The following is a 72,089-nucleotide window of genomic DNA, read 5'->3' as shown; positions in this document are numbered from 1 at the left end:
GCCTGGTTATAACATAGACCGATAGCCTACTAGTGGTTAGGTTTGACTACCTCACCTCTTAACCAGAGTTAACATATAGAATCTTCTAGAATCCTATACATCATAATGACGTGGATAGCCCATTTTTAATGAATAATGGGGGTTGATGTGGCATCCTTTCGAATTATGGTGGTGAAAACAGGGAGGTCAAATTTTGTGTTGCATAACTTTCACATACAAACTCTGATTGATGTGATTCTTGTGCCGTTGAAAATATATTTGTGTGTATGTGCTAAAGAGACAAATTTTCACCCCCTAAAAATGTCATTTGATACCTCAAATTTCTCATGAAAGGTTTCAGACCTTGTTTTTCCAAGCTCAGTCTCGCCGATAACAATGGTCCCATGAGTTGTTTCCTCCACTTTTTCCACTTTGAAAGCATTGAGATGGATGAAAAACAGTGAAATGATCCAAGTTGTATCATTAGTGGTATAATCAAATATCACATAGGCCTTTCACTCTTGATATAGTCAAGCTCTTTGTACATCAATAGTAATAATGCAATGGAACTCGCGAGCCTAGTCATTGGGTTGGAAATCGCATAGGCATAAGGGTACTCCAAATTTTTTTTGGAAGGAGATTTTGAGCTAATAATTAATATGCTCTACAAGCTACAAATTGGCAACCATGTTCATAAAGTCTCTATAATTTGGCATATAGAGTCGCTCATTTGCAAGCCCTCATCCCCTTTAACCCACATCTTGGTCATTATCCCTCCCATGTCTAGTGGACATGTAACAATGTAAAAAATATGTTAGTTAATCATGAATGCCTGGACTCTCTCACAATAATCTCCTCCACCTAGAACCTCCCATTGGAGTCCCCCATTAAAGGCTTGTGAATCAATAACACATAGGAGTATTCTAGGCTATGCCTAAGGTTAACTTTGCCTACTACCACCACCTACTACCACTGTAAAACCAATACTATATCAAACAACCCGTAAGTATAATTTATGAATTAGCAAGAGCCAAGTGATCATGTGGATGGAGTGGGGGTACTTACTTTTCAAGCCTTATCACAATGGGTCAAACATATCCCTATAATTAGACACCAGTGGATGAGAGAGAAAACTATGCTCTCAACTACTCAATTTACCAACCCAAACCATATAGAAACTAACTTTCTAATATAAATTGACTTGTATTTAATTAGAAACCACAAAATTAGTGTACCTTGATAATATAATATTTAATTTATTAAGAGGTACTTCCCTTCTTTATTAAAAGAAATCCTTTTCGCATGCTTTCCTACCCATTCATTAGCTAAGAAAAATCCTTTTCATATGCTTTCCTACCCATTCATTAGTTGAGAAAATGGTGCACAATAGCACAAAACCCAAATATATATGAGTTCTTACTCTAGGAGGAAACCACAAGAAAGTGATGTAGGTATGTTTTCCCTATCCTCCTTTGTGATGAAAATATTTATTCATCTCATTCTTAATTATCCATATAAATATACTAACATAGAAATACTTTTATATTATCTGAACCAATCAATTAATATATCTAGGAGGCAACTAAAAGAAAGTGATGTATTCTATTAATGGTTAAGAGCATGTGTTTCCTCCTAAGAGGTCACAGGTTCAAAACCAGAGGGGTAGAGTATGTATGCTTTCGTATACTTAGAAGTCAAATCGCTACGCGGAAGTGGTGTAGAATTTCCCACTGTAGATCACCAGATAATGCAATATACTAAAGCAAAATACTTGATCTACTTCTACAAACAAACTTATGGAAGCTTAATCAATTTTGATCAAGATCAAATAGAACACATATAACAGAGAATGAGAAATCAATCACTCATGAACACAAAAGAATACTCTGGGGAAAGCCTCAACTAAAAACCCTGATCTCTGTATTATCATACAAGTGGAAATATCTCCAGATTACATAAAGCTTTAGCTCACAAGCTATCCAGCTCTTAGTACAATCCCTCAATGCTACTCATAGACTTAATAGACACAACATATGCCTTCCCTCAGTCCTCCAAGCCTCCTATTTCCTTGCGCAGTTTCTCTTAGGTCCTCTGGCTGCCACCTATGTGAATTCACCTCTCACACAACTCACCAAACTCAGAAGTAACTACGCAATCTCCAAGGAAAGAATTCCTTCTGCATGCAAGAGATATCCTCAATGGAATACTCCTGCAACTGATAATACATTGTCCCATCATTTTATCTCAAATGGGTCTCTGACTAAACTGACATGCATGTGTTATTTATGAGAGAATATTCAGTTATCTGAAGTGCAGTAATTACATGCATGCATGCATTAACTAACTGAACTCACAATCAATTCCACAAACTGTTGGAACTAATCTAACTGGACTTAACTCAGTTAACTGAGCTAACTAATTACAACTCAAACTACAACTCATCCTGATCTCCTTAATCAAGGGATAACTTCCTCAATCAAAGGAAAAATTGTTGCATGTCTTCACATAGACTTCATGTTTGATTTTCTCCAACTAATTAATTCAAGATGAACTAATTAGTTATTTTTCAAACAGATGCTAAGATCAAATTCGAATTTTAATTCTCAATTTTAGTTCAGGGACTAACTAAAATTGGAATGTATCCCAAAATGCTATTTTTAGCACTTCTACTTTTAGTATTTCTTATTGCTATTTTCGACACTCCCTCTCAACATGAAAGGGATTATCTGTCACCCCAATCCTCTCTCTGTGGAACTCGAACTTGCATTTTGACAATGCCTTCATCAAAATATCTGCATCCTGTTCCTAGGTCGAAACATACAGCAAAAACATGATCCTCTTCACCACAGAGTCTCGAAGATGATGATACCACATATCGATGTGCTTGGACCTGTAATGAAATACTGGATTCTTAGAGAGTTTGATACAACTCTGATTATCGCAATAGATCGCGGTTGGATCCATCCTTTGACCAAACAATCCAACTAGAATTTTCCACATCCAAATGGCCTGACATGCTGCCTGACTGACAGCCATGTATTCAGCCTCTGCTAAGCTAAGTGCAACTGACCTCTATTTCCTGTTGTACCAAGAAACTGTAGTTGAACCAAGGTTGACAATTCCTCCTGAAGTGCTCTTCTAGTATGATGGAATCCTTGCCTAATCTGCATCTGTGAAGCCCTGAAGCTTCACTCCTTCTCTCTATCTGTACCATAATCCATACTGAGATGTGCCTCTAAGGTATCTCAGCACATGCTTTGTTGCCTTCCAAAACAGCTTGGTAGGCTGAACCGTAGCTTGATGTTATAGGACAAATTGACCCCCAAATCAACTTAGAGGAGAAAGACAAGATGACTGGATCCATGACCATAGTTGCAGGCCCAGAATCCACACTAATGCTCTTTGTACACTCACAACCTGCTTTATAAATCTTGTTACCAAGCATAAAGGAGCATTAGTCAACCTGCTAACTCTTGTTGTTAGACCAGGGGGAGCGTTAGTGAACTTAAGTGATGTTCAAGAGGTTCTGCCAACGAATCTGCCAATAAATATCTAGATATTAAATCCCTATATTTATGTAAGAAAAGCAAGTTAACTCCAAAAATCAAGATATTTGGAGAAATTTTATTCCGAGAACAGAGGCAAATCAGAAAAAGCTTGTAAATAGGGCAGGTTCATGGTTTTTTCCCTAATGAACTACAGGTGGAGTTTGGCAGCCCTAAATTGATTGCTACATAAGCAACGAGAGGGCCATTGCAAAAGGGTTAGAGAATTTAGAAGGATAGCCCATATTGCTGTTGTGAAACTGTCATATTCTTGAAGGAGCTAGCTGAAAGAAGGAGAGAGAGAGAGGAAGAAGGGATAAGGAAGGCTGATACAGCAGGGTTGTTGTAATCACCCTTTCATTCTAAATATAGGATTGTCGTTGTGTTTGCTACTCCAAAGTGTTGGTGATATTGTGCATTTATTTGTTCATTCTGATGCTTGTTGTGTTGAGTAGATAAGTTATACATTTATACATGTTTGTTACGGATTCTTGCATTAATTTTCAGAAGTGTATGCTATGATTAGTTTGCTTTGTTCTTTTGTGCAGGAATCATTTTGGAGTCGGTTAGGAGGAGTTCTTCTTGCTGCACGAAGATCCCCAAGTGAATCTAGAAAGAATCAAAGGTGATCCTCTTTCCATACCCTTTCAATATATGCATGATAGATGAACATGTGTGTAATAGGTAGCTTTTGCAGATAACCTTACAGTATGTCGAAGGTCCCGGGAATACTTTTGAAGGTAGGTTTCATCGCGTGCATTTTACCCCATAGCAGAATTGGCGACTCCGCTGGGGACTATACATTTAGTTCCCGGTTGCCTGGACTCCTCTCAGATCTTCTCTTTCTTCTATGAGCTTCCCGTTTCTTCAAATCCTTTTTTGATCCACCATCTACCTTGTTGCATCCTGCAAAGTTTCTTTCTCCTCAGAAACCGATCCCAAAAGCCCTCTTTTTGAGCTATTTCCCTCACTAACGCAGGTTGTTGGTCTACACAGAGCTTTATAAAGCTCTTTGACTGTGCACAGGGAGCGTTAGTGGCCAAACTAAAGCTCTGTTTACACACAGACAGAGCATTAGCGACCCATTTCCATGTTTTTCAAGAGATTTTGTGGACCAAAAGGGGGGGAACTTGTCTCAGGGGCTAAAGTAAGATCTGCAACAGTATCATGCTAACAAATTTGGTGTCTTAAAATTTATTTTTTAAGAAAATGTTTTAGTTTTTCTCTCATAAAAGTCATTTTTGCTAAAAGAAAAGCTAATAAACTATATATCTCCTTCTGTCGAAATAATTTTAGGCTGCTTTGTTTTGGTTCAATAGTTGTTAGGGAATATTGAGAAAAGAAACTTTCGGTTATGCAAAGTGTTGAATGACTTTAGATGCACTGACGAATACATGGATATGTGAAATGATACATGTGTAGAATAAGACTTGTTTGCATAAGAAATTGAAATATTTTTTCAAAGCATTGTTCTGCATGGTTTATTGAGTCGAGAGTCTCATCATATTCATATGTCAACACCCCCACCAAAGACAAATAAGTACACTAAAATTTATGCTAAAATCAATCAGTTAAATCTTTTTGAGAAAGCCAACATTAGATAGATTAGGACCTTGGGATAAGAGTGTGAGTCAACTGCCCAAGGTTGAAAATAAAACTAGTGTCGTTAACGAGTGAAAAATCCTTATGCACTCATATTACCAGGACCACTCCACTAACAACGGAATGAAATACAAGACAACATCAGACTGTAATTGAAGGTAGCCTGCCTTCTTTTACAACTCCTTTGGGCATTCTGTGTATTGGGGGTCCCTTTGGGGATTTCGGAACTGAGTCGGGGACTCAGGTATCCTGCCCACACAGCGTGCTGTCTACGACTATGTCCCCCTTGGTAATGTATGTGATTTGAAGTATCTCTAGTGGCCAAAACTTCTAGGTACTTACCTAAGATGAATGGGACGGGCTGTCCTGGTACCTCAAACGAATGGATCTACTTTGTCTTCAGTTTTTGGGAGGGTGCTCATCTTCACGAGAGTACTTGGCCCCTCAATCTGAGGTTCGGGCGAAGCTCAAAAGTAACCATAACTGTACATTTGGCCATCCTTCTCTGTTACTCATTGAGAGACTAGGTTTCATCTCCAGTAATCGGTGTTTATCAGACGAGGTAATTTCCCTCTATTTTCTGATTGACATATTTAGTGTATTTTTTCTTTTTAGGTACCTGAGTGCTATCATTTTTTAGACTTAAAGAATATCACCTTAAAATTTATTTGATAAAACTTAATAGTCACTGTGGCTACATCTGGTCCTCATCGTCAATCCAGGCAATTGTTACGGCTTCCTCCACTCATTATGGAGGATCCGCCGAGTTCCACTGACTCGAATTCCTCATCTTTGAGGAATCAGTCCCCTAAATCACACACGGGATCTGTCTAGACGACCGACGATTCTAGTTTGCCAGAGGATTTCTTCACGGAAGGATTTCTTCCTCATTTTAACACTCTGCTTACAGATCTGTCGGAACCTATCGTTACTCCCGTGGTACCTGTACTTCCTTCTTCAGTAGGAGGAACTCTCCCATCTATTCAGTCGAAACCTCAAGGGTTGTGGAATTATAGAAAGACTGTGATTCCTCTACCACTTCCCCAGTCGACGGTCATCACAACACCGGTAATGTGGAATCCCACAATCCCGTTCGTCCCAGGTACTGCAACTCACATAACACCCTCTATAAGTGGAACCCAACAGATGCTAGGTTCCACTCTTATGGTGCCACAAAGCATACCTTCGACTAGTGCCACATATAGTGCTCCGTACAACACTCAATGTGGTACTATGGGCGCGGTTCCAGTTTACCAACAACAAGGTTGGTAGCCAATGTATAGTTCCAACACCCAGATTCAGATATCTGGGGCGGTTCCCAATATGCACATGGCGGCGGGGAATGTCACATTTCCCCCACCGTTCTCAGGCATGCATGGATAGTCACTGATTGACATGAGTGTTCCCTCTGTCAATCAAAGCCATATGGTTAGTTCTGTGTTGGTTGGGAATCCACAAGGGATTCCCACCCACTCCATGGGGGCACCCTACTCACAATCTTAGATGAGTCAAGGGGGCACCGCTTATACTAGGGGCAACTTCATAACCCAGTATCAAAATCCTCATGGAAACCCACTCTACAACACCGTACCACAAAGAAACTTCTACACCACGCAACCCATGTACACCATGTGGAACCAAACGATGGGAGGAGCACAGAGCTCCTCAGGTCATCCGTCATCACCATGGTTCGAGTCGGGGGCACCCAACAATTTGCATTTTTTGGCAACATTGGATATCCCCGACTTATACAAGTTGAAAAACGACCCCATCTACCACAACTTACAATGGACGTCGATCCCGCATAAAAAACCGATGGACATTCCTAAGTTCAACGAAAAATAAGGGGAGGATCCGGGCACTCACGTCACCACCTACCATCTCTGGTGTGTTTCTAACTCTATGGTGGATGATAGTTTTCAGTTACATATTTTTCCCCACACCCTCACTAGCAATGCGACAAAGTGGTATATTGAGTTACCACACGTGTCAGTCAATACCTTTGATAATTTAGCGATGGAATTCATGAAGCACTTCCAGCTACCTATCCGCCATGAGACTGGGACAGAGCTCCTCACTTCATTTCGTCAGGACACTGCCACACACATCTCTAATCATATACATGAATGGAGATGTAGGCGGAGGTTAGTCAAAGCTCCCCTCCCAGACTTTCTCTTAACGGACTAGTTCTGCAGGTTGTTACTTCCGCAAATTGCTAGAGATGTCGCTCTAGGTGGTGCGGTCACAGAAGACCAATCCATACGTCATGCCCAACACTTGGATTTGATATATTTACAGTCTGGCACTCTTTATGACATAATCCCCAATGCCCCTGGCAACCCCAATACTTCCGCTACCACCAAATCGACTGCTCTTCCTACCACTACGATAAAATCTGTGCAGTCTACACAGAAATCCAGTGGTAAGAAAAAGAAGAATAGGAACAAGACCGCTCCTTTTGAGGAGTAGTTATCTAAGCAGCCCAACCTGAAACAGAAGGTTGCTGCGCCTAGTGATATGGAAAAGGATAAAGGCACCAACTATTCGTGCAAACTCTGTCTTGAAGATCACAAACCTGGCGTTTTTTGCGTCTTCGAGAATGCACGGATTACCTTACTAAGAAAGATTCTGGTAAGGCACCTACTGTCCTTAGAAATCCTTTTCCGAATCAACAACAACAAAATCTCGTTGCCAACCAACCACAACCCATGTCAGGGGGCAACGACGGTTCGCAACATCCTTCAGCTGGAGCAGGATCTTCTACCGTTTACACATTTGGAACAATAGATATCACCACAAGAACCAAATCTTATGGAGCTCCTGTCACTCTAGCAGTAGAACCATCCTCAGGTCAAAACCCATCGCTGCCCAACAATCTGCATATTGAAAAGTCGGTTAAGGACTTTACAATTCGACACCCCAAGGGGGCACTTCGACGCACAATGCAAAATACATCTGCATGTGCCACCCAACACTACAACATCGTAGAGGATTTGGCGCAAATGCTGTTGGCTATGTCGGCACTCGAAGTATTACAAACATGCCCCGGCCAATAGAAAGCTTTGCTTTCGGCTATCGGGGGTATTGACCCTACAGATTCCATGCTTGCTATTTTCTACATGGACAAGTGTAAACCTCCCCTTTCTCACCAGCTTGCATTTCAGGTGCATATCACCATTAAATGTAAAGGTAAAGGTATACACAGAATTGTCATCGACGAAGGTGCTTTGACCTGCATCATGTCGGCTTCATGTTGGCTCACCTTGGGTTCCCCAACCCTCTTCCCACCATCGAACTCCCTTAAAGCTTTCGACGACCACACCTTTGTCCCAAAAGGATACTTAGCCAGTTTTCCCATCACTTTGGCTGGGAAAACCATAATGGTGGACATAGAAGTCGTGGACAAGAGACTTGACTATAATCTATTGCTGGGTTGCAGTTGGACATATGCCATGACGGCCGTTGTATCTATTGTCTTTCGCATCATAAAATTTCCATTGGATGGAAAGGTTATTATAGTAGATCAGTTGTCTTTCTACACCCCTGCTTATTCACCATTACCAAGTGGCTCCGTACCCCTAGTAGGAGCTGGAACTGACTCTTACGTCAGTATCGGTACTGGTCTATTGAAGGCTTCTTCCCTCATGGGTTGTTTCCCTCTTCAGTTGCCCAAGGTTCCACAGATGGTCAAAATGCTTTCATCTATTCCTCATGAACAAACCGATCCATCGATCCTTCCAGCTCCTTCAGACATTGACACATATGGAGAACAAATGCCGCTGTCACCAGCTGAATTGGCCTGTGAAGCCATTCAAATTGCATCTGAATCTCCAGTCACTTTTCGGCCAACGGTACTACCGCCCCTCCCATAATCGCTCCTTCTATCGATCCACTTAATCAAGTCCTACATGTGGACGAAGCTATTAGAGAGATCACGAGGTTAGAAGAGCGACCTTGGGAGGATTCGCACCATCATGTTTCGATATCTTATTCGGACATGATGCCTCTTCAAATCCTGTCACCTGACGCACATGAAATCGTTTCCTCACCGTATACGACTATCCAACTTTTGGACTCGGAAGTAAACAAGGGAAATATTTCACACACATTGTTCCCCAATATTTCTGTCATGACACGCATCGTGGAAAACATACAGAGTGGAGCCAATCACAATCCTGAGGAAATTGTGAGCTTCACCTACCCGTTTAGGGACTTCTGCGATGTTTCTCCTTGATCTTATGAGGAAATGCATGGCATAGACCCTTCTAATGTCAAGCATGAGATCGCGAAAGATCGAGTGTTCATTTTATGGTATTTTTTCTTGCTCGTTAATCCGAAAAACCTCAAGTCTTCTTTTTTGGGCTCGTTAAACCACTACAAAGACGATTAGAGCACTGTTAGGGATATTTTATTGCTCTTTAAAAAATATAAACATCCCCGAGTTTTGGTCGTTGCGCTCGTTAAATCTATGCAAAAATAGACAGAGCACTTTTGGAGACATTTTATTGCTCTTTAAAAAATATAAACACCTCCGAGTTTTTGTAGTAGGGCTCATTAAACATATATACCACAAATCCGTAAAGCACTTTTAGGGATATTTTATTTCTCTTTAAACAATATAAACATCCCCAAGTTTTTCATCATTTTCACTCGTTAAATATATGCAAACGATGCTCTAAGCACCTCTTTTCTGATCTAGTTCCAGCTCATAAACTGAAAAAGACTAATGGAGCATCCTTTTTAGGCACTCTTTTCTCGCTCTTTAAACTGAAAAAATCTCGAGATGTGTCTTGTTGCTCGTTAAACATGCTAAAGATGCCCTGAGCATTCTTTCAAGTATTTTTTCTTTCTAGCTAAAAAATGAAAAATCCTGAGTTTTTGTTAGTGAGCTCGTTAAAGTGTCACGAAAAAACACGAGTTTAGTCCGTCGCCTCGTACTCGTAACAAAATGAGGTCGACATCTATTAGAAAAAGGTTTCTCTTTATCCAAGTTCAATAGATTAAATTACGGAAAAGTAACCGATCCGGGTATACTATTAACCTTTTGTCACACCCGGTTAACAACTATGACAAAGGGACCACCATGGAGTCTCTCTTTACGATCTTTTCAGACTCTCTAAAGATGAAAAGATCACCGAGTTGTCTAGTCTGGACTCTTTAAATACACAAACAAGATATAGAGTCGTTCTTTTTACGATACTTTTCAGACTCTTAAAAGATGAAAAAAACGACAATTTTGCCTGTCTGGACTCATTAAACTAATCAGATAGGGCAAAGAGTCGTTCTTTTTTGCGATCATTTTCAGACTCTTTAAACATGAAAAAGATCGATGAGTTTACCCGTCTGGACTCATTAAAAATCAGACAGGGAAAGTGGACAATACAACTGTATCTTGTATTTGAAAGCATGGTTTGGCAGCATTCGTTCCCTTGAACATGGCACTCCCTCAGATAATCCTTCATTTTGATAGCCTCTCAATATGGACCCTACCAACCTATGAGTTTTTAGCCTATATACCTTGATGTAATTGCATCTCGTATCTTAAACACTTTGTAGTGTTCATGAGTCTAGTGCTGTCTAGTTAAAGCCGTTGTCGTGCCTTCTATTGTTCAAGGGTCCCAATTTGTTTCCTCTATCAACTGACCCTACATATCCTTTCATCATGCCCTCCATTGTTTAGACCCAAAAGCTCAAAATATTCTTCAAAAAACAAAATAATCCTTGTCCGGTTTCGTGTCGACTAATGTAGGACACGTCATTGCCTACCTTTCGACAGGTTCCTTCCTATCGACTTCAACACTCTATCTAGGAAGATAACCCAGAAACACATTCAGTGCCTTAGTACTTGTAGACATTAGTGGCAGGTTACCTTGTGCTTGATCACAGGTTTTCATTATTGGCTCCTAGTTAAACGATTCTACGAGTGTTCGATGACAAAAAAAATTTCACACTCGTTAGTTTGCACTGTACATCTTGGAGACCATCACCATTATCGGTGGCCTTCCTCGCATCTGTTAACAGTCTCCATTATTGGCTGGTAATCAGATGATTTCGTGCATGTTCGACGTCAACTCATTTTATCACATGTACCGATCTATGCTATTTAGTGAAGTGGGAATCAAGACCTTGGGTAGAGGCTTGCATCATTCAACCTTATTTTCTCTCCCAAGCAGCGATATTGTTCTCTGGAGACAGCTATTTCAGGATGATCTATTATGACACTGGATCCGCCCTGTGCCATATTGGTGGCCAGCATTGTTATATCTCCGAGGAGAAAGTTACTCTGACATAGCTACTGATCATGGGAATGCCTGACTCAGGACATGATTTTAGCAGTTATATATATGTACTTTTTTTGTATCAGGTTTTCCTTATCGCCCGGAACTTCTCTGTCTCTCTACAAAGATTTTGACAATGAATTACAGTGTTTTTCATAAAGTATTTCGACCATCGTCTCTGCCTTTGATCTCATACTTTAGGGGGCATCTGTTATAGGACAAATTGACCTCCTAATCAACTCAAAGGAGAAAGAGAAGATGACTGGATCCATGACCACAGTTGCAGGCCTAGAATCCACACTAATGCTCTCTATACACTAACAACCTACTTTATAAAGCTTGTTACCAAGCATAAAGGAGCATTAGTCAACCTGCTAACTCTTGTTGTTAGACCAGGGGGAGCATTAGTGAACTTAAGTGATGTTCAAGAGGTTCTGCCAATAAATCTGCCAATAAATATCTAGATATTAAATCCCTATATTTATGCAAGAAAAGAAAGGAAACTCCAAAATTCTAGATACTTGGAGAAATTCTATTTCGAGAACAGAGGCAAATGGGAAAAAGCTTGTAAATAGGGCAGGTTCATGGCTTTTGCCTTAATGAACTACAGGTGGAGTTTGGCAGCCCTAAATCGATTGCTACATAAGCAACGAGAGGGCCATTGCAAAAGGGTCAGAGCATTTAGAAGGATAGCCCATAATGCTATTGTGAAACTGTCATATTCTTGAAGGAGCTAGCTGAAAGAAGGAGAGAGAGAGAGGAAGAAGGGATAAGGAAGGCTGATACAACAGGGTTGTTGTAATCACCCTTTCATTCTGAATATAGGACTGCAGTTGTGTTCCCTACTCCAAAGTGTCGGTGATATTGTGCATTTATTTTTTCATTCTGATGCTTGTTGTGTTGAGTAGATAAGTTATACATTTATACATGTTTGTTACAGATTCTTGCATTAATTTTCAGAAGTGTATGCTATTATTGGTTTGCTTTGTTCTTTTGTGCAGGAATCGTCTTGGAGTAAGTTAGGAGGAGTTCTTCTTACCGCACGGAGATCCCCAAGTGAATCTAGAAAGAACCAAAGGTGATCCTCTTTCCATACCCTTTCAATATATGCATGATAGATGAACATGTGTGTAACAGGTAGCTTTTGCAGATAACCTTACGGTCTGTCAAAGGTCCCGGGAAGACTTTTGAGGGTAGTTTTCATCCCTTGCATTTTACCCCATAGGACTTGACTCAGCTGGTTCACCGCAAAGCACAAATCTGGTCATGTGTTCACTAAATACATCAATGAACCCACAAGTTGTCGATAAATAGTAGCAACTATTACCTCACCTGAAGTAGCATCCTCCTTCCTCCAGTTACCAGCTAGAGGATTCTGCATGGGCTTGCACTTCTCCATGTGGAATCGCCTGAGTATCTCATTGGCATACTTGCCTTGAGACACAAACACTTCCCCATCCTTTTGCCACACTTCCATGCCTAGAAAGTAGTGCATAAGACCCATCCATTTCATCTCAAACTCTCTTGCAAGGTCCTCCTTGCAATACTTGATCAACTGATCATCACCTGTCAATATCAGATCATCATCATAAAGAACAATGATCAATGGCTTACCTTCTACCATGATGTGGTAAAGGTTCACATCTGCGTCACTCTTTTTGAAGCCCAACCCAGTGAAATAGCTGTCAATCGTAGTGTACCAAGCACGAGGTGCTTGCTTCAGCCCATACAAAGCTCTCTTGAGTCGGCGCACATGCGAATCATGATCGAAGGTCTAAAATTCTTCCGACTGCTCAATGTACACCTCTTCCTCAATCTTGCTAATGAGGAACACAGTCTTCACATCCATTTGATGGATCTTCCAACCCATCTAAGCTGATAGTGCCAACATCGATCTGATAAATGAGTACCTTGCTACAAGAGCAAAAGTCTCATCATAGTCAATCCCCTTGATCTGTGAGAAACCATGGGCAACAAACCTTGCCTTATGTTTCTCAACACTGCCATCAGCTTCTTGCTTTACCTTGTAAAGCCATCAGGAACTCACTACTGACTTGTCCTCTGGTATTGGGAAAACATCCCAAACATTGTTCCGAACGATGGAGTCATACTACTCCACCATAGCATCAGCTAGACTGGTTGCTGCACTGCTTCCTCAAATGAAGAAGATTCGGTCTCTACACACTCCCCAACCAGGGCCATGTAACCAGTGTACCGCTCGGGTGACCTCCTCTGTCTGTGCTAAGAGGATGGGTGTCCCACATTCTCTCTCGCATCCATCATCAATTTGTCAGCTTCCCTTGAGCATTTCCGCCAATCTCTAGAAGACTCTACATGAGTGGATGTCTCCACTCCTGGATCCTCTACATGCGGCTACTCCACATTAGTCTGAGGTTCCTCCTCCTTGGGAACTAAAATTTCCTCCTCTGCATGAAACTTGAGCTCAGACCCTCTCAAGAGACACTCGCATGGCTTTCTGCTTGTCGAACTTCAGATCTCTGCATACCACTGTCCTCTGACTGGTAGGCAAGAACACTCGATAATTGTGGGGTGTATCAATGTACCTCACAAGTATCCCCAACTCAGTTGTTGGATCTAGCTTCTTCTAGGCATCTTTGGTCACATTGCAATAAACCGATGATCCAAAGATCTTGAAGTGACTCACATCTGTTCTCTTCCCAGAAAAAGCCTCCACTGGTGTCTTCATTCCCAGTATACGATGCAGGTTTCTATTCTACAAGTCTACTGTTGTATTGTATGCCTCATCCCACAAATGAATTGGTAGGCTTTGGTCATGCAACATTGCCCGAGCTACTCCCAAAATCGATCTGTTCTTCCTTTTGGCCACCCCATTCTGCTATGGGTTAAGGGGTGCCGTCAACTCCCGTTTAATTCCTTCTGATGCGCAAAAGTCCTTAAACTGTTGGGAGACATACTCTCCACCGTTGTCGCTTCACAAGGCCCTTATTTTCTTTCCAGATTCTTTCTCTACCAAGGCTTTGAACTCACAAAACCTTGAAAAGGTTTGATCCTTCTTCTGCATGAAGTAGATCCAACATTTACAAGAAAAATCATTAATTAAAAATAACATAGTACCTTTGTTTAATAGTGGATGCTGTAGAGAATGGTCCACACACATCTATATGAACTCGCTCTAAGATTGCTCCAGCTCTACTATCTCGATCCTGAAAGGAAGATTTTGCATACTTACCCAGGGTACAACCTTTGCATGTATCCATTTGCTCTAGTTTTCCCTTAGTAAGTCTAGTAGAAATCTGCAACATGATCTTCTAGGCCCCATGGTGCAAGTGGCCCAATCTTCTATGCCATAGTTTGGCAATATCTTGGCTCTGCACCAACTTTTCTTTGGAACTCAATGCAGCACAGTATTCTACCTCCATCTTGTAGAGATTCATTACTCGAATCCCAATTCTCTTGGTCTGTTTAGTGCTGATATACCTCAGGAATGCCTTTCCTTTACTGAAGACTACATCATAGCCTTTGTCTTCCAGCATAGCGATGGATACAAGATTCTTCTTCAGACTAGGCACATACTTTACATCAATTAGGGTGAGAGGAGATCCATGCTCCCTTTGAAACACAACCATACCTTCACCTGAAACACGGGACTTTCCATCATTGCCCATCTCGATGCGCATCTGGAGGTCCTTCTCCTCCAAGGTACTGAATAGATTCTTATCGCCGGTCATGTGGAATGAGGCTCCACTGTCCAGGTACCAAACACATCCCACCATCAATGAAACCATGCATTCGATGAGGGTGAAATCCAATTTGAACTGTGAGGCCAGCGCCTCACCATCTGATCCCTTCGAGGATCCCTTCTTGGATTTATTCTGTGGACAATTCGTAGCATAATGGCCCACCTCATGACAATGAAAGCATCTCACTTTCGATTTTTCAATCTTCTTCCCACCATGGGAAGAAATGGATTTGGAATGGGACGCCTTCCCTTTCCCTTTCCTTGCCTTACTTGCTAAGGCTAGATTTTCTTCATCATCTTGCTTTGATGAAGATCCATCTCTGGTTCTTCTCCTTATCTCCTCCTGCATCAGATCCGACCAAAGTCGTTCCCAATCTCGTAGTTTCTCTCTTCCATTTACCGATTCTTGGTAGCTATGTCAGCTCTTAGGAAGATCGAGGAGAGCAAGACTCACCATGTCATCATAGGCTATCATGATCCCTACACTTCAAGCTCATCCCTGCAAGTGGTGAGCTTGTTCAAATATGTAGAGATCGTGTCGCTCTTTTCACACTTGACTTTCCGATGCTTGTCTTTCAGCGCCAGCTTCCTCTGATCGATGTTGTTCTGATATAGATCCTTCAATGTTTTCCACATTGAAAACAGTGTCTCCTTCCCATGGAGACTCGAGACTATGTGGTCTCGAACTCCCTCCAAAATAATCCTCCTTGCTCTAGCCACACATTTCTTCCATTCCGCCAATTCTTGGGCATTAGCAGCTGCTGGCTTGGGGACTTCTTGATCAATGAAGTCCTTCAAACCGTTATCCTCTAATAACACTTCCATGCAATCCTTCTAGGCTATAAAATTCGAGCTACCATCAAGGGCATACTCGAGTCTCAAACTGTTGAACGCCATTGGTGAAATTTGAGATGTGATAAGAATTCAATTTCTATAATCAGGAACTTCAAACTTCGAACTTATCCCTTCTTTGTATACTGTTATTCTCTTTGATCACCTTTGCTCTGATACCATGTAGAATTTCCCACTATAGATCACCAGATAATGCAATATACTAAAGCAAAATACTTGATCTACTTCTACAAACAAACTTGCGGAAGCTTAATCAATTTTGAGCAAGATCAAATAGAACACATATAACAGAGAATGAGAAATCAATCACACATGAACACAGAAGAATACTCTAGGGAAAGCCTCAGCTAAAAACCTCGATCTCTGTATTATCATACAAGTGGAAATATCTCCGGATTACACAAAGCTTTAGCTCACAAGCTATCCAACTCTCAGTACAATCCCTCAATGCTGCTCATAGAATGAATAGACACAACATATGCCTTCCCTCAGTGCTCCAAGCCTCTTATTTCCTTGCGCAGTTTCTCCTGAGTTCTCTGGCTGCCACCTGTGTGAATTCACCTCTCACACAACTCACCAAACTCAGAAATAACTACGTAATCTCCAAGGAATGAATTCCTTCTGCATGCAAGAGATATCTTCAATGTAATATTCCTGCAACTGATAGTACATTATCCCATCATCTGATCTCAACTGGGTCTCTGACTGAACTGACATGCATGATTTATTTATGAGAGAATATTTAGTTATCTGAAGTGCAGTAGTTACATGCATGCATGCATTAACTATCTGAACTCACAATTAGTTCCACAAACTGTTGGAACTAATCTAACTGGACTTAACTCAGTTAACTGAGCTAACTAATTACAATTCAAAGTACAACTCATCCTGATCTCCTTAATCAAGGGATAACTTCCTCAATCAAAGGAAAAATTGTTGCATGGTTTCACATAGACTTCATGTTTGATTTTCTCCAACTAATTAACTCAAGATGAATTATTTAAATATTTTTCAAACAGCTGCTAAGATCAAATTCGAATTTTAATTCTCAATTTTAGTTCACGGACTAACCAAAATTGAAATGTACCTTGAAATGCTATTCATAGCAGTGCTATTTTTAACACTTCTATTTTTAACATTTCTTGTTGCTAATTTCAACAAGTGGGTCTCTTGTCCCACAAACAAGGGGGTCTCATACATCAATTTGATGTCTGGCTTGGCCATGACATTAAAGATAGATAATAATAATAATAATGTTATGGATATTTTCCCTCTTCTCTTTTGTAACGAAAATATTTTATTCATCTCAATCTTAATTATCCATATAAATATAATAACATAGAAATACTTTTAAATTATCTGATCCAATCCGTTAATATATCATTTCTCTTAATATATTTGGGTCAATTAATATATCATTTCTCTTTATTGATGTTCTTTCATTGCCAAAATTCAATAATATAAAAAATTACAATTCAAATATTTTAATTTAAAATTAAATACCTTTTGAAATATTACTTGATTATAAAATAAAGTTTTCCTTATCCTTTACTTGAAATTTACCTAAATTATAAAGTTTATAACTTATGGTAAGAAGTTAATATGCTTCTACCATATTTACTCATTAACAGAAACATCATAACACAAACATTAAGTACACGATGAGATGTATGAAACTCATGTCTAACGTTGGAGGAGCAGGTACCTACTAGCGTAGATAAAAAGGCAACAGGGGAAAAGCAAAAATATGGAGACGATATGGATAAATGAGGTGTGTTGTAGTCAAATGGCGGATGGGTATTTATTAGCCGAAGGCTGCTATTTTAATCTAGGCTGCTATTTTAATCTCAAGTCGATGAACCTACGTTGATTTTCATATTTTTCTTAAATATATGGACACGCGCGATTAAGCCTAGAGGGAATGTATTTCGTCTGAATTGTCCATCGACCGCTGGTGCAGTGACAGGGAGGTTAAAGCAAGACAAGGTAATTGATCTTTGATTCACTAGCATTACCTCATCAACCCGGATTCATTTATAATTATTTATGGATTATTAATAATTAGCTAATTAATGATTAAGATCTTTTGGAAAATCACACGAAGGGTATTGATAGTTTCATTTTTGAGATATATTGTAGCAATATGTTAGATCTTGCTCCTTCTCAATAATTAATACAAATAATAAAAAATAATAATATGAATTAATAATTATTTAATTTAATTTAGTTAATAATAAATTAATAATTACTAGTTAATTTAATTAATATTTAATAATGAATGAATGAATTAATTGTTTGAATTATTTGATTAAGTAATTAATTAGTAATGTCATGTATTTATAATAACTTTATAACCCACATAGATTCATCTTAAGAACTGATCTAATATGAGTTGAGAGGGATCAATTCGTATTGATCTGATATGAGCTGAGAGGGATCAAATTTCTTCACCTGCAAACTTTTTTAGAGTGCAAAATACAATGTGTTATTTTTCATTATTTAATTGTATATTTGAATATATTAATTCGTATTAAAATATTTTATTGATAACCCACATTGAATAATTTTTTTATATAGAATATTAAAATATTTTATTTTAACCAATATGAAGGTGATATTGACATAAATTAGTTAACATAGATCTTCAAATAGTGTATTTAAATCTCTTGTTGAAATATTTTTGAAAAATATAAGATTTAAACAACTTACTAATACATTTTTTTTACTTCTAATTACTTTACACATCATTTTTACTTCTAATTACTTTAGATATGGTAGGATGAAAAGACTTACACATCAATGAGCCTCTCAGCTCAATTAAGACATGTATCCATAATAATTTATAATTAAAATAAATATATAAATGAATAAAAAATATTAAAATAACCACCTAAATTAGAATTACTTAAATTAATTATAAATTAAAAACGAACTAAAATAATAAAAATATTTAATAATTTAAAAATCAAAGATAACTACACTACCTCAAAAAAATAGTATTTCATAACTTAAATATATATGGTTTAATTTTAGGGTTTTACTTATTACCATTTTTAATAGTAGATTTAAAATATAAGATTTAATAATAATAATAATAAAATAATGTTATTAATACATTAATATAATTATTAATATTAATAGTACATTATTCTTATTATTGTATTACGTTTTAACTTAATAATATTATTTAAACTTTAATAAATTTATAATAATATAATAACAACTATGGATTATTATATTGATTTATAAATTTCCACAATAATAATATGTTAATTTAAACATTAACACATTATAATCATGATCAATCTTAATCTTAATGATCAATTTGGTGAAATATAGTGAACATGAAGATCATGTTGAACCATGATAATTGATAGAGGTTATGTTTAACATTATTACAATTAAGCATCGACACATATCTAGAATCATCATGATGACATGCAGAAAAATATTTAACCTTTGTAGTCAACCTTTACACTCAATATATAAATAGTCAACAACGGTCAATGTTAATCAACTATATGTTTACCATACTCAATGATAGCCACCATTGTTCACTCATAGTCATCCTTAGTAAAAAATTGTCAACCACGGTCAACCATGATCAATCATGGTCTACCAAATTTTATAAAATCAATCATGGTCAACCATGGTTAATGATGGTTAACCATTGTCCAACAACGCATTGTGACAAAGATTGTCTCAATATGAAAATCAACCATGGTCAACCAAGGTCAACCATGTTTATTTTAGTGTTTATAATATTTACCTTTAGGTTTTATATACCTTGGGTTTATAATATTAGTCCCTCGGATTTAGTATTATTCCCTTGGGTTCATAATCCCCTGTAGTTTTAGTGTTAATCCCTTGGGTTTATAATATCAACCATGGTTAATCATAGGTAACCATGGTCAACCATGGTCAAATGTCACATTGTGACAATGGTTGTCTCAATATGAAAATCAACCATAATCAACCATGGTCCAATATCGCATGGTGACAAAGATTGTCGTGTGACGTCTCCTCCCACATTTACCTACTTCCACTAGCTTGCCCGAGGTAAACATGATTTGAGGGTAATTATTGCACCGAGAGGTGCTCTACAACCTAGTAGGGGGTGGATCTCACATAGAAGCGTAAACATGTAAACATACACGTAAATGTAAATGTAAACGTAAATGTTAATAGTCTCACATAAAAATGTAAACATGTAAATGTAAATGTAAAATGTTTAACATTTAACATTTTTAATCCCTATTTAAAAATCAATCTAATTATTAGTATGTATAAACAAAATATAAATTTAAAATATAAAGAGGATTACGAACACTCAAAAAAGAGGTATGGTATAAAAATATAAATAAATTAGAGGTATGGTAAATAAATAAAACCTCAAAAAATATGTTTTATTTAGGTGAAGCCTATGAGCCAAATACCATGGGCCGAATGCCATATTTATAAAAGAGGTATGGTAAATAAATAAATATAAAAGAGGCATGATAAATAAATAAAAATATATCAAATAGGATTAGAAATCAACATCTAATTATATACCAAACATATGGGCCAAATACCATGGGCAAAACTATTATTAATACCATATTAAAAAATATATTATTAACCCTAATATTAATATTAAAAATTATTATTATTAAATATAATATTTATATTAATATATTATAATATTAATATTATTAAATTTAATAACTTTGGATTAGTGCAATATTAAATTTGTTATATTATAATATATATTAATATATCATGATATACATTAACTCTAGATATATGTGGGAGGGAAGAATAAAGACATAGAGTGATAAAGGTGGAGAAATATGGGGAGTGACAAGGGAGAGATGGAGATAAACTTAAGGATAGGGGAGAGGAGGAATGGAGAGAGAGAGGGAGATGAGTGAGAGATGTAGAGAAGGGTAAGAGAGGGAGAGGGAGACACAAAGATGGAGGGGGAGAGAGAAGGAGAGAGGGAGGGAGATAGTGAGAAAATTGGAGGGTGGAGAGAGAGAGAGGGGGGTGGGCGGAGAGAGAGGAAGGTAAGAGAGAAAGAGGAAGGATGAGAGAGAGGAATTTCAAGGGAGGAGGAGATAGGGAGGGAAGACGAAAGACATAAAGAGTGAGAAGTGACAAGGGAGAGATGGAGAGAGAGAGAGTATGTTTATGGGTGAGATAAAGAGACAAAGAAAGAGAGATAGAGAGAAGGGGGGGAGAGAAGGAGAGAGGGAGGGATATAGTAACATAGAGAGAGAGAGAGAGAGATAGTGATGGGGGAAGAGAGAGGGAGGGAGAGAGGAGGAGATTGATGGCGGGAGAGAGAGGATTGAAGGGAAGAGAGAGAGAGAGAGAGGGAAGGAGAGAGAGGAAGAATGAGACACAAGACTTGAGAGAGAGGAGAGTGATGGGGAAGAGAGAGGATTGGAGGGAAAAGAGAGAGAGTGGCGGGGGAAGAGAGAGTGAGGCAGGAGAGAAAGGGAGATAGAGGAAGTACTAGAGAGAAGACTTGAGAGAGAGGAGAGAGGGAGGGAAGAAGAAATACATAGAGAGTGAGAAGGGGAGAGAGAGAGTGTGTGTATCTTTAAGGGTGAGATAAAGAGACAAATAAGGAGAGATGGAGAGAATGGGGGAGAGAAGGAGAGAGGAGAGAGGAGATAGGGAAGGATAAAATAGAGTTGGATGGTGAAGAGAGAGAGAGAGAGCGGATGTGAGAGAGTGGAGAGAGGAAGGGAAAGAGATATGGAGTTGGAGGGGGAGATAAGGAGGTAAGAATAAAGAAATAGAGAGAGAAAGGTGGAGAGAGAGAGATAGGGAGTGATAAGAAAGATGGAGAGAGAGGGAGAGAGGATAACAAGAGGGAAGAGAGATAGAAGCGGGGAAGAGGGAGAGAAGGGGAAGAGAGAGAGAGAGGAAGGGAGAGGAGGAGGGAGGGATAGGTAGATATATTGGAGGAAGAGAGTGTATGTGTTTGGGGGTGATATAAGGAGACAAATGGAGATAGAGATATAGATGGAAAGTGAAGAGAGGGAATAAGAGAGAGATGGAGAGGGAGAGGGAGAGACAAAGAGATTGATAGATATGGAGTGAGAGAGCGTGTGTGTTTGGGGGTTTGAGATAGAGAGACAAAGAAGGAGAGATGGAGGGATATATATATATATATATATATATATATATATATATATATATATATATATATATATTGGGGGGGAGAGAGGGAAGAATATTTATTGCACTAAATGCATTGATTTCAGTTTAGATGGTGATTTCTAATCCTATTTCATTGCTTTCACTAGATGCATTGAATTTAGTGTAGATGTTGATTTCTAATGATATTTGATTGCTTTCACTAGATGCATTGATTTCAATGTAGACGTTCATTTCTAATAGTATTTGATTGCTTGCACTAGATGAATTGATTTCAATGTAGATGATTTCTAATCCTATTTTATTGCTTGCACTAAATGCATTGATTTCAATGTAGATGGTGATTTCTAATCCTATTTGATTGCTTTCACTAGATGCATTGATTTTAGTGTAGATGTTGGTTTATAATCTTATTTTCTTACTTGCACTGGATGCATTGATTCCAGTGTAGGTGTTGGTTTATAAACCTATTTTCTTACTTGCACTAGATGCATTGATTTCAGTGTAATTTTGTTTTCTAATCTTATTTGATTTCTTGCATTAGATGCATTGATTGCAGTGTAGATGTTGATTTCTGATTTAATGTAATTGGATGTATGATGGTACATTAATTTTAAAGTGATTGGATTAATATTGTGCATTGGTTTCAGTGTAAGCATAAAATATTATTAACAATGTACATTGATTTTTGTGTTATAGTAATTCAACCTATTAATATTGGAGAGAAAGAGAAAAGGTATGATGTTTACTACAATATCTCAAGTTAACAATTTAAATGGTTTACGATTTAACCTGTCCTTTTCATATAATCAATATGAAAAGATGACAAAAGTAACAAGGGTGACAATAAGAACAGTAGACGAAAATAGTTTGAGATTAATCACAATGAAATACTATTTGTAATTTACTATATTCTTATTATTCACATTTTCCATCATTCAACATTATTACATTGTCACTGTACAGTCAAAAAGATTAATTCATCATTTTTCATCATTAAAGTTCTTCACAACATTTATCATCTCAACAAACTGAAGTAACTATGAAAATTTAAAATTAAAATGACCATATTAATGTGAGACATATTTAGCATATTTAAAATGAATATATTAATATTAGATGATTTTACATATTATTGATAAAATCAATTGTTTGTTCGTTAGATTTTCTTTGGCCACAGATGACTGAAACTAGCCTAGATCCATCTTAACTCCAGATCTATCAAGCGCCGAGAGGGATCAAATCTCTCAAGGTGCAAACCTTTCCTCATGTTTTTCACTCAAAAAAGAGGTTTGAACCTCAAGAGATTTGATCCCTCTCGGTGCTTGATAGATCCAGAGTTAATATGGATCTAGGCTGCTGATAAGACTCAACCTCCTAAATGACCTTAAGGAAATGGAGTGGATGAAGCAAGACCTTATACACCTCCATTAGGTGCTATAGGACCCCCAGGAGCTAATCCAACACTACAGGTGCCCAACCCCTAATTTAACCTATCATTTCCTTGAACTAAACCCCCACTCACTCCCATGAAAAGGCCTCCATGCGACTATAGGCCTCTATTTTCTCCCACAAGCCTACAATGGAGAGAATATATTCTTTCTTAGGTAGTTCTATACCAAAGTCTGTGAGATTAAAGCCACTTTTTAGGGTTAGTCTTGAGACCAATTCCCAGAACTTGATGAGACTCTCCAAGGTCATAAATGACACCAAGGCAAATCCTCTAACACAAAACTTGATCAAGGGCTTGACCTAACCAAGCCTAACCGTGATAGACATTCCATCAAACACATGATGAACATGAAATCTATAGTTCATGAATGCATATCTAAACATAGAGATCTGAAACTTATCTGAGGTTTACCAAGAAGGACTAATTCCTTCTCACAATAGTTTTCATAGTACCAATTAGGTCATGCATTCATTAGCTAGTCATCAATCAAGAAAATATTATAAGATCCATAACGAAGAACTATCATATAAACTTTCTTATAACCAACATATAACCAGATAAATAATAATGATAGAACAACCATTAAAGTTGCATAATAACAAGTACATTTCCTCATCAAAAGCAAGAGAAACTTAGCTCTTATTAAACATAGGTTGACCAGGTCTAGGGCTTCCGCATACCATCCGACCATAGATTGGCTGAACCAAATCTTTCTTCAACCAATCACCCCCATGCCAGATTCCAAGCATGAATGTGGGATCTCATGGGATAAATCAATCCATAAACAACTAAGGGAATACATAGGTCAAACAATCTCCACCCTCACCATACCGTGACCTCACCTAAACCAATGTCGAGATCACGAAACCAAACCAAGCTTTGATGCCTCAGTATTTCTTCTCCAATACCTTGAGGAATTTTCTCATCTCCACCCTTAGGCTTTACCATGTATCCCACCATTACCGGTCAAGGGATTTCTAGGCCTTTGGGAATTTTCCTGAGACCACCTCAGTCGAATATGAAAGCTTCCGACAATCCAAAGCTCAAACTGAGAACAGTCCCAACACATCATGACTATTCAGAAATGGAAAAGAAAGGCTAAAATCCACTGTCCAACTTCGCAAAACCCATGCCAATGGCATCAAGAGAACCAAATAGCAACATGCGCATACCATGCATATCAAAACCAACTAGGAAATCATACATGCAACCTGTGACCTGCAAGTATCCCTATTGAAGGTACTTTATCCAACCTTTCCTTGCTTGATCCTTTCTTTCCTTTTCCTTTCCTTTCCTTGTCATTCCTTTCCTTTTTTAATCCTTCCTTTGCTTGTTTGCTTTCATTCTCCTCTTGGTGCTCTTCTCCTCTCTTAGACTAATTCCAAAACCGAACTAGAAAAAGGCTAACACTGAAAAAAAAACTATCAAATGGTCCTCAAAATCCTTTTTATCGATGTGGCCTCTATTTTTTTCATTTTCCATTATTTTCTTTCATTTTCCTCCTCACTTGTAACCTATGACCTTTCACCTTCCTTTTCTCCTATTTTCCATTATTTGCATAAATAAAATGCTAATTAATGCCTCATGCCTTTCCAAAGCATTTTCTATGTCCTTTGTCAATTTACCATCGCCATAATAAATTGAAATGAACACCCACACTAGGATGTTTTTCCAAACATTCAGCTCGGAATATGTGTCACATGTCCTTGGTCTTATTTTCCCTTTAATAACTTTATTACATGAACTTTTAACCTAGGGTTGTTACAGACCCCTCCCCCTTAGGGGAACACCATCCTCGGTGTTCTATGACACCTAAAACCATCAAAACAATTGAAAAGAATAAACATACTTCCTATGGAACTTTATAACCCACCTCATTGCAGTATTTACAATAACGTCTTGCTCAAAGAAAAACCATAATGATAAACATGAAAATATGACAACCACACTACTTATTGGAGCTTTATAACACAGCTCATTACGGTATTTAAGAAATAGCCACATATAATTATGCATATTTGCTTCAAAAAACAAATAACCATATTGTTCATGGAACTTTATAATCCATCTCGATACAATATTTACATTGATATACTCATATATACATATGAACATTTACAAAACCAACAAATAAAAGGATACGATGTCTCTATCTACAACAAGGGAGTCCAGAGGCTCACACCTCCTTTTGAGGAATCCCAAGATGCACTGCCAAAGTCAAACTTGCATCTAATTCCCAACGCTACAATCCTGTGCCACTTTTCCTCTCAGTGAAGAGTTACCAAGTCATTGTTCTGGGGAACACTCCCAACGTGTATGAAATTCCATTTTGAAATGCTAATGACCAAAAAAAATACATCCCCGACCTTCCCTTCCCTGTTACACAGTCCCACAAGGAATTTGACCACCCCCTTCCGTATAGCCACTCACCTTCTAAGTTCCCCGACATCCCCTATCCCAGGCTACCCATCTCTTGACAACGTTTGTTATAGACATTTTTGTGCCTTACAGCTCTAAGCATGAAATGTCCATAAACCAAGGGCTCCTAATTCCCTAAAAGTGTTGTTCTAACTCCTAAAGGAACAAGGTCAACAAATTACAGCTTCTCCCAGAAGTTCTCCACCAGAAACTGCTCAGAATTAGTCAAATCAGGATCATTTCAGCTGCTCCACTAGCCATGTGCGTTGCATAGCACCTAAGTCCACTAGCTAGGTGCATTACAGCACACCTAAATGCACTACCAGGGTGCGTTGAGCGGGAAATGACAAGTGGCAGAGTCATTCCACGAGGTGGAGAGACAATGGAAGCTTCCAGAATCTTCTCCAATGACACTTGCCTCACTAAATTCGACCAAGGATGAGTAAGAGGCTCTCAGTCTCCAAGTGGAAGCAAGAACTGACAGAGAGAAGCCACTAATCAATTCATGAGCTGACTCATCCTCCTTGCATACATCTATATATGGATCCCTCATCCCAGAGATCCAGAGGCTGGAATTTTACACATTGTAAGGAATTGTTGTTGGTTTTGAAATACATATCAGAGAATTGGGTGATCTATGCTTTGTTGGGGTTGAAGAAGGGATTTCTTTGCCAGGAGGTTGATGCTGGGTCAGGAATCATCGGTTGTAACTCCTCCTGGATCTTCTTGTATATCAATAAAACTATTTGAGTTTCTTCTCCATGCTTTTGTTTCATTGATGCTTGTTACATTTGTATGGTTAACTTAAATCTGATCCTAAGTTATTTGTGAATATAAACCCATGTCTTTGTATAGTTTCCTTCTTCTGCGATCTTACAGGTACTTGGTGAAGCTGGGCAAGTGAGAGAGCAGGTAGCTGGAAGCTGTCAAAGAGGAGAGAGATTGGATCAAAGGACTAGCGCAAGACACAGGTTGGTTCATCCTATTCCTCTTCGTTTATAGTTCATAAAGAAGAATACAAAAGTAGTTTTCTCTGTTTGTTTCTAAGGTAGCTGTCACACCTTAGTGGGATAGATCAGTTCTAGATAGACACTTTTCTCGATAACAAAATGGTGACTCCGCTAGGGATCATGTCTAGTTAGTTTGTTTGTGTTTCTCTTGTTGTTTATTTCATAAACTTAGAAGTAGCAATCGAACTGCATTTGCCATTAACAAATGCAAAGTAGACACCTGCTGCTTTAGTCCATTCACTGGATCTGTTTATGATTTGAACAACTGATTCATAGACTAACTGATTGCCCTTGTGATAGCTCTCAGACCCCCCCTTAGATCTACCTCTGATTGTGCATTACTGATTGCTTTTACTCGGCCAAAAACCAAATATTAAACTGCAAACCATGACCCAGAACCCGGATAGAATTCTCGTTTCTGCCCCAGCGCAGGCTCTGTGAAGAGGTTCTGAATTTCAACACACTTCTCGAGAGGGCTACCTGCGCTGAAATGCAGTTTCTCTGTGTAACAGGTGTGCTGATCAGCCTAGCCTTGTGCAGCTGAGGTTCTTTGCTTCATTTTTCCAGTTTTGTCTCTGATTTTTGCAGCCTGTGATCATTATTTCACTGTTTCAAACCCCTTTTCCTTACTGATATTCCACCTCAGTTGTACAAAATAATCTGTAGATGTTTTTATGTGTTTGTTGCGTCGTTTACAGTTTTCCATTGCAAAAGTAGAATAGTCGTACTGTCGTCCTTTGATTTAGATCTATTGCAAGTGTCGATTTTGATCATAGGAGAAAGTTTATTTGTTGTTGATAGTCGATTATGCTTTTACTTTTGCCTTTGGTTTGAATTTGTGACTTTCTAGTGTCGAAACGAGTATTTATTTCAAAATCATAAAGTGTCGTAATCATCTCTACCTTTTGATTTCGAAAAGAAGCTTGTTTGTGTTTGTCACTTGAAAGCAAATTCAGATTTGTATATCAACTTTCTTTTTAGGCATCAATATTAAGAAAGTGAAAAACAAAACACATGCATGTGCATTTGCATATTAGCAGTCTATTTGGCTTGATTTAGGAAAGTGCATTTACAGTGTGCTCTTTGCTCTTTGCGAAAATATTGTGTCTTTCTTTTCCCCTAGTAGCTAGGATTTTCATTGCTGAAAAGAGATAAAAGTTTGTTTATCATCTTTAGATTGCATTTTAGGAATTACATCTACATCTCGTGGTGATCCCAAAAGGCAAACTTCATAAGAAAGATCAACTTAAAATAAATTCAATGAACCTAACAACGCTTTGGAACTTAACGCACAACATTTAGAGGTCTAGGCTAGAGACGTATTCCGACGTCGTAAAGCCTGGTAACTGTTGTCCTCACTGATGGTTGGGTGATTCCTCCACTTTGAGACGATAAGTGCCAGTACGGACTTGTGCTCCCACGTACTGTCGAGTATATATTGGGAGACCCCTATAGGCTTAAATCCTTTATCCATAGGAAGCCGTGTCGACCGCCCTACTGATCGCAATGCACCGAACACATCATTCGGGAAGATTGACTGCCGTACCGTAAAAAGTATTCTGCAGTTTTGCGATTGGTTTGCTACTCCCTCTACCTAGACCTCCAGAGCAATCCCTTTCATTCCGTTTCAGACTCCTTAACAGAAAAGGTCCATCTGAGCACTTGTCACTTCAGGCTCATTAAAAATCGAAGGAGACTAGAGTCATCTTTTGTTTTTTCTCGACTCTTAAAAATTGAAAAAACAAGTTGTGTCAAAAGCATCTAAAATTCATTTAATTCGGAAACATATCTTCCCTTTTATTTTAGTTGATCGAGTAATCCGCAATCGTGGAATAAATTCAATTGAAACCCCGTCGTTCGCGGAGGCTTACGAGTCGACCGTCTTTGTCTCTGGAATCGAAACCAGTACGAACAAAGCGAACTCATTTAACTGGTTCCAAATCTCTTGTCAAAGTTAGAACAAGTGTTCCAACGACATTAGAGACTCCGGTTACTCCAAACATTTCTGGAATCCCTGCCTCTACAGAAGAAGTTCAACAGCCACAGAAGGACAGTGGTATTGATCCTAGTTTGAGAATAAACACTTGTGTTACCGAACCAGTTCCATCTACAACCGGTTCGGAGAGTCTTACTCTTCAAACATCTGTCGCTGCTGATTTCAAACCTTCTTCGGCACTAGAAATATTTTACGGACCTGACGGTCTTCCCCTTCCACCTGGTCTGATTGCGATAGAAGAAATTATAGAAGATCCTCAAACAAGTACTCCAACGCACTTTGGAGTCGGGATCACTCTATATCCTTCGACATCAGAAGTTAGTCTACCACCAGCGGAAGTTCCTGTAGAATCGCTAGGTAATCTTTTGGATAAACTACAAATGTCTGAACAACCGTCAACATCTAGGACTGTGTCTTCTGACACAGCGACGACAGAGCTCCCTACTGTCACTCCGACAATGTTCATCGACATACCATCTGTCCCGACTAGCTCACAACTGCTAGAAGGAGCCCACCCAGAGGCTATTTCGACAGTCTGGTCCGTTCCTGTTTGTTCATCCAGAATAATGTCCGGAAACTCTTATGTTGAGTCTTAACAAATTGATCCATTTGGAGGTCAATTTGGGCAGTCCGGTCCCCAAGGGCAAACAATTCCCTTGAGTTCTGGATTACCACCGTATGGGGGGCAGTATGCCCTTTCATTACCCCCTCCGGGAGGATATCCATACGGGAGTTCACAACAGCATTCAGGTTATACTGGAATTACCTCAAGTGGTTGGATACCTATACTACCTCAACAACCAAGAGTTGTGTATTCGATGCAACAATGTGTACCTATGTCGAACATCTCGACTACGCCAGCTATTGTGACGGTGTCGCAAGTTCAAGCGCTGCCTGTTGTATGTCAACTTCAGGTTTCTCAGGTTGTAATGCAACAACCCCTTGACCTGGCGACTCAACGACAATCGCTGACCAGTGGGGCGACACAGGTCCAGATGGGTACAATTACCCCTCACCTTGGTCAAACGGTTAGTATCGAGCAACAACACATGGCTTCACAACCATGGCTGGTGCAATACCAGCAACCGCAATTCCAACAAGTATACCAAGGTTCTGAGTAGCAAATCTTTGCGAACAGTGGACAGCTGTACATTCAAAACGGTCATAATCAATCATTTTACAATGGTCAAGTCCACCAACCTTACCAAACATACCAGCATCAAATGCATTATGCCGATATGCAAAGACCAACTGCTCAGGCGATTCCATTGTATCCTGGGTATGCTTCACCTAACCTGAATCAACAGTTACCATTCGTGGCAACTTTAGAGTTACCTGATTTAAACCAGTTAACAAACGATCCAATTGCTTATGCCCCTTGGTGGCCAGCGATTCCGCATAAACTTCCATCAGATATTCCTAAATTTAATGGAAATCCGGGTGAAGATCCATCGAATCACGTGATGACCTTTCATCTATTGTGTTCATCAAACACCCTAAATGATGATTCGATAAGACTTCGCCTCTTTCAGAGGACGTTAACGGGTCCAGCGGCAAAATGGTACATTGAATTTCCTAGAGCTTTGTTCGACAACTTCAGTACCTTAGCCACAACATTTTTAACCCATTTTCAAGTACCGATAAGGTATGAAATGGGAACAGAACTTCTTACCAACTTCAAACAGACAACGGCCACTCACATATCTAATCATATACATGAGTGGCGATGTCGTCGTGGGATAGTAAAAACGTACGTCCCCGATCAGCTTTTAGCTGAATGGTTTATTAAGTCATTACTGCCTTCCATCACGGAAGATGTGGCAAAGGGGGGAGTCGTAACGGAAGAGCAAGTTATCGCTCGTGCACAATATCTGGAATTGATTTACACTCAGTTCGGCACGCTCTATGACAAAATACCTGACGCCCCTAGACTGGAATTCTCAATTCCTCCTCCTCCTAAATCGAACAATGACTCTCATGCCAACGATGGCGTGATTGGTACGATAGACACAAAATCGACAAAGGCCACATCAAAGAAGGCCCATAAGTTTTCAGGTCAAAATGCAAAAGATGAACTTTTTGCTTCGGAAGTAAATGTCGTATCGACAGATAAGGGCAAAGAAACCAAACAACCAGGAAGCAAGAAGAAAGGCAAAGGGAAGAAGAAGAAACAGGATGAATCATCACCTGGAAAATCTTCTTCAAACCCTCCTGGAAATAGGAAACCAAGAACTCCATGCCATATATGCGATGAGGATCACTGAACCTCCGAATGTCTGTACAAAGCTGAGCTTAAGAAATTCTTTAAGAGTTCGAAAACCTCAGCAGTGTTTTAACTGATCCGTTTCCAAATCCAGGAACAAATCTGGTTGAAAGTGGAAATGCTTCCCTGTCTCAAGTGCTAATATTGTCAATTTCAAAACAGCAGAATGATGCTTTGATTTCAACAAGGAACAAAGATTACGAGAATTCGCTGTTGTCGAATAACAAGGATAAAGATCAACCAAGTAGTTTGACAACAACTTCGACAGGAGTTGTACCACCCACAATCCCTGAATTGACGATAAAACCGCCGAAGGGAGTAGTACACAAGTCGAAATTTAATCCCCGCGCTAGAGCGGCACAACATTATAACATAGTGGAAGATTTGGCCCAATCGCCATCCGCTATGTCGAATGTAGGAATTTACAGGGTAAGTTCCTCAGAAAGAACACCAAAAGGACACCGCTCACAACCAGATCTCAAATCAATACACCAGTATTTTGACGTGGTTAAAACCCTCAAAGTGCAAGGAGGGAAACAGTCCACGGCCTGCGCCAACGTGGCTACTACAGGCAATTTATTAATCAAAGAATGAAAATTTACATAAGCTTCTCTCATGCACGGATTACCCGAACAATGACCCTCCATGCGCTTTAAATAGAACTCATGGACCAATCGGGTGTCAAGCCACGGATCAAGTGTCGGTAATACCGAGGTGAGAGTGAACCGTCAGATCACTACATATCGTGATCATCGGATTGTAAGTTACAAAATGTACAACGGTAAAGAAACACACTTTACCTAACTCTATACCTAACTCTACACTAGACCAAGTTGAACTTAACTATATCCTATGTGTCGGAATATCCTAACATCCCCCCTTAAGAACAACTTGGGATAGGATTGAAGGATTTACAAATATGACACAATAGGAGAAGGAAGGAGGCACTAGAGCCTATCCCCCCTTAGTGACAGCTTCCTGAACTCCAAGCATATATCGAAGTTTAGTGAACTTCACCTCTGTGAGAGCCTTTGTGAAGATGTCTGCAACCTGATCATCTGTTGGACAATATTGCACTTCAAGAACATGGTCATGAATGAGCTTTCTGATGAAGTGCATGTGTAGTTCAATGTGTTTGCTGCGCTGATGCTGGACTGGATCTTTGCATAGCTGAATGGCACTTTGATTATCACACCAAAGTGTGGTTGGATGCTGCTGCTCAAAGCCAAACTCTGATAGGATCTGACGAAGCCACAAGGCTTCCTTACTAGCTTCCACGGCACCACGATACTCTGCTTCTGCTGACGAAAGAGAAATGGCAGCCTGTTTCTTACAAGCCCATGTAATAGGTCCTGAACCAAGAGTGAAGACATAACCGACAGTAGACTTCCGATTATCAGGGTCACCAGCCCAATCAGAATCAGTGAAACCAACTAACAGAGGAGCTGCTTTGGCACTGTAATGAATCCAAAACTGTACTGTACCTCGAACATAACGAAGTATTCTTTTAGCTGCTTTCCAATGACTTTCACGGGGGTTTTGCATAAAACGAGCAACAAGGCCAACAACAAAGGAAAGATCAGGACGAGTATGGGTTAAATACAAGAGTTTTCCGACAAGTTGACGGTATAAGGTAGCATCAACTTCAGGAGAAGTACAAGAGATTGAAAGTTTTACTCCAGACTGAAAGGGATAAGGGGCTGGCTTACAGTCTTCCATGTGAAAATGACGAAGAATATCACAAGCATACTTAGACTGGGAAAGGAAAATACCCTCCTGGGATTGCAAGACTTGAAGACCGAGAAAATAGTGCAAGTGTCCTAAGTCTGTCATTTCAAATTTCTTTTTAAGGCTGTACTTCACATGGTTTATAAGGTTGGGATCACTACCAGTAAGAATAAGATCATCAACATAAAGAACAAGGATGATAAGAGAGTTGCCCACTTTCTTGGTGTAGACAGTATTGTCAGAATGACACCTAGAAAAGCCAGATTCTAAAAGAAAGCTATCCATTTTGGCATACCAAGCCCGAGGAGCTTGCTTGAGGCCATAAAGGGATTTCTTAAGTCGACAAACAAGGCTTGAGTCTGTTTGTATGAAGCCAATGGGTTGTTCCATATAGATTTCTTCCTGCAAGTCCCCATGCAAGAAGGCAGATTTAACATCCATCTGATGGACTTCCCATTTTAAAGAGGCAGCAAGGGAAAGAACAAGGCGGATAGAGTTCATTTTGGCAACAGGGGAGAAGGTTTTAGTGTAGTCAATGCCTTCAACCTGTGAAAAGCCCTTAGCAACGAGACAAGCTTTATGTTTATCAACTTTCCCATCTGGTCCATACTTGGTTCTGTAAACCCATTTACATCTAACAAGTTTGCGTCCCTTTGGTAGAGGAACAAGATCCCACGTATCATTTGTCATCAATGAATGATATTCTTCATTCATAGCTGCTTCCCAATGTGGATGGCCTGAAGTGTTATAGACAATTTTGTGCCTTACAGCAACAGGCATGAATTGTCAATAATCCAAGGGATCCAAAGTTCCCTAAACATGATGTTCCTACCCCTAGAGGAACAAGGTCAGCAAACCAACAGCTCTTAGATCAGTTCTCCACCTGAAAACACTCAAAAACAAGCAATCCTGAAATCAAAGCAGGTGCTCCACTAGGCTTCTGCGCTGAAACACAACTCCTCCATGGTGTACCTGCATTGCAAAGCAGGTAGGACAAAGGCCACCTGCGTTGAGCGAGATTGGACAAGTGGCACACTGAGTCATTGCTCCAAAAATGACACTTGGATCAGGGATTTTGCCTTGTGATGAGTCAGAGGCTCTGTTTCTCCAAGTGGAAGCAAGGTTCTCCAAGTGGACTCAAGAACTGAAGATCAACTGAAGAGAGAGAGGACACAAGGCAGCTACACATCAGTTGCAAGCTGACTCATCCTTTCTCAATTCATCTATATATTGAGCTCTCTCCTATGAGCTCAAGAGGCTGGAATTTTGTGCAAAGTAATGATATGCTGTTGGTTTCTATAGAGCTATTGGGTGATTGCTTGAGGGAGGTGAAGAGGAGAAATTCTTTCTGCTGGGAGGTGTTGCTGGATTGGGGCCTTCAAAGGTTGTAACACTCTCAGAACCTTTACTTCTTCATTAATAAAAGCTATTGAGGTTCTTCTATATGCATTTGTTCCAATGATGTTTTGTGATAATTGTATATTTGGCTTATGCTAATCCGTGAATCAGTTATGATTGCATGCTTCTTGTAGTTTCCTTCTTTGTCATTTTTGCAGGATCTCATTGTAGCTGGGTCGGCAAAAGAGCAAAGAGCTGGGAGCAAGCAGCGAAGAGAAGATTTTGGATTCGACATTAAGCGCAAGGCTACGGTTAGTGCATTTCTCCACTCTCTTTTGCTTTCATAAAGAAGTAAACCTTAAGTAGTTTGCTTTACAGTTGTTGCTGAGGTACTATCACCCTTAGAGTGGGATAGGGTCATCCGAGTCGGATACTTTTCCCTACAACAAACTGGCGACTCCGCTGGGGATCGTATCTGTTTGATTGTGTTTGTAGTATTTTGCTATTCATTTCCTGAACAAAAGAGTACCAAATCGAAAAGCTTTTGACTATATCAAAAGCGAAGTAGAGGGCAGCTACTCTAGCTCATTTCTGAGCATGTTCATGATTTGAAGAGCTGATCTACAAGGATCCTTGTAAGCTCTTAGTGATAGTTTTTCACCTTCCTTGTCATCCCTTTGAGTGTGCTTGACTGATTGCTTCTGATTTGAGCAAAAACTGTGCATTTTTGAGAAAATTGTGACCCGGAAACTGAGAAAACGTAACTTTCGTTTTCCAAAGCAGGTAGTACACAGGCTACCTGCTTTGCAACGCAGGTCCCGAAGGGGCTACCTGCGCTGAGAGCCAGACTGGCTGTGCAGCACCTGCGTTGGCCCAAATTTTCCTTGTGCTGTTGGGGTTTCCTCCCTTTCTCTTGCCTGTTTTCACTTAGATTTTGCTGTTAGTTGTCAGTCTTGTACCTGTTCTGAAACCAACATTACTTGCCATCATTCCGCCTCTGTTATATAACGAAATTGTACTCGTTCTTTTGTATTTCTTATTTCATTTACAATTTCCCATAATGAAAAGTAAACTAGTCTTGCTTTGGCCTCTTAGATCTGAACCTGTGTTAGGCATTTTGCTGGTCTAAAGAGTTAGCTTGTTTGCTGTCCATAGCTGATTAGTCATTTTAATTTCGTCATTATGGTTTGATTTCATGTATTTCCAGTGATTAAACAAGTAAATCTTAAGGTGTCTTTTGATTTTGGACAGACTTGTTTGTTTTCGCTTTAAATTGAAATCAAAGTTATATAACAACTTTCTTTTTGTAACCCATCAACATTAAGAAAGGGAAAAGAAAATACATGCATTGTGCATTTTGCATTTGACTGTGTGCATGACGATTTAGGAAGAATTGCATTAGTGTGTGCTCTATGATTTGTGCGAAAAGATTAGCCTTTCTTTTCCCTCAGTAGTTAAGATTTTCAAAGTTGAAAGATTGAAAAGTTTGCTTCTCATCTTAGACTGCATTCAGGAATTTGTTACATACATCTCGTGGTGATCCTTAAAGGCAAACTGCTAAGCAAGATCAACATTAAAATAAATTCAATTTACATAACAACGCTTTGTAACGTAACGCAAACACATAGAGGTCTAGGTAGAGACGTGTTCCGGCGTCGTTAAACATAGTGACTGTCGATCTCTACTAAGGTGGGTGATTCCTCCTGAGAGTCGGTGGCACTAATACGGACTTGTGCTCCCACGTACCGTCGCATATATATTGGGAGACCCCTATAGGAACAAAGCCTTTATCCATAGGAAGCCGTGTCGACCGCCCTACTGATCGCGATGCAGTGAACACAACATTCACGAAGATCGACCACCCATACCGTAAAACGTATTCTGTGGTTTCGCGAAAAGTTTGGCACACCCTCTGCCTAGAACTCCAGAGAAGTTTCTTTTGGCCTTTTTCAAACTCTACAACTGAAAAAGTCCATCCGAGCATTTGTCACTTCGGGCTCGTTAAAACATCGAAGGAGACTAGAGTCATCTTTAGCTTTTTCTCGACTCTTAAAACATGAAAAAGCAAAGTTGTGTCTAAAGCGTCGTTAATAAAATTTATTTTAATTGGAACATAATCACCTATTATTCCCACGTTGATCTTTCAGTTGAAAAGTATGGAGCCCACCAACCAAGGAAGTAACCTTGGCGGAAGTCCCAATCCCTTCTCCTCTTGGGGAGATGTTGGTGCGCCTCATATGGCCACATTGTCACTTCCAGGATTGACAATTGGCCTACCTGTATGGCTCTTTTCAACTAATGTAGTTCAGATCGCCACTAATCCTGAGCAGTCGAATCAACAGTCAGACCAGTCTAGAACTACCCACCATCCTTCCACTTCTTACAATTCTTCCTCTGATCCTTCATCTTCACAAGGTAGAGCCAGCAAAAGTCAGCCTCCCATGGAGAAGAAGGAAAAGAAGAAGAGAGAAAAGAAGCAGAAGGGGCCTATGGCGAAGGCGACTGGGGGCAAGCAAAAGACAGCTGACAAAAATCCACACACTGCACCGACCGGGCCTAAATCACCATGTGTCCACTCTCTTCCATCGTGATTGTCCTTGTATTCCCCGGATACTAAGGGACTGGTCCCCCAGGTTGCACAATCTGGTAGCATCAACCTCTGATAGACATGTTGATTGCAGTCCGTCAACTAGCGAGAGTGAAGGACGAAGAGGGAGACCAAGATCACCCTGTATGCTGTGTGAAGGCGATCACGCCATCCACCGTTGTCCATTCTTAGATGAGGCAAAGAGAGTTTTGGAAGATCGTCCGGTTTCACCGTTACGACTTCCTCCTGGATACCAAAAACTCGCGCCTAATCCCTCGATAGTTGAAAATCCAGCTGGCCCGCTCAAATGGTCAGCTGAAGTGTCGGTCATTGAGAATGAACCTACTGAATCCAGACCAGACGAAAGTCTAAAGGTCGAAACGGCAGTTGACCCGGTTCTTCCTTCAGAGGTTTCATCCTCAAATGACACCGTCGTTGAAGATTCATCTTCAAATGACACTCTCACTGAAGAGAATAAGGATGACACCGTCCATATTCTTTTCATCAACACAGACTCTGATGAGCATCAGGGCAATGCGCCCATTCCTTTGTCGCAGGAAGGAACATCGTCAGGGTCGTATCCGGCCGTGTATTCGGTCCCACCACCAAGCAACCTAGTTGTATCCTTTGATTGTAATCAACTAGGCAGACCCCGGTTACCAGCCAGTATCCCATTCAGAATTATCGTCCAAATCTACAGAATGGTGATGGCTGGAACTATCATTGATGAAGGGGCATCTGTGAGTATCCTTTCCTCTATTGCTTGGAAAGCACTGGGTTGCCCGGCGCTTTTACCTGAGATGAGAAATCTATCAGGTTTTGGTAAAGGAACCAGTCGTCCGTTAGGGATTCTCCCCAATGTTCCAATTACAATGAGAGGGAAGACAGTTCATATGAACGTCATGGTCGTCCAGGGACCCTTGGTGTATAACTTACTCCTTGGGCGAGACTATATATATTGCATGGAGGCGATAGTGTCCTCACTCTTTAGAGTTATGTGTTTTCCGCACGAAGGAAGAATGGTCAAGCTCGTAGACCAACTTTCATTTCCAGGATCACGCATCGCAAATAGTCAAATACCATCCCTTAACGGTTTATTCACTCAAGGAATGCCTCCACCCCCGGTTCTACTTCCCGATGAATGCGAGTGATTCGGAAAGAAAGAACTGGGACCCAGGGGGCATGCACCCTGGCCTGCCTTGGGCAGAGGAAACCTTGGGTATAAAGTTAATTTCCGCAGAAGAATGGACTAGTCCGTACCCCGTCAAAAGAGGGTTGTTCTAGAATAAAGTTCTTTTGTCAAAGTTATGTGAGCAAAAGATCGGCTCCCTTTGTCTAAAAAAGTAGGCTCTCCTAAGGAGGAGATCCATTTGTGGCGGCAAGTAGCCACCATCTTTGAATGTCAAGCCTCACCCATTAAAACATATGTTTTGAAGGATAAGTAGGGGCAGTCTCCAAAGAAAGAGATGAAATTGCTGCAACAAGTAGTCACCATCCTTAGCAACCTAATGATAGACATCGCCGAAAAGAGAGTTTAGTTTGCGGCAGCAAACAAAACCATTTTTCGGATAATAAGTAAGAGGACCTCCCTCCGTAACACCAATGTTTTATCTGTTGCGATCTTGCAAAAATCAAAAAGTGAACTGATGGGAAGACAAGTACCGTCGGCACCGAAAAATAACGAGAAGACAAGTATCGTTAAAAATATAGCAAGACGACAAGTAGAAAAACAGAGGTGGGACAGAGGAGAAGAAGAGCCTTGAAATTATACTTTATACCTGGGGGCATGCGAACCTTTTAGAGTGCAAGCACGGGACGACTATTTATTTTTTTAAATTTTTAGGTCCTCCCTTTAAACCTGTAGGTCTAACCCGTTAAACTCGTAGGATTAGCCGTTTCCAGCTTGCACAAAGAAAGGATGTGGGGAAAAAGTTAAAACTTGCCAAATTGGAGTAGCTAATGAGGTATAGCTCCTTAAATAAGAATACCTCACATGAGGCGTTCCTTGTATTAAGACTGGTATAATTGAGCAAGGTTTGAACGCATTCAAGCTCGTTAAAAAATGAACTGCCCCTTAAAGTTTGGGGGCATATGCCTCGTCTGCATTATTATGCTGGGGGCATCCATCATCGAGCAGTTTTTAGCAATGTTCATGCTCGTTAAAAAATAAACGCAAGAATCGAGCAGTTTTTGTACAGAGTTCATGCTCGTTAAAAAATAAACATAAATTGTGAGCAATCTTCCCCTACAGTTCAAGCTCACCCAGAAAAAATGAACCGGTAAATAACCTTGAGAAATGTAACCTTTGACAGCCATATTAAAGCCCTTGGTCGTGTTTATATGCCGTCACCTCCATCCGTTCATTTGGCCAATCGTTCATCTCCATATGTTTGTTTACCCATTTTGAGGAACAACTGCGAAGAGTGATTTCACCTAGCCATCCTTGTGACACTGCCGTGATTGGAAAATTCCAACCTGTACCTGGAATCTGCTGCTATCCCTGTTTATCACTCGTTCCTCAAAAGACGAGTCTTCTTTGAGCTCTTTTCACTGACTCGTAAAATATGAAAAGTTTGCCGAGTTTTGGCCTTCCAGCTCGTTAAAAGAACCGGAAGAGCTATCCCTCCTCTAGATTTTAATCTTTTTGGACCTGAGGGATTATTGCACAAAAAGATTGAGCGCTTGTTTTGTTCGGCTCGTTAAAGAGATCGAAAATTCATCCCTTCTGTATTGTTTTATACTTTTTCGGACTTAAGCGATTAGATGACGAAAAAGGAATTTTGGAGTTGACTTTATGTACCTTTTCAGACTCTCTAAAAATGAAAAGGACCGAGTTTTCCTTGTCGTTAGACTCGTTAAAATGATTAAATAGCGACAAACTTGTCTTTAGACGAGAACGAGTTTCCCTATCGATAGGCTCGTTAAAACATAGCGATGGGCTTGCCCGAAGGGCAGGTTATAGAACAAGCATATGTTATCCTCCTCAAGCTTGACAAAAATAAAGAGGTACTGGTCAGCAATGACTGGGGAAAAAATTGGGAGAACCTCACAACTTTAATGGTAGCAAGTCGCTCTTGAACATGACACTTTGTCCTTCGTATCACATCGGGTTGGGTTGTTTCATTCACCGGTCTCATAACCATGGTCCTCGCCACACCATCCACATTTGGGGTAATGCTACCAATCAATCACATCAGTGTCGTTATATGTTCAAGAGATGTGGTTCTGCAAAGAGTCAACCGTGTCCCATCCACTGCCATACATTGTCCTTCATCCATTTCATGATCGCCACCCTGAATCATACATCACAGTTTGTTTTCACCTCATCACAATCACTAGCTCTGTTCCGTGTCACTGATGTGGGATTCATTAAGGCCCTCCTTTGACGGATCGCTCCTTGTCGACATCAGCTCATTATCCAAGGAGTTGATCTAGGAACACCCCCTTCAGTACTTTGAAGCTTGCATGACTCAATGGCAAGTTTCTCACTTCCGGCGACAGGTATACATCAATGACCTTCGACCAGAAGATTTTGCATGGTGGTCGACGCCAAGTCCTTTATTCCCACCATGTGAATTGTACTGCTGTACCTTGAGGGTCATCATCCTTATCGGTGATTCCTCTCGCGCTTGTTAACGGTTTACATCATTGACCGCTAATCAAGCGATGTCTTTCCATGTTCGACTTCAAGAAATTCTCACATGGATCGACTTGTACATCGAGTGAAGATCGGAAGAGATTGAAGACCCCGGATCTAGTTTCATCCATCCGGGCTGCGATATATATTCAGGACATAAAGACATTTGATATGTACATCATTACAGCAGATGATCATCCTTCTCAAAGGATGATAATTTCAGCAGAGAATTATCAGTCTACCATCAGACGATCGTCTGTTCTATGTACCAAAATGTATTTATAAAGATGAGCATGGGAATGCCTGCCTCAGCTAGATCATGAAAAAGTATGAAAAATAATGTATTGTATTGTATCTTATTACAGGACACTTCTCCGCAGATTGAATGAACTTCGGATCCTCCTAATAAAGCATTTCACCCGATAAATGACCTCATACTTTAGGGGGCATTTGTTATAGACAATTTTGTGCCTTACAGCAACAGGCATGAATTGTCAATAATCCAAGGGATCCAAAGTTCCCTAAACATGATGTTCCTACCCCTAGAGGAACAAGGTCAGCAAACCAACAGCTCTCAGATCAGTTCTCCACCTGAAAACACTCAAAAACAAGCAATCCTGAAATCAAAGCAGGTGCTCCACTAGGCTTCTGCGCTGAAACACAACTCCTCCATGGTGTACCTGCATTGCAAAGCAGGTAGGACAAAGGCCACCTGCGTTGAGCGAGATTGGACAAGTGGCACACTGAGTCATTGCTCCAAAAATGACACTTGGATCAGGGATTTCGCCTTGTGATGAGTCAGAGGCTCTGTTTCTCCAAGTGGAAGCAAGGTTCTCCAAGTGGACTCAAGAACTGAAGATCAACTGAAGAGAGAGAGGACACAAGGCAGCTACACATCAGTTGCAAGCTGACTCATTCATCTATATATTGAGCTCTCTCCTATGAGGTCAAGAGGCTGGAATTTTGTGCAAAGTAATGATATGCTGTTGGTTTCACTATAGAGCTATTGGGTGATTGCTTGAGGGAGGTGAAGAGGAGAAATTCTTTCTGCTGGGAGGTGTTGCTGGATTGGGGCCTTCAAAGGTTGTAACACTCTCAGAACCTTTACTTCTTCATTAATAAAAGCTATTTAGGTTCTTCTATATGCATTTGTTCCAATGATATTTTGTGATAATTGTATATTTGGCTTATGCTAATCCGTGAATCAGTTATGATTGCATGCTTCTTGTAGTTTCCTTCTTTGTCATTTTTGCAGGATCTCATTGTAGCTGGGCCGGCAAAAGAGCAAAGAGCTGGGAGCAAGCAGCGAAGAGAAGAGTTTGGATTCGACATTAAGCGCAAGGCTACGGTTAGTGCATTTCTCCACTCTCTTTTGCTTTCATAAAGAAGTAAACCTTAAGTAGTTTGCTTTACAGTTGTTGCTGAGGTACTATCACCCTTAGAGTGGGATAGGGTCATCCGAGTCAGATACTTTTCCCTACAACATGAAGCTTATGCAAAAGTGTCAGGATCATGATTTACTGGAGCTTGAGCCAGTAAAGAAGAGGCTCTTTCAAACTGAGAACGTGTACGTCGCTGATCTGTAGGATCACCGGCAAGATCACCTGCTGCATCCCGAGTAGCACTGACCCATCTTGGAAGTTGAGGATCCTGAGAAGGTGGGGGAGGATTATCATCCTCGCTTTCATCATCTAAAGAAGAAATTTTTTCAAAAGTAGAAGAGATAGGAAGAGGTGGCACATCCGCCGGACTAGGCTCGCAGGCCGATTTATTTTCATCAAATTTTACATCTCTTCTAATGATAACATTTTTGGACTTAAATGGAATAAGTCTATAACCTTTTACATCTTCAGAATATCCAACAAAAGTACATTTCTCACTCTTAGGTTCTAAAGCTTTATGCTTTTCATCTGGAATATGGGCCCATGCTTCACTTCCAAACACACGAAAGTGACTTAAATCTGGTTTAATGGAACTCCAAGCTTCTTCTGGAGTGATATTCTCTAGAACCTTAGTAGGAGTGCGATTGATTATATAATTTGCACAATTAATTGCTTCGGCCCAAAAACTAAGACTGAGTCTTTTAGATTGCAGCATACAATTAGCCATTTCCTTTAAGGTGCGATTTTTCCTTTCAGCTACACCATTTTGTTGTGGAGTGTATGGAACAGTATGTTGCATTTGAATTCCATTTTCGGTGAAAAAGTTGATGAATGTGTTTTTAACATATTCTCCACCATTATCAGTTCTTAGCTTAAGAATTTGATGTCCAAATTGTTTTTCAACAAAGGCTTTGAAGGCCAAAAAGGTGTTAAATACTTCGCTCTTGAGTTTTAAGAAGTATACCCAAGTGCGTCTGGAGAAATCATCAATGAAAGTTAAGAAGTACTTGCAGCCAGAGAATGAAGCAACAGGAAGAGGACCACATAAATCATTGTGCACAAGCTGTAAAGGGGTTGAGGCGTGCCAAGAGGCACGTTTGTCAAAACTGTCCCGATGATGTTTTCCGAGTACACATCCGGAACAAACACCATCTCTGCAAGATATCATAGGAAGACCTGTCACCATATTTTCTTTACATAGATGCTGAAGGGAGCGATAGTTTAAGTGACCAAATCGCTCATGCCAAAGTTTGCTCACTTCATCATTATGAGCAACAAATACTGAGGGAAGATTTGATGACCCAAAGTTGTGAAACTTATACAACCTTTTGGAATCATCAGCAAGACCAGTAGCTAGAATCTGTTTAGGATCTTTTAGATCCTTGATTACAACATCATGAGGTGAAAATTCAACAATTTTACCTTCACCTGAATGGGTTATCTGATAGACAGATAGAAGGTTGCAGGATAAAGTTGGAACACATAATACATCATTAAACTGACCATTGTCTAGATGAACAGTTTCAGTCCCTACAACATTAAGAGATCTATCATCACCAACATATATATTTTTGGTGTTACAATCATTTAAAGAAGAAAACATGGCTTGGTTTTTGGCCATGTGACAAGAGGCTCCATAATCAATGAGCCACTCATGAGAATGAGAAGAAGAAGAAGATACATTTAATGCATAACCAGACTGAGATGATTGACAATGACATGCAGAAAGGGCCATTCCAGAAGTTGAAGTTGAAGTAGGCTCCAGATGGATGTTATGTTTCTTCATTGCGGCTTCCAAGGCTTCCATCTTCTTAAAGCATTTAGATTCTAAGTGGCCATCTCGATTACAAAAGTTACAATGTCTATCAGTCTTCTTCCATTTGTTTTTATTGGTCTTATCATTTTGCTGAAATGATCTTTCATTTTGAGGCTGAAATGGTTTAGGACCATTCTTTTGAGGATATGACTTCTTAGGATTCTTTGAATTTGGTTGCTGCTGGGCGGCTAACGCTTTCGTTGAAGAGTTTCCAAGATTAAGAAGACCAAGGTGTAAGAGTTTTTCTTGTTCTCTTATTAAGGAATCACAAAAGGAGTCAAAGGAAGGGGCCTTGTAGTATTTTCCTTGACAAATGAAAGCTTCCCTTGTAGAATGGAAAGTGGAAACAAATACAGAGTAGGCTGGTCCCAACTTAGTAAGGATGGAATAAATAAGGTTACCATCTTCTTTCTTAACTTTAACACCTTCCAAGAGATATCTAAGGGTCTTGAATTTGGACAAGAAATCTTCAATGCAAGAAAAATTATTAGGATCCAAAATAAGCAACTCATTTTCAAGTTGATGGGCTCTAATTTCATTTTTAATCCCAAAAACTTTTGCGAGTTTTTCTAATGCTTCATGAGGAGTCTCAAGTTCTGCAATGTGGAATCTAAGATCAGGAGAAATAGACATCCCTATCAAACCACGTGCTTGATCTTGTCTATTTTCCCATTTTGCAGCCTTGTCTTCATCTTTTGGTTTCTTCTCTTGGTCTGTGGCTATTTTGAAGAGACCTTTACTTCTAAGTAAATCTTCCATGTAGGCTACCCATTGGAAGTAGTTAGTGTTGTCAAGAATGACTTGGCATGGACTTTCCATTTTTAAAAAAAAAAAACTGAAGCTGAAGATGTTGAAAGTAAGTGTTCCAATGGATATATCTCGAAAAAATAGGCGGTTTTAAAAAAAAACGGCTCTGAAAAGGGCTTCCGGATGAAGAAGTTATGGCTTTTTGAAAAAAAATTGTTGACGTTGCCGGCAAAGTGCGCGAATGTGCGGGAATGAAAAAAAAAATCCGCCCCCACAAAATGGAGACTTGAACCCAAGACCTCTACTCTCTTAAAATAGCTTTGAACTAATTGATCTATACAAAAAATTTGAGAGAGAGAGAGAGAGAGAGAGAGAGAGAGGGGGGGGGGGACTTGGTTTGCGTGCTTGCCTTGAGAAAGCTCTTTTTCCCTACAAAACACAAAACACAAAACCCAACACGAATATGCAAAGAAAAACGAACCTTGCGGCTCGAAGTTAGCTTTAGCCAAAAAACAAGAAATTTAAAAAAAAAAATCTCAAAGTTAGCTTTAGCCGAAAAACTAAATATTTTTCTCAATGTTTCTGATTTTCCGAGATCACACTAAGGTGCAGGGAAAAGAGCATACACATGAGAAAAATCCTTCGTTTCTGTTTCTGATTTGCCTAGATCGCACAGAGTCGCAGGGCAAAGAGCATACGCAGAAATGAAAGGTATAGATCCGGTTAAAAAAAAGAGGCTAAATAAACTGAGACCGAAATAAGCAGAGAGAAAATAACAGTAAACTGCAAAAAAAAAAACATTGTATACCTCCCGATCTGAAAAATGACGCACCTAGGGCTACCGGAAACCTTTTCGTGTGAAACGAAATGGGTTCCTCACTGGAACAGATGCTCCGAATGCAACAGAGCAGTCCTCTCGGCCCGAAAGCAGTTAGAAACAACAGATCTAGGAAACGACAGCCGCATGCAGTTCTACCGACTTCAGATTTGGATCACCAACGGACGCGGCCCTCAACTCGCTCTGATACCATGTAGGAATTTACAGGGTAAGTTCCTCAGAAAGAACACCAAAAGGACACCGCTCACAACCGGATCTCAAATCAATACACCAGTATTTTGACGTGGTTAAAATCCTCAAAGTGCAAGGAGGGAAACAGTCCACGGCCTGCGCCAACGTGGCTACTACAGGCAATTTATTAATCAAAGAATGAAAATTTACATAAGCTTCTCTCATGCACGGATTACCCGAACAATGACCCTCCATGCGCTTTAAATAGAACTCATGGACCAATCGGGTGTCAAGCCACGGATCAAGTGTCGGTAATACCGAGGTGAGAGTGAACCGTCGGATCACTACATATCGTGATCGTCGGATTGTAAGTTACAAAATGTAAAACGGTAAAGAAACACACTTTACCTAACTCTATACCTAACTCTACACTAGACCAAGTTGAACTTAACTATATCCTATGTGTCGGAATATCCTAACATCTTGAAGTACTACAAAATTGCCCCTCCCAAAGGCAGTCTTTATTATCGGCCATTGGTGGGATTGATCCGAAGGATTCCAATCTTGTATCCTTCGACCACAAAGGATACGATCCTCAGTTACCGGCTCAACTAGCTTTCCTTATTCAAGTGAAATCCCTCAACAAAACTGTTCATCGAACAATTATTGATGAGGGGGCATCTACATGTATTATGTCGATGAGTTGCTGGAAAACTTTAGGATCTCCAACCTTGTCGCGGTCTGCAACGACATTAAAAGCATTTGACGGAAGGACATATACCCCATATGGTATCCTAAATAACTTGAAAGTTGAACTAGGAGGGAAAACAATAGAAATAGATGTTGAAGTCATCAATGGGAATCTTGATTACAACATCCTACTTGGATGACCATGGATATATGCCATGGAAGCTGTTGTGTCGACCTATTTTAGAAAGATTGCATTTCCCTTTTAGGGAGGGATTACAATCGTCGATCAGCAAAACTTCCTCCCCAATGGTTCTCAAGTTACAGGAATCATTCCCATGATCCATGGAAGCCCCCATTCGCTTCAGAATATCGGAGTAGGCCTACAAAAAGATCCTATCCTAATGGGAACTTTCGCCCTTCCATCTCCAAATCAATCTGGCGGAAGTAGCATCGATAGGAACCTGCAACATGATATCTTCTATAAAAATCTTAGAAAACGATATCAACATGGATCATGCAATGGTTTTGCCCCCGAGCCCAATAGAAATATTATAGCAATCAATGTTTCTAGCATGGGGGGCAAATCCAAGTCAACGCTCATCAAGCGTTTGGATAGATAGGTCTAGAGAATATGGTACTCCTTCAGATCCTTGGTCACGAGTGCATGTCACTGATGAAGGAATTCTCCAAGCTATGGTAATTGAAGGAGCACCATGGAATGATTCCCACCATCGTTCTCTTCTTTCGGATTGTGAAGAAGATACTCAAGATGACCTTTATCATCCTTCAGTAGTTGATTTTCTATCAAATACTGTAAATACAGTGGATTCAGAGTGAAACTTGTCCAACATTGAAGAGACTATAGCCATAAATATCTCAACCAAAACAGATGTTGTAGAGAATATTTATGTCGGCAAATGTTGTTCTCCTTCAGAACTGGAAATATATAACGCTCTTTTTCGTGAATTCAGAGATGTCTTTGCTTGGTCATACAGTGAAATGCCAGGCATCAACTCGAGTATTATTGAACACGAAATTAAGATGTATCCAGATGTCAAACCAGTACGACAACTGCTAAGGTAGGTGCACCCCAAGAAAGCCACTGCCATTAAGGCAGAAGTTGAAAAACTTCTCCATGCTGGTTTCATCTACCCGGTTCCGCTAACCGATTGGGTATCGAATATTGTCCCTGTTATGAAAAAACAAGGGACAATTAGAGTGTGCGTCGATTATAGGGATGTAAATCAAGCTTGTCCAAAAGACAACTGCCGTACACCCTTCATTGACCATATAATTGATGAATGCGCCAGATGCGAAATCTTTTCATTCATGGATGGATTCTCCGGGTATAATCAAATAAATATCCACCCACAGGACCCGTCAAAGACTGCATTCATTTGTCCGTGGGGCACATTCGCATATCGAAAATTACCCTTTGGTTTAAAGAATGCAGGGGCGACGTTTCAGAGGGCAATGAATTATGCCTTCCATGAAATCAAAAACATCTTTCAACCATACCTCGATGACCTTCCGGCTCATTCGCGAAAGCGGACTGATCATCTGCAGCATTTAAGAGCGATATTTCTATGTTGCCGACACTACAAGATACGACTCAATCCGCACAAATGCGTATTTTGCATCAGTTCTGGTCATTTACTTGGCTTTCTAGTCTCCAAGGATGGGATTCGTCTCGACCCGTGTAAGGTCCAGGCAATCATAAATTTGCCTCCACCTTCGAATTTCTTCAGATTCAGAAACTCCAAGGGAAAGCAAACTTTCTGAGGAGATTCATTCCAAATTACACTGAACTTGCTAAAGGTTATACTCGTCTCTTGAAAAAGGAGGTACCCTTTGTCTGGGATCAGGCTGCGCAAGCTTCCTTTGATGCTTTAAAAGATTCCCTAATGAAAGCATCATTAATGTACGCCCTTGATTATCAAAGAGATTTTAACCTGTATCTGGCTGCAGCAGATACAACCATTGCAATGGTTTTAGTTCAAGAAGTTGATGGAATTGAACATCCTATATATTATTTAAGTAAAAACTTAAATGATACAGAAAGCAAATATTCTTATGTTGAAAAACTAGCGCTTGCAGCTGTTCAAGCGATACAAAGATTTCGACACTATGTCCTCTTTCGGAAGACTACCATTCTGTCAGATTGCAACCCCATGACTTATATATTGTCACGACAGTTGCTGAGGGGAAAATATTCAAAATGGATAGCAATACTTCAAGAGTTTGATCTGGAATTTGTAAAATCCAAGTCAAAGAAAGCTCTAGTTTTCGTAGAATTATTATGCGATCTCCCATCATCGTCCAACGATGAAACATCCGAAGAAACAATCGTGGATGAAAGTTTATTTCTAATATCTACAAGCAATGAGTGGTATGGAGATATAATCATTTATCTCCAAACCCAAAAATTTAGGCCAAACACCTCCCACTCTGAACAAAAACGTATACGATACCAAGCAAAAGACTACATGATCGTCAGTGATACACTTTACCGTTGCGGTATTGATACATTTTTGAGAAGGTGCCTCACCCATGAGGAGGCCGAAAAAGTCCTGAATGAGTGTCATTCAGGCACGTGTGGGGGACATCAATCTGGATATGCTACAGCACAAAAAATCTTACGAGCAGGATACTTCTGGCCAACAATGTTCAAAGATTGCATAACCGCAGTCAGAAGTTGCCATGCTTGTCAAATTTTTGATATCAAAACCAGAAGACCACCCGCACCTCTACAACCAATAGTTGCTGTTGGGCCATTCGCCAAATGGGGCATTGATTTCATGACATGTAACCCCACCTCGACCGGGGGGCATGGGTATATGATAGTCGCTGTTGACTATTTTACCAAATGGGCCGAGGCGATGCCTACATTAGATAATACTGGTGAAACAACTGCCCTCTTCTTTTTCAATCATGTAGTCGCCAGATTCGGCGTACCACAGGCTATAGTCACAAATCATGGATCGCATTTCCGCAATCACATGATGGTTGAATTAGCTGCCAAACTAGGGTTGTCTCACGACAGCTCTACTCCATATTATCTGCAAGCCAACGGACAAGTTGAAGCGATCAACAAAGTCCTAAAACGCATGCTGCAAAGGATGATCGGAGTTCACAAAAGGAGATGGCACCTAATCCTATACTCAGCTTTTTGGGCTTACCGAACATCGGTAAGGAATGCAACCAGGTTCACACCATTCCAACTGGTATATGGCCTGGAAGCAGTCTTACCAGTCCAGTGTGAAATCTCGTCTCTTAAACTCGCAATTGACCTCCTCCCCGGAACTTCAGAAGAAGAGGCTCGTTTCTTGGAATTAATCCAATTGGATGAAACCCGTCGTGACGCCGCTTTGGCTAATGAAGCCCGTAAGAAACGAGTCAAGGCGCAGTTCGACAAAAATGTCAAACCCCGTGTCTTCTCAAAAGGTGACTTGGTCTTGCTTTACGACCAAGAATCCGATAAATTGGGAGCAAGTAAATTTAAGTCTTTATGGATGGGCCCCTATATTGTTAAGCAGGTGTTAGCAAAGGGAGCCTATGAGTTAATGGATTATGATGGAATTCCACTGGCACAACCTCGTAATGGGTTGTACCTCAAGCGTTACTATGCGTAATAGTAACCAATATGCTTTTGTTATATTTTTGTTTTTGCTAAAGTGTTTGTTTTGGTCGAGTAATCCACCTTTTTACATTTATTGCAGATGTCAAACCCATTGGAGCCATGTGTTGGATATGCCGACGGAGCGAGTCGTAGTTCGCGGAACCTGTCCTTCGCAGCCTGGGCCATTTTTGATCCAAGCGGCGAGTTAGTAAGTTTCAGAGGTGTATGTATTGGTCGATCAACGAATAATATCGCTGAGTATAGCGCGTTGATAGAACTTCTCTCTGATGCCATCACTCATGGTATACGCCGACTAGTTGTCAGGCTAGACTCACAGCTCGTAATACTACAACTCAATGGTATATATTCCGTCCGAAACCCAGCTATTTATCGCATGTTCCTAAGGGTTAAGATTTTGGAAAGAAAATTTGATCTTATTCAATACCAGCATATTTCCAGAAACTTAAACACATTAACCGACTCATTAGCAAATTATGTGTTAGATAGACATTTGCAACATTTATAAAAGGAAACACATCATCAATGTTTTACATGTGGATCATATAACTCAACCAGAATAAAACTCCGAATCAAAAATATATATAGCTATTTATGGTAAAAAACTCAAAACAAGACCATCTAATCAAGCAGTGTTACCGCAAGGTTCAAGCTCGTTAAAAAATAAACCTGCACCGAGCAAATGTTTCCACCCACGTTTAAGCTCGTTAAAAAATGAACTATCCCCTGGTAAATAACCACCGTGAATGTAGCATTTCAGCCATTAAAGCCTTGGTCGTGTTTGCACTGTCACCTCCACTTTTCCATTGGCCGATCATTCACATCCATTTGATTGTTTACCCATTTTGAGGAACAACTGCGAAGAGTGATTTCACTAGCCATCCTTGTGACACTACAGTGATTGGAAAGTTCCAAACCTTACCTATAATCAGTTGCTACCCATTTTATCACTCGTTCCTCAAAAGACGAGTCTTCTTTAAGCTATTTTCAAATGACTCGTAAAATATGAAAAGATTGCCGAGTTTTGGCCTTCCAGCTCGTTAAAGCGACAGGAAGTGCCATCCCTCCTTTAGATTTTAATCTTTTTTGACCTGAGGGATTATTGCACAAAAAGATCGAGCGCTTTTTTTGTTCGGCTCGTTAAAGCTAATTGAAAATTCATCCCTTTTGTATTGTTTTATACTTTTCCGGACTTAAGGGATTAGATGACGAAAAAGGAATTTTGGAGTTACCTTTACGTACCTTTTCAGACTCTCTAAAAATTAAAAGGACCGAGTTATCTTTGTCGTTAGACTCGTTAAAAAGATTAATAGCGACAAACTTGTCTTTAGATGAAAACGAGTTTCACTATCGCTAGGCTCGTTAAAACATAGCGATGGGTTTGCCCGAAGGGAAAATTATAGAACAAGCATATGTTATCCTCCTCAAGCTTGACAAAAATAAAGAGGTACTGGTCAGCAATGACTGGGGAAAAATTGGGAAGAAAACTCAAAGAATATTTATTGGTAGCAATTCGCTCTTGAACATGACACTTCCACTCTGTGCCCGAGCCGGGTTGGGTTGTTTCATTCACCGGTCACATCGCCATGGTCTCGCCATACCATCCACATTTGGGGTTAATGCTACCAATCCATCACATAAGTTTCGCCAACATGTTCAAGAGAAGTCATCCAGAAAGGCCACCTGTGTCCTGCCCACTACCATACATTATACTCCATTCTTTCATGACCGCCACCCTGAACCATATATCATCAGATTGTTTTCACCTCCATCAAAATCATTTGCTCCGTTTCGTGTCATTGATGTGGGATTCATTAAGGCCCTCCTATGACGAATCACTTCTTGTCGACATCAGCTCATTATCCAAGAAGTTGATCTGGGAACACCCCATTCAGTACTTTGAAGCTTGCATGCCTCAATCACAAGTTTCTCACTTCCGGCGACAGGTATACATCAATGACCTTCGACCGAAAGATTTTGCATGGTGTTGATGCCAAGTCCTTTATTCACACCACGTGAATTGTACTGCAGTACCTTGAGGGTCATTATCATTATCGGTGATTCCTCTCGCGCTTATTAACAGTTTACATCATTGACTGGTAATCAAGCGATGTCTTTCCATGTTCGACTTCAAGATATTTCTCACATGGATCGACTTGTACTTCGAGTGAAGATCGGACGAGATTAAAGACCCCGGATCTAGTTTCATCCATCCGGGCTGCGATATATATATTCAGGAAAATAAAGACATTGAAAGTACATCATTGCAACACAGATAATCATCCTACCAAAAGGATGATGGCTCTATCAGAATCATCAGTCTACCATCAGACGATTGTCTGCCCTATGTACATGAAAATGAATTTATAAAGCTGAGCATGGGAATTCTTGCCTCAACTAGATCATGAAAGCAGTATGAACGTAATGTATTGTATTGTATCTTATTACAGGTCTCCTCCCAGCATTGAAAGAACTTCAGATCCTCCTAATAAAGCATTTCACCCGATAAACAGCCTCATACTTTAGGGGGCAACTGTTATAAACATTTTTGTGCCTTACAGCTCTAAGCATGAAATGTCCATAAACCAAGGGCTCCTAAGTCCCTAAAAGTGTTGTTCTAACTCCTAAAGGAATAAGGTCAACAAATTACAGCTTCTCCCAGAAGTTCTCCACCAGAAACTACTCAGAATTAGTCAAATCAGGATCATTTCAGCTGCTCCACTAGCCAAGTGCGTTGCATAGCACCTAAGTCCACTAGCTAGGTGTGTTGCAACGCACCTAAATGCACTACCAGGGTGCGTTTAGCGGGAAATGACAAGTGGCAGAGTCATTCCACGAGGTGGAGAGACAATGGAAGCTTCCAAAATCTTCTCCAATGACACTTGCCTCACTGAATTCGACCAAGGATGAGTAAGAGTCTCTCAGTCTCCAAGTGGAAGCAAGAAATGACAGAGAGAAGCCACTAATCAATTCATAAGCTGACTCATCCTCCTTGCATACATCTATATATGGATCCCTCATCCCAAAGATCCAAAGGCTAGAATTTTACGCATTGTAAGGAATTGCTGTTGGTTTTGAAATACATATCAGAGAATTGGGTGATCTATGCTTTGTTTGGGTTGAAGAAGGGATTTCTTTGCCAGGAGGTTGATGTTGGGTCAGGAATCATCGGTTGTAACTCCTCCTGGATCTTCTTGTATATCAATAAAACTATTTGAGTTTCTTCTCCATGCTTGTGTTTCATTGATGCTTGTTACATTTGTATGGTTTTCTTTAAATCTGATCCTAAGTTATTTGTGAATATAAACCCATGTCTTTGTATAGTTTTCTTCTTCTGTGATCTTACAGGTACTTGGTGAATCTGGGCAAGTGAGAGAGCAGGTAGCTGGAAGCTGTCAAAGAGGAGAGAGATTGGATCAAAGGACTAGCGCAAGACACAAGTTGGTTCATCCTATTCCTCTTCGTTTATAGTTCATAAAGAAGAATACAAAAGTAGTTTTCTCTGTTTGTTTCTAAGGTAGCTGTCACACCTTAGTGGGATAGAGCAGTTCTAGATAGACACTTTTCCCGATAACAAGGTTTCCTCGCATCAAAAGGTCCAAAAACTAAGGCATATCCTTGCTTCAAAACCATCATATCGGTCATAGCATACTCATGATAATCAATGGACACTATTGGGTACCAGTGTCCCATAATGGCCCTACCCCTGAAATGCTTTACCAACATATTGTTTCTTATTCAAATTCCTTCGCTTTTGCTGCTAATTCTTACAGTTAGTTTCAACCACCCAAAACCAGGCAATTTCCATGCTTTCTTATACCAAGCACATAATTGTCATTAGATTCAAAACAAAATAAATAAATTAAATGACTCATTGGTGGTCTGTCAATAAGGTACACTTGTAATTTTTTTTTACTTCCTATCACAACAATTCAAACTAGCTCTTTTGATCAAATTATCATGTATAAATATATCACATCCAGTTAGCTCAAAAAGAAACAATCATAAATCAAAATCATAGATCACATGCAATCATCATAACTCAGAATCATAGATCACATGCATAAGCAGAAACTAAAGTAAAATATTGATACTTATCTTTCAAATGGTTCTTTTCTTTTCCTTTTGTTCTCTATTCTTTCTTCACACATATTGAATCAGTTGCCAAACCTGACAAGAACCTAGTGCCTTCTCTTTAAGCAACAAGGGAATTTGGAGACTAAACCGCCTCCTCCCTCATTTTTAACAACAAGGGTATCCCATGAATAAACCGCCTCAACCCCCAATATCAATAATAAGGGCATCCAAAGACTAAACCGCCCCAACCCTTAATAGCAACAACAAGGGCATCGAGAGACTAAACTGCCTCAACCCTTAATAGAAACAAGGGTATCTTGAGACTAAACTACCTCAACCCTCAATATCAAGAACAAGGGAATCCAAACGTTAGGATATTCAAGATCTAATGCCTCCTTCCTTCTCCTATTGTGTCATATTTGCACATTCTTCAATCCTATCCCAAGTTGTTCTTAAGGGAATTTGTTAGGATATTCTGACACATAGGAAATAGTTAAGTATAAATTTCTCTAATGTAGGGTTAGGTAAAGTGTGTTTATTTACTATGTACTTTTGTAACTTACAATTTGACGGTCACGATATGTAGTTATATGAAGGTTTATTCTCTCCTTGGTATTACCGAGACTTGATCCATGGCTTAACACCCAATTGGTCCATGATCTCTATTTAAAGAGCATGGAGGGTCATTTGTACGGTAACCGTTCATGAGAGAAAATTTTGTAAATTTTCATTCTTTTATTAATAAATTGCCTGAAGTGGCCACGTTGGCTCAGGCCATGGATTGTTTCCCTCTTTGAGGGTTTTAACCAAGTCAACAATATTGGTGTATTGATCTGTGATCTATTTGTGAGTGGTGTCCTTTGATGTTCTGTCTGAGGAAGTTACCCTATAAATCCTACATCGTATCGGAGCTATTTGAGGGCCGCATCCGTTGGTGATCCAAATTTGAAGCCAGTAGAACTGCATCCGACTGTCGTTTCCTAGATCTACTATTACTGACTACTTCCAGGCCAAGAGGACTGCTCTATTGTGTTAGGAGCATTTGTCCCAGTGAGGAACCACTTTCATTTGCGTGAAAAGGTTTCCGGTAGCCCTAGCTACGTCATTTTTCAGATTTGGAAGTATACAGTGTTTATTTGTAGTTTTTAGTTATTTTATCTCTATTTATTTTCGCTTATTTAGGTCTTTGTTTTTTTATTACTAGATCTATACCTTTCATTTCTTTGTATTCTCTTTGCCCTGTGACTCTGTGCGATCTGGGCAAATCAGAAACAGAAAGGAAGGATTTTTCTCATGCGTATGATCTTTTCCGCCGCGCCTTAGTGTGATCTCAGAAAATCAGCTCTTTTCCACTGCACCTTAGTGTGATCTCGGAAAATTAGAAACATAGAGGAAAATATTTAGTTTTTGGCTAAAGCTAACTTCAAGCCGCAAGGTTTGTTTTTTTGGTATGTCTGTATTGGGTTTTGTGTTTTTTGTTTTGTAGGCAAAAAAGAGCTTTCTCAAGTAAGCACACACCCCAAAGCTTCAGTGACTAAAAAAAAAAAAACCCTTCCTCTTTTCCAAAAATTACTAACCTTTTAATCTAGCTCATTTGGTCCAATGCTACTTTATGAGAATAGAGGTCTTGGGTTCAAGTCTTTCTTTTTGTTGAGCTAATTATATTAAGTTTGGAAAGGGGGCATATTTTTTTAAATATAACATTATCATTCATTTCCGCACATTCCCGCACTTCGTCGGCATCTTCAACAACTTTTCTTCAGAAAGCCATAACTTCTTCATCCAGAAGCTGTTTTCAGAACTTTTTTTTTTTTAATCAGCCTAATTTTTCGAGATATTTCCATTGGAACACTTGGTTTTAGCATCTATAGCTTCAGTTTCTGTTAAAATGGAAATTCCATGCCAATTTATTCTTGACAACACCAACTACTTCCAATGGTGGTCCTACATTGTGGATATACTTAGAAGTAAAGGTCTTTACAGAATAGCCTCAGGCCAAGAAACCAAACCTAAAGATGAAGATAAGGTAGCCAAATGGGAAAATACACAAGATCAAGCATGTGGGTTGATAGGGATGTCTATTTCTCCAGACCTTAGATTCCATATCGCAGAACTTGATACTCCTAATGAAGCAATGAAATAGATCACTAAAGTTTTTGGAATTAAAAATGAACTTAGAACCCATCAACTCGAAAGTAAGTTTCTTACATTGGACCCCAATAATTTTTCTTCCATTGGAGATTTTTTGTCCAAGTTCAAGACCCTTAGACTTCTCTTGGAAGGTGTTAAGGTTAAGAAAGAAGATGGTAACCTTATCTATTCCATTCTTACAAAGTTGGGACCAGCCTACTCTGTGTTTGTTTCCACCTTCCATTCTATAAGAGAAGCCTTCATTTCTCAAGGACAAGACTACGATTCCCCTTCCTTTGATGCCTTTTGTGATTCTTTAATAAGAGAAAAAGAAAAACTCTTACATCTTTGGCTTCTTAATCTTGGAAACTCTTTTAAGAAAGCCTTAGCCACCTAGTAGCAACCAAATTCAAAGAATCCTAAAAAGTCATATCCTAAAAAGAATGGTCCTAAACCAATCAAGGGTCCTAAGCCATTTTAGTCTCAAAATGAAAATTTATTTCAACAAAATGATAAGGCAAATAAAACAAAGGGAAGAAGACTGATAGACATTGCCACTTTTGTAATCTAGATGGCCACTTAGAATCCAAATTCTTTAAGAAGATGAAAGCCTTGGAAGCAGCAATGAAGAAGCATAACATCCATTTGGAGCACTCAACAACTTCAACTTCATCTTCAGGAATATCACTTTTTACATCTGGTTGTCAAGCATCTCGATCTGGATATGCAATAAATGTATCTTCTTCTTCTCATTCTCATGTGTGGCTCATTGATTCTGGAGCTTCTTATCACATGGCCAAAAACAAAGCCATGTTTTCTTCTTTAAATGATTGCAACACCAAAAATATATATGTTGGTGATGATAGATCTCTCAGTGTTGTAGGGATTGGAATTGTTCATATAGACAATGGTCAATTCAATGATGTATTATGTGTTCCAACCTTATTCTGCAACCTTCTATCTGTATATCAAATAACTCATTCAGGTGAAGGTAAAATCCTTGAATTTTCACCTCACGATATTGTAGTTAAGGAACTAAGAGATCTTAGACAGATTTTAGCTACTAGAATTGCTGATGATTCTACAAGGTTGTATAAGTTTAACAACTTTGGGTCATCAAATATTCCATCGGTATTTTTTTCTCATAATGATGAAGTGAGAAAACTTTGGCATGAGAGATTTGGTCACTTAAACTATCGCTCCCTTCAGAATCTATGTAAAGAAAATATGTTACAGGTCTTCCAATGGTATATTGCAGAGATTATGTTTGTTTTGGATGTGTACTCAGAAAACATCATCGGGATAGTTTTGAAAAACATGCCTCTTAGCACGCCTCATCCCCTGTACAGCTTGTGCATAGTGATTTATGTGGTCCACTTCCAGCTGTTTCATTCTTTGGCTACAAGTATTTCTTAACTTTCATTGATGATTTCTCTAGACGCAGTTGGGTATACTTCTTAAAACTCAGGAGTGAATTATTTAACATGTTCTTGGCCTTTAAGGCCTTTGTTCAAAAACAATCTTGACATCAAATTCTTAAGCTAAGATCTGATAATGGCGAAGAATATGCTAACAACAAATTCATCAACTTTTGCATCGAGAATGGAATTCAAATGCATTATACTATTCCATATACTCCACGACAAAATGGTGTACCTGAAAGGAAGAATCGCACCTTAAAGGAAATGGCTAATTGTATAAATTAATCTAAAGGAATTAGTCTTAATTTTTAGGTAGAAGCAATTAACTGTGCAAATTACATAATAAATCGCACTCCTACTAAGGTTTTAAAGAATATCACTCTAGAAGAAGCATGGAGCTCAATTAAACCAGCTGTAAGTCACTTTTGTGTTTTTGGAAGTGAAGCATGGGCCCATATTCTAGATGAGAAACATAAATATTTAGAACCTAAGAGTGGAAAATGTATTTTTGTTGGATATTCTGAAGATGTCAAAGGATACAAACTTATTCCACTTAAGTCCAAAAATGTTATCATTAGAAGAGATGTAAAGTTTTTTGAAAATATGTCGGCCTACGAGCCTAGTTCGGCGGATGTGCCACCTCTCTCTATCCCTTCTACTTCTGAAAATATTTCTTCTTCAGATGATGACAGCGAGGATGAAAATCCTCCCCCACACTCTTAGGACCCTCCTTCAGCTCCTCAGCTTCCAAAATGGGTCTGTTCTACTCGGGATGCAACAGGTGCTCTTGTTGGTGATCTTATAGATCAGTGACATAAACATTCTCAGTTCAATAGAGCCTCTTCTTTACTAGCTCAAGCTTCAGCTAATTATGATCCTGACACCTTTGCAGAAGCTTCAGGCCATCCAGATTGGGACGCAGCTATGAATGAAGAATATCTTTCATTATTGGCAAATGATACATGGGATCTTGTTCCCCTTCCAAAGGGACGAAAACTTGTTAGACGCAAATGGGTTTACAGAACCATGGACGAGATGGAAAAGTTGATAAACATAAATCTCGTCTTGTTGCTAAGGTTTTTTCACAAGTTTAAGGCATTGAATATACAGAAAATTTCTTCCGTGTTGCCAAAATGAACTCTATCCACCTTGTTTTTTCCCTTGCTACCTATTTCAAATGGGAAGTCCATCAGATGGATGTTAAATCTGCCTTCTTACATGGGGACTTGCATGAAGAAATCTATATGGAACAACCTACTGGCTTTATACAAACAGACTCGAGCCTTGTATGTCGACTTAAGAAATCCCTTTATGGTCTCAAGCAAGCCCCTCAAGCTTGGTATGCCAAAATGGATAGCTTTCTTTTAGAAACTAGATTTTCTAGGTTTCATTCTGACAATACTATCTACACCAGGAAAGTGGGCAAGTCTCTTATCATTCTTGTTCTTTATGTTGATGATATTATCCTTACTGGTAGTGATCCAAACCTTATAAACCATGTGATGTCTAGCCTTAAAAAGAAGTTTGAAATGACATACTTAGGACACTTTCATTAATTTCTTGGTCTTCAAGTCTTGCAATCCAAGGAAGGTATTTCCCTTTCCCAGTCCAAGTATGCATGTGATTTTCTGCGCCATTTTCACATGGAAGACTACAAGCCAGTCCCTTCTCCCTTTCAGTCTGGAGCCAAACTTTTAGTCCCTTGTACTTCCCCTGAAGTTGATGCTACCTTATACCATCAACTTGTAGTAAAACTTTTGTATCTGACCCATACTCGTCCCGACCTTTCCTTTGTTGTTGGCCTTATTTCTCGGTTTATGCAAAACCCACATGAAAGTCATTGGAAAGAAGCTAAAAAAATACTTCCTTATGTTCAAGGTACAATTCAGTTTGGGATTCATTACAGTGCAGAAGCATCTCCTCTATTGGTTGGTTTCACTGATTCTGATTGGGCTGGTGACCCTGATGATCGGAAGTCTACTGCAGGTTATGTGTTCACTCTTGTTTCAGGACCTATTACATGGGCTTGCAAGAAACAAAGTGCCATTTCTCTTTCATCAGCAGAAGCAGAGTATCGTGGTGTTGTAGAAGCTAGTAAGGAAGCCATGTGGCTTCATTAGATCCTGTCAGAGTTTGGCTTTCAGCACCAGCATCCGACTACACTTTGGTGTGATAAAAGTTGCATTCAACTATGCAAAGATCTAGTCCAACATCAGTGCAGAAAACACATTGGACTGCACATGCACTTCATCAGAAAGCTCATTCATGACCATGTTCTTGAAGTGCAGTACTATTCAACAAATGATCAAGTTGCAGACATCTTTACAAAGGTTCTCACAGAGGCGAAGTTTACTAAACTTCAATTTATGGTTGGAGTTCAGGAAGTTGTCACTAAGGGGGGATAGGCTCTAATGCCTCCTTCCTTCTCCTATTCTGTCATATTTCTACATCCTTCAATCCTATCCCAAGTTGTTCTTAAGAGGGGATGTTAGGATATTTCGATACATATGAAATAGTTAAGTATAACTTGGTCTAGTGTAGAGTTAGGTAAAGTGTGTTTCTTTACTATGTACTTTTGTAGCTTACAATCTGACGATCACGATATGTAGTGATCTTATGGTTCATTCTCTCATCCGTATTACCGACACTTGATCCTTGGCTTAACACACAATTGGTCCATGATCTCTATTTAAAGAGCATGGAGGGTCATTTGTACGGTAACCATTCATGAGAGAAGCTTATGTAAATTTTCATTCGTTTATTAAAAAAATTGCCTGAAGTGGCCACGTTGGCTCAGTTTGTGGACTGTTTCCCTCTTTGAGGGTTTTAACCACGTCAACAATACTGGTGTATTGATCTGTGATCTGTTTGTGAGCAGTGTCCTTTGGTTTTCTGTCTAAGGAACTTATCTTATAAATTCCTACACCAAAGACTAAATTGCCTCAACCCTCAATAGAAACAACAAGGGCCAGACAATACCATACCTGCCTATCCCATCACACTTTACAACACATACATATACACCTACACCCAGTGTACAACACAACACATACACATGCACCCGGTGTACAACATGACACATACACCTACACCCAGTGTACAAAACCATGTATACACCTACACTAGGTGTACAACACAATATATATATGTACACAATGTACCATACCACGAATACACATGTCATGATACAATGACTACACAATACGTGTAACACCATACCAAATATACACAACACAACATGTACAACATGTACACAATACCACATGTACAACATGTACACAATACCACTTGTACATAGTTCCACCTACACAATGTGTACACAACACCACATGTATACGACACCACCTATACAATGTGTGTACAACACCACATGTACACCGCACCACCAACACAACATGTACATAGCACCACGTGTACACAACACCAACTATACAACGTGTACATAGGACTACATGTACACAACACCATCTTCACAACATGTACACAACACCACATGCACACAACACCACGTGTACCACATGTACATAACACGACATGCACGCAACACCACATGTACAATCATGCACACTGCACTATATGTACACAACACCACATGTACATCATGTATACTACACAATATGTACATAGCACTGCATATACAACATGTACACTACACCAAATGTACATAGCACTGCATTCACAACATGTACATAGCACCATTCTGTACATAGCACTGCATATACAACATGTACTTAGCACCATCGGTACCCAACACCGCATATGCAATCATGCACACAACACTATATATGAAACATGCACACAACATCATATATGCAACATGCACACAACATCATATGTACACTACATTGCATTCCTACATATACACAACACGGGTAGTGCACATCCTAAGACCACATTGTCCTTACCAAGCAACCTTGCTTCTAGGGTCTTATCCATACTTGTCCCAGCATGTCACGGATCATAATAATTTCATTCCATTAATTTATCCCTCAACATTACCTATCCATAACATAAACATAGACATAGTATAATCACATAATATCAATTCACATCCACATGATATTGACCTCATAGATCTGTCAGGGCTACTCTTCCTACTTGATCCCTCATAAACAAGGAATCTCTTCATGCCATTCACCTACATAAACAACCATTCCTCCACAATAGTGATCCTTGATGACCTTGTCAAACAACAACATACATACATATATATGCATGCATACATATACAGTTAGCATAAAAAAATCATGATGTCTGACATCCCTGTCAAACAACTACATATATACATACATGTATACATATAGACATTAACATAACCATGATCAAACCATAATTATGATGTATCATAAGGTCAAGGTTAAGTGAATGATCTTTATCCATGCATAATAAGAAAAACATTGAGAACAATAGTTCCCAACATAGGTAAGGCATTTGACACCTCAAAGCCAATTATTTTACCTTTCTTGTTACCTTTCTCATGACTATCCTGCCATCATCCATTTACCCCAATGGACCCCACCAATCCAACCAGGAAAACATTGAGAAAAACAGTTCCCAAATTGGCCAAGGCATTTGACACCTCAAAGCCAATTACCTTACCTTTCTTGTTACCTTTCTCATGACTATCCTACCACCTTCCATTTACCCTAATGGACCCCACCAATCTAACTAGTTGTCATACTCTTCCCTTCAACATCCCTTATACATGCAACGAGCTTCATTTGGGTATTCTATTACCTGTTTGACTTCATTAAGCTCTTCCCATGTCCACTAACTTTCCTCTTTCCCCAACCAATCCCAATACCCTCAAAACATAAAAGACAAGAACCAAAATCAACCAAGAAGAAACCCATGAAAACTAATAGGAATATGACAACACAAATTAAGTGGTATGGTTGTACACTAGACATAAAAAAAGGCGCAATCAAGAAAAACAAAACACAAAATGCCAAAAGCACAAGACTAGAAACAAACACCATGACTCAATCTCCATGGCTTCCCAATACCTCCAAAGGAAAGCTCAACCTGTGTCTTCTCCAAGATTGCATGGCAGTCCCTTTGCCACGAAATTCCCTGTATGATACTATCATAAACACATAATTGTTAGTGTATAAATAAATATAACAATATACCGGTTATCTTACCTTGTTTTTCCAAGCACGTTGCCTTGTAACTAAACACACATGTCAGCCACATGTTCCAAAGATAAATACATCATATCTATTAATTTGAATTCAACCTTTACCAAGTCTAACAAATATTTCATAATCAACAATCAACTCACATTCATCAATCATAATACACAATGCTACAACTATCACTTACTTACACTCAAGTACATATCAGTACCTCTCATCACATGTGTTTGTGCTACCATCTCAAACAAGATCATTCCTTCATGCAATATTATAAATACAAACTTATATCATGCAACTAGTCAAACATTTTAACAACATATAGACATCATAATGGGCACTAGACACTCAAACACCAAATAGGTGACATAATCAAACTCATACATCAATGTATCTCAGGGGAGGTTATCTTGTCTGCACAATCAATATAGATTACCATGACATAACTTCACAACATATCAACCCAAATATAATTAAGATTTGGATATCCATAACAGTAACTAGCTAACATGTTCACATCATAAACTCGTAAACAATTTCCATTCATGCATAGCAATCACATATTAACAGTCACTCTAGATTATTATGACACAATATCATAAGCATATTGACTCGTACCTGAATTTCATAACCCTAACCATCTACATAGGCCAATCCAAATTAGCATGATATATATAAAATCAATATCCTAAGTAGAATGACCATGACCATCATGCATACGACCACAATGCATATAACAACAAGTTACTGCCCTTCATGACTAACTGACATATGTACATATGATCACACTGAAAAAATAACATCTATCATACATGTAACTGCAACAACCATAAATTGACAAGCATGTACACAACTCTGATTCTTATAACAATCATTAACTAGCATACCTACATGCCAAACATAAAATACATGTATGAATATTTTCTCTTACCCCAAAGTCTAGTGTTGCAACCTCACTTTGATGATCTGCATCTCCTACTCTATCTTGGCCAACACATCAACATCATAACATACCAATAGAATAATGATGACATAAGCTTACATGAAATGATCTCATGCATGAAAACCTTAACCATGACAATGCATGCATAAAAACATGCATCTAGCCCATCTAGTCCAAGTATTTGAACCATGCTCGGATACCACTTTATAATGCCTCCTCCCACATTTACCGACTTCCACCAGCTTTCCTGGGGTAAAAATGAGCTGAGGATCACTATGATAAGATTCAACCTACTATATGACCTTAAGGAAATGGAGTCGACAAAATAAGACCTTACAGTCCTCCCTTAGGTGCTACAAGACCTGTAGGAGCTAATCCACCACTCCAGGTGCCCAACCTTTGAGTTAACCTAGCCTTTCCCTTAACTAAACCTCCAATTTCTCCCATGGAAAGGCCTCCATGTGACTATAGGCCTCCAGTCGCTCCCACAAGCCTAGAAGGGAGAGTCTGCTGTCTTTTTCAACCAGTTCTATGCCAAAGACTGCAAGATTGAAGCCACTTTTCAAGGCTAGCCTCCAAACCAATTCCTATAACTTGATGAGAATCTCTAAGAAAATAAATAACACTAAGATAAAGCCTATAGCACAAAAAATTATCATGGGATTAACCTAATCAAGCCTAACCATGACACACATTTCGTTAAAAACATGATGAACATGAAATCTACAGGTCATGAATGCATATATGAACATAGAGATATGAAACTTATCTGAGGTTTACCAAGAAGGAATAGTTCCTTCTCACAATAGCTGCCATTGTACTAATTAAGTCATGCTTTCATTAACCAATCATCTGTCAACCAAACATGATAAGAACCATAACTAAGAACTGTCATATAAACTTACTTATAACCAACATATAACCAGATAAATAACAATGATAAAACAACCATTAAAGCCACATAATAAAAAGTACATTTCCTCATCAAAAGTAAGAGAAAATTAGCCCTTATTAAACATAGGAAAAATCCAACTAGGTCTAGGACTTCCACATACCACCCGACCATAGGTTAGTTGAACCAAAAATTTCTCTAGCAAATCAACCCTGTGCCTAATCTGTAAACTGTTGTGGATATTCCACTGGACAATTTGTCACAAAAAATCTAATAATATTATATTAAAAAAATATGAGATTCTACATTTTACAATTTTATTTAATTTATAGATCTATAGATTTTAATGTAATTAGTGCATGCATGTGAATATAATGCAGAAAAGTAGAGAAAGAATAAAACAATCTCACACACACATAAGACACAAGATATGCTCTCTGGGAAACTCTTTCGGGAGAAAACCCGCTAGAAGGTGAGGTCGCTTCACTCTCTTTCTCTGTCTAGAAATATGGCAGCAGATAAAAAGAAGTAATGTATGTGGTCCATGGGCTGCTACAATGCACATATCCTCTATGTGTGCTCTACCTATTATCTCTCCTAGCTATCTTTTCTCAACTATGGAGCAAAATTCTCTTGAAAGAATGGAGTGTGTCTTCCTCCTAGTGGCCCGGTTATAACACAGCCCGATATCCTATTAATGGTTAACTTTGACTACATCAACTCTTAACTAGAGTTACAAAATAGACTCTTCTAGAGTCTTTTACATCACAAACATGTGGCTAGCCCCTTTTCCATGAATAATGGGGGTTGACGTGGCATCCTCCCAAACTATAGGTGTGAAAACAGGAAGGTCAAATTCTGAGTGGCATAAAATTTTGCATACGGACTCTGATTGACGCGATTCTTGCGGCGTTGGAAAGATTTTTGTGTGTAGAATAACTTGAAAAGGTGTGGCTCTTAAGCGACAATGTTTACCCCTAAAAAAGGTTGTTTGATGCCTCAAAACGCTCCTAGAAGGTTTCAGACCCCGTTTTGCCAAATTGGGTCCCGCCAGTAAAAACAACCCCATGAGTCGATTCCTCCACATTTTCCACTCCAAATTCATTGGGATGGATGACAAACAATGTAATGATCCAATTTTAGATCACACCTCCCCATTTTTGGAGGCTTTTGGTCCCCAAAAGATTTTACTGAATGAGGTAAGGACATTTTTCCTCCAACTTCTCTCTGGTGTACCATTTAGGTTTGCCTTGAAGTTGTCCTTTCAACGCAATATGCTAAAGGTCTTGTCACCCTTGTCTTGTAGTTCTGGACCTCTTCTGCAAAACTATATCTTCTGTTAACTCTACCTGAGTGTCTAGTGCCAAATCCTCCACAGAAGGTAGGACCTATTCCTCTTCCTGGTCCAGAATGGAAGGCTCATAGAGTTTCAAATTTTCCACATGTACAACTGAGTAAATGCGCATATATGGTGGTTAAATGAGTCTATAAGAATTATCACCCACCTTTTCTAGTATCTCAAAGGGAGTGTATCTGAGAGCCTTTATTTTCTTACCATAACCCTACAACCTCTCCTTGTTCAACTGTAGCCATACTCTATGTCCCACCTTGAATGACTTCTTTGTTCTGTGTTGATCTTGTCTGGCCTTATACTTCTCCTACAAATTCTGCAATGTTTCCTGTACCTTTATATGTATCTACCTAATCTTCTCTATAAATTTTTCATCCCTCAAAGCATCTCTGGTAAGGTCTTCCTTCACTCCTCCTTGCTGCCCATATGCAATATCCAAATTTGAAGGTGACAAATATCCAAAACAAGTTTCAAATAGGGACTTTCCTGTAGAAGTGTGGACTACTTTGGTATAAGAATGATGTATATATACCATATTTTCATCCCAGGTCTTTGGATGCTTCTGGTTGTAACCACTCAGAAGTTGCACCAAAGTCTTGTTGACTACTTCTATCTGCCCATCTGTATGTGGATGGAATGTTGTAGATCTATTCAACTTTGTGTCCATATTCTCCCACAATGTAGTCCAAAATGTACTAAGAAATATTGTATCCCTGTCTGAAATGATGCTCCTTAGTATCCCAAAGTGTACCCATCCCTATCCAAAGAACAAGTTTGCGGCTCCTTGTTCATTCATGGTCTTTTTACAGGGCATCAGAACACACATCTTGTTGAACCTATCAACCACCATGAACAGGTAGTCATGTACCTTCCTGGTTGTTGGTAAACCTCCCACAAAGTCCATGGAAATTCTTTCCCAAGGACGAGTAGGTACAGGTAAGGGATGATACAGACCCTGTTTCCTAATGCTAGGCTTGGTGGTACAACAAAGCATACATTCTCTTATGAACCTAGCTACTTGTTCTTGCATCTTGGGCCAATACACATACCTCTGCAAGTTAGTCACAGTCTTCCCCACATCAAAGTTCCTTGCAACCTTGGAGGTGTGAGCCTCTCTCATTAGCTGCGAGTGCTCACCTTTAGGAACACATAGCTTATCTAGTATGTAGAGTAACCCATCCTAGAGATGGTAGTCAACGGTGTTGTCGCCATCATGCACATGACTCTGACTTTGCAACTGTTGATACATCTCCTTGAAGTCCTCATCTTCTGATTATGCCTCTCTGTATGCATCATAGGTGAATGGCTCCATGTGCATAAGAGTCCCCAAAGATGTAATCTTTGATGTGGGTGGCCTTGAAAGCATATCAACCAACTTGTTTGTGTTGCCCTTCTTATACTAGACCACCAAATGAAACTTTTGTAAAAACCACATCCACTTGTAATGCCTGGTCTGCTGTAGCTTATTCTGGGCCTATAGGTATTGTAATAGCTGGTGATCTGTGTGGATTATTGTCTCCTTTCCCATCAGATAGTGCTTCCACTTCTTCACATCTTGCGCCATGGGATAGAGCTCCTTATCGTAGGTAGGGTAATTAAGAACTTCCCCATGAAATACTTGAGAATGGTAGCAAATGGGCCTTCCTGTTTGCATCAAAACAACTCCCATAGCATACCCACTCACATCTATCTCCACTTAAAAGGTTCATTGCTAATTCTAAAACTGGTGCTTCATTGATCTTCTTCTTTAACTCATCAAAAGCATTACGCTGACCTTTTCCCCACTAGAAATTCTTGCCACTTGATGTTATGGTATGGAGCGGTGCTGCTACCACTGAAAACGAGGCTATGAATTTCCTTAGGTAATTTGTTTCTCCAATGAAACTCCAAACCTCAGTAACATTAGTAGGCATAGGCCATTTCATGATTTCCTCCATCTTGGAAGGATCTATCTTCAGTTCTCCTCCATCAATCACATATCCCAAATACACCAAGGACTGCTTCACAGACTAGCACTTCTTGAGATTTGCTAGCAGCTTGTGCTTCTTCAATGTTTCTAGTACCTGCATCAAATGTGAAATATGCTCCTCCTAGGTAGCACTATATACCAGTATATCATCCAAATATACAATAACAAATGAATCTATAAAAGGGTGCAGTACATCATTCATTAATCTCATAAATGTAGGTGGTGGATTACATAGGCCAAAAAGCATAACTAACCACTCATACAAACCTTGCCTGGTTTTGAAGGCGGTCTTCCATGTATATTCTTCTTTGAATCAGACCTGGTGATATCCAGACTTCAAGTCCAGCTTGGTGAAATACTTTTCTTGTTGCAACTGATCTACAAAATCGTCTATCCTAGGCAAGGAGTATCTGTTCTTGAGCATGATTTTATTCAATGCCCTATAATCTATACACATATGCTAAGTCCCATCCTTCTTTGGAACAATGATGATGGGTAACCCACATGGTGATGTACTTGGTCGAATGACACCCTATTCCAGCAGCTACTGCAACTGTTTCTTCACCTCACTTGCTTCTATAACAGACTTCCTGTACAACCCAATATTTGGCAATGGGGAGTCTAGAAATAGTTGGATCTCGTGCTCCACTACTGTAACACGTCCTTGAATTCCTGTAACAACTCATCCAATTTTTGTTTTTGTTTCTTAGTACACCCATCTAGGGATTCCTTGCCTCTTATTGACTCCTCTACAGACTGATTTTCTCTTTAAAAAAATAAAACATACCTCTTGCTAGAACTGATCAATATCTTGGCTTGGTTAGCACTTACCAGTGAAATTTTTGACTTTCCTTTGTGCACGTTGATGATGAAGGATTTTCCATGATGAGCCGGTACTGGTTAGCTCTCCTAATCAATATTTCATCACGCATTTACATGTATGGACTCCCAAACATGACTCCACATACATCAAGGGGAACCACATCCAAATTTACTTCATCAAATAAATCAACATTGATAGAAAATCTAATTTTACATTGTTTTGCTACCTTCAACTCTGCATCCTTATGTACCCATTCCAGTGAATATGGGTTTGGATGATCACGAAATTCTAGCCCCAACTTCTTGACCAGATCTGCTGCAATTAGATTTGCCTCCACCCATGAGCTGATTCCTCCACTTTTTCCACTCTGAATGCGCCGAGATGGATGACAAACAATATAATGATCCAATTCGAATTAGTTTCATATTCCAAGCATGAATGTGGTGTCTCATGGGATAAACCAATCCATAAACAACTAAGGGGATCCAAAGGTTAAACCACCTCCACCCTCACCATACCGCGAACTCACCTACACCGGTGTTGAGATCAGAAAACCAAAACGAGCTTGGATGCCTCAAAATTCCTCCAATCCCTTGAGGAATTTTCTCGCCTCCACCTTCAGGATTTACCGTGTATCTTGCCATTACCGGTAAACGGATTCCTAGGCCTTTGAGAATTTTCCTGAGACCACTTCACTCAGATTCGAAATCTTCCGATAATCGAAATCTCAAGACGAGAACAATCCCAACACTCCATGGCTATCCAGAAATTTAAAGGCAATGATAAAATCCATTTTCCAACCTGGGAAAACCCATGTCAATGACAACAAGAGAACCAAATACCAACATGCACATACCATGCATGTCAAAACCAACTACTAAACCATACATGCAATGTGTTACTTGCAAGTATCCCTATTGAAGTTGCTTGATCCAACCTTTCCTTGCTTAATCCTTCCTTTCCTTGTCCTTCCTTTGTTTGCTTTCTTTCCTTCTCCTCTTGGTGCTCTTCTTTGCCAAAAACTACCAACTGATCCTCAAAAGCCTTTTTATCAATGAGGCCTCTATTTTCTTCATTTTCCATTATTTTCTTTCATTTTCCTCCTCACATGCAAGTCGTGACCTTCCACCTTCATTTTATCATATTTTCCATTGTTTTCATAAATAAAATGCCAATTAATGCCTCATGACTTTCCAAAGCCTTTTCCATTCCCTCTTCCAATTTCCCTTCACAATAATAAACCGAAATGAAGACCCACACTAGAGTGTTTTTACCAAAATTCATCTTGGAATACATGTCCCATGCCCTTGGTTTCATTTTTCCTTTATTAGCTTTATTACATACTCTTTTAACTTGGCGATGTTACATAAAATAAATCATGGTCAAGCATGGTACAATGTTTCATTGTGACAATGATTATCTCAATATGAAAATCCACCATGGTCAACCATGTTTATGTTTGGGTTTATAATATTTATCTTAGCATTTATATGCCTTTGGTTTATTATTCCCTTGGTTTACTAATATCAATCCCTTGGGTTTATTATTTTAAGGGTTCATATTACTATGGTTTAACATTATTCCTTTAGGTTTATAATCCCTTCGATTTTTAGTATTAATCCTAGGGTTTATTATTCCCTTTGATCATGGTGAACTAAATTCAACCATGTTTTATAAATTCAATAATGGTCAACCATCGTCAACCATGGCTAATCACAATCAACCTTGATCCTACATCGCATTGTGACAAAGATTGTCCCAATATGAAAATCATTCATTGTCTTAACCATGATCCAACGTCGCATTATGACAAAGATTGTTTCAATATGATAATCATGGTCAACCATGATCAATCATAGTCAACCTTGGTAAACCATGTTCAACCATGTTTTATAAAATCAAAGACGGTCATCCATGGTCAATCATGGTCAACCATGGTCGATCGTCTCATTGTGACAAAGATTGTCTTGATATGAAAATCAACTAGGGTTAAGCATGGTCAACCATGGTACAACATCACATTATGACACAGATTGTCTCAATATGAAAATCAACCATGGTCAACCATGTTTATTTTAGTGTATATAAATTTATCTTAGGTTTTATATACCTTGGGTTTATAATATTAGTCCCTTGGGTTCAATATTATTCCCTTGGATTCATAATCCCTTTGGGTTTTAGTATTAACCCCTTGGGTTTAATATTCCTTTGGGTTTATAATATCAATCTCATGGGTTTGTTATTACCTAAGGTTCATAATATCAATCATGGTCAACCATTGTCAATCATAGCCAACCATGGTCAACCATGGTTGAATGTTGCATTGTGTCAATGATTGTCTCGATATGAAAATCAACCATGGTCAACCATGGTTGAATGTCCCATTGTGACAATGATTGTCTCAATCTAAAAATAAACGATGGTCAACCATGGTCCAACGTTGCATTGTGACAAGATTGTCTCGATATTAAAATCAATCATGCTCAACAATGGTCCAACTTTGCATTGCGACAAGGATTGTATCAATATGGAAACCAACCATGGTCAACCATGTTTATTTTAAGGTTTATAATATTTATCACAGGGTTTATATCCCTTTGTTTTATAATTTATATCCCTTTGGTTTATAATATCAATCCCTTGGGTTTGTTAATCTAAGGGTTCCCATTCTTAGGTTTTAATATTATTCCCTTAGGTTTATAATCCCTTAGGTTTTTAGTATTAATCCATAGGATTTATAATATTGATCCCTAGGATTTATTATTCCCTTGTGTTTATAATATCGATAATGTTCAACCATGGTTAATCATGGTCAACCATGCCCCTTAGTTGCATTGTGACAAATATTGTATCAATATGAAAATCAATCATCGTTTCAACCATGGTCCAATGTCACATCATGACAAAGAATGTTCAATATGATAATCATGGTTAGTCATGATCAACCTTAGTCAATCATGGTCAACCTTGGTAAACCATGTTCAATCATATTTTATAAAATCAAACATTCTCATCCATTGTCAATCATGGTCAACCATGGTCAAGTGTTGCATTGTGACAAAGATTGTCTTGCGATGAAAATCAACCACGGTTAAGCATGGTCAACCATGGTCCAACATCGCATTGTGAAAAGGATTTTCTCAATATGAAAATCAACCATGGTAAACCATGTTTCTTTTAGTGTTTATAATATTTATCTTAGGGTTTATATACCTTGGGTTTATAATATTAGTCTCTTAGGTTTAATATTATTCTCTTGGGCTCATAATCCCTTGGGGTTTTAATATTAATGCCTTGGGTTTATAATATCAAGCCATTGGGTTTATTATTCTCTTGGGTTTATAATATCAATCATGGTCAACCATGGTCAATCATATCCAACCATGATCGAATGTCTCATTGTGATAATGATTGTCTCGATATGAAAATCAACCATATTCAACCATTGTTGAACACCACATTTTCGCAAAGATTGTCTCGATATGAAAATAAATCATAGTCAAGCATGGT

This window comes from Pinus tabuliformis, chromosome 4_1 (assembly GCF_031772625.1).
Source record: "Pinus tabuliformis cultivar Carrire ecotype Pingquan chromosome 4_1, CPIR1, whole genome shotgun sequence".
Classification (NCBI taxonomy): domain Eukaryota; kingdom Viridiplantae; phylum Streptophyta; class Pinopsida; order Pinales; family Pinaceae; genus Pinus; species Pinus tabuliformis.
The sequence above is the reverse complement of the archived record's forward strand: the minus strand, read 5'-3'. Positions refer to the sequence as shown.